Genomic DNA, 72089 nt, shown 5'->3' with positions numbered 1-72089 from the left:
TTATTTGTTTTAGTATTTGTGGGTTTTATTTGGGTTGGTATGGTATTTTAATGGCGATTTCAAGCTTCTGATATGATTTTTGGATTTTTGAGATGTGGTTATGGTGTGGGGTTTGGATTTGTGATGTGGCTGTGGTGGGTTTGTATCTGAGATGTAGGGGAAGAGAATGGTGAGAAAAGTTTGCTGGGCTTCATCTATTCTATTCTTCACACATTTGGGTCTTTTTTTTTTTTTTCCTTTGCTGAAGTTGGTATGTTATTTTATGAGAGGCGAAGTGAGGCGAAGTGAGGGTTTGATGAGCTAAAGATTAGATCAAGGTGGAGTGAGGCAGGTAGGCTAACAGAAATCATGTATGGGTCAAGGTGTCTCTGACCAAGTGCTCAGGTATGGGTCCCATAAAAAGTAAAAATATTTGAGTGATGAGTAGTTGAAAACAGTGTGCCAAACATGTAGGTGTAGGAAATTGGGGTATTTTAAGTGATAAGTGACTAGTGATGAGTGATGTGTGATGAGTTACGAAAATTGACTAAGGAGTGATGGTTTATTTAAAACCAAACAGCCCCTAAGCTTTATATATAAAGCTCTGCCGCCTGACACTCCTAATTCAATTAGAATTAGGAGTTTTTGACTTTTTTGTGCAATTGGTACACCTATTTCTGTATGAAATAGGATTCCTTCAATGCTCAAATACAAGTCTTATATGAGCTAGACTTCAAGGCGCCGTGCACCTCCCAACACATAATTGTCAAAACAAACATAAAGAGAAACACTCGTATTCAAATGCCCCAAATAAATAGAAAAAAAGAAATTCTCTTTTATGTATATAAAAACCAAAGGTCCCAGAACCTTTTAAAAAGAATAAAGGGAGGCTAAATGACTCATTGATTTCCACCTATAAAGACAACCATTTTTTTTTTTCTTTTTAAAAAAATGATGCGATTACCAAGAGACATCCTCTAAGCAAAGCATCCAGTCTAGTCAAGTTTACTTACAATAATTAGCTAATGAAAGGTGACAAATAACAAATTGTAGTTTATTACGTAGAAAAAGTTTGACTTCAAATACGTTTAGAATTATCTTACTCCAATTCATTATATAGCAAATTATAAAATGATTTATAAATTTTTTAATGAGTTATATAATTTATTTAAATAATAATCTCAGACAGTTTTATAATTTTTTGAAAAAACAAAATTCCAAATATTTTTAGAGCCAAATTTAGTCCTTACTAGAATCAGATCTCTAAAATTACTTTTCTTTTTTAAACAGTTGGTTTAATGAACCATTTCTACAAGTAACATAAATAATCATCATTGTAGTTGATCATTTTCAGCCATTTGAAAAAGAAAAAGAAAATCAATAATGACTTCACAACACCTTGTGCCGGTGATGAATTTGTATATACAAACATGTGAACCACTAACTTTTAGTTCTAAGTGTAGATTATTGGGAGAAAAAAAAAAAAAAAGAGGGGGGGTGGGGGGGGGGGCTTTACAGAAAGATGTTAATGTACATGACACTAGAAAACAAAGCTTATTCCGGCTGAAATTAATTCATTACAACAGGCAAGAACATGAATGGGGAAAGCTTTCTGGCTCTTGACAGAATTCATTTTGCGGCAAAAAATTCATATCATTTGTGGCTTCATTGCTGGGGTTGCATATTAACTTTTTCCGACATACGTTACTTTTCTGAAAAGAAAATAGATTGAGTCCAATGTTTTAGTGCAATGAATCTGATGATGACCTGTTATCATCCTAATTTTAACGTGTACCCAATCCACTATTTTTTTTCATAGTAGTGACACAAACGTTTCATTAAAAAATTGAACATATATAAATTCAACCGGCATCTTGTAATTTTTAAATGTTCTCCTTTTTAACGCATTATCACTGAAAATTGTTGGCCAACTTAACGGTTGTGGGGGCTATTGGTATTACTCTATTGCGTCGAATTGCAAGAAAGACTAAAAAAGAATGCTGAGTCAAGTCATGACCAAATTATTATTATTTTTTGATATAGGAAAAGTACTTAGTACTTACAATGTTACAGTTGTCAAATAATATGAGATATTATCCATTGAATCTGTCCAAGTTGCGTGATAGACATGGTCTGCATCTTCTTCCGCAACATGCATGTTACTCAAAAGTGATTGTATTATTTTTCTATGGCTATGCAAAGCAAAACGTGCTTAAATTCAGGATTTTTCTTTTGTAAAGTTGCTATCCGCGTGGGTTGACGAATTTGCAATCAATTCGTTTTACTATATTTGAAAACCCAATTAAGCACGTTTTTGAAAATGACAATCAAATTTCTAGAGCCATACTTTTTAATGTATAGGATAAAGTCAAAGTCATTTTAGTAATAACGAAATCGTCATTGGTGATGCACGACTGATATATCTCCCAACACAGCAGTTTGCCAAATGGGTATATATTCTACGTAGTCAGGCAAAACTTGGGCCATTTTAACAGCAAGGTTGGTCCTGGCCCAAACCAATGAAAAATATCTTGAGCTAAGGGATTTTTTATTATTTATTATTATTTATTATAGAGGAGTGCTATGTTTGCAATATTTTCACAATAAATCATATGTGGTAAGTTGTTATTGATTTTAATTTGAATCTGCAACTTAAATTACTTTTTTGTCAACATATAACAACTAATAACAACCTGCTGCTTAAGATTTGTTATGAAAATATTGTGAACATAACATTTCTCTTTATTTTATAGAATCAGATATAATTTCATTACCATAGAAAAAGAAACAACACAAGGATTACTTAAAACTCATATATAAATAAAGTATATTGCGTACAAATATTATTGAAATTGATCAATATAGTTAATAAATAATAAGGCAAATAAATGTACATATATAGAGTTATTTTCCACTTTTGAAAAACTTAATCTTTTACCGTGGAAAAATTTTTTATCTCACACCAAATTCAATAAGAGAAGTTAAACATAATAGAGTTGATTTTAAAAATGGAAAATAACTTTATCTTATGTCAAGCTAAATAAGGGAAGTTAAATGATAATTTTTCAACTCATTTTAAAGTTACAACCAACATGAAAATGAGATTTAAAAAAAAAAAAAAAAGCTTTTTGGAAAATTATTCATTTTTTGGAAAATGTTAATGTCAAAACAAATAGAAATGAAAAACTCTTTAGAAATTTAAGCATTTGATAAATTATAATGAAAAATATTTTAGAACTCTAAATTTATAAAATATAAACAATAAATTATAAAGTATTTTCTTAAAATTTCACATTTTCCTTATAGAGCTTTTTAGGAGCTTAAAGATATCTCTTTTTGGTGGGATATCAGATGCTAACATTTTTTCCATAAAGATCTTTTGTTAGGATTTGCTTATTGTAGAGCCTGATAGAGTTTATTTCCATATAAACAAATATTATCAAAATTGGTCATTATAGTTTTTGTAGGGACTCAATTTGGATTGGACCCAGAGTATGAATGGGTTTTCAGCCCAACAAGCCCAAACAATAAATTTTTAGAGAGTGGATCGAAGGTTTAGGCGCTGGCCGGCGTTCCGGGAGCATGAACTCTCTTCTTTTATTAGAAAATACTTAGAACTATTTACAACTAGGGGATGCTCCTCGGCCCATGGCCGAGGAGCCCTTTTTCTTCTTTCTTTTTTCCCCCCCTTCTAACTTTACTCGCTCCTCTTTATATAGTCTTTATTGTCCTATCTCGTTCTTCCATCTGTTGATCATCCATTCGCCTTTCTTCTGACCGTTCGTCATATCAGAGACCTTATCAACACTCAAGTGGTTCACACTGATCAACGTCGCCTTGCTAAGGGGTTGCATCCCCATTAATGCGGCCAGAGGGGTTAGGTGAATGCATTAAGTGTGGAGGTGACAGCTTGCTCTGGGCTTGTCCCTTTCCAAAATTATCCTTAGTATGGCGAGGATGAAGAGGTCCTCGGCGTGGATCCAAAAAAGAGTCTCTCCCTAATTTAGCCTTGGATGGTCATTCTTCCTCGGCGCGAGCCTTGGGCCTACTACACGATGGGCTGAGGCTATCAGGCCCACGGGCCCCACAATAGTCCCTCAAAACCCTGCTGCACGTTCCCTCGGACGGGGAGGAGGGTTTTGATATCTACGGGCCCTCTAGACGAACCGCCCCACTTCGGTCCGCGCCTAGCGACTTTTCGACTGCCCGATGTACGTTTTGGCGTTTCAAAACTCAGTGTGTGCCCACATTAAATTTTGGCGGCACCACGTTTCCCACTTTCAACGGTGTGATGGTAATTGTTCGGTGGAGATCTCCTGCTTTTATGAGCAGGCGGTTACATTTGGGGAGCCTACGAGGGAGTATAAGTACCTGTTTGAACCGTCTGGTTTCTTCATTTTCGTGCTTACGACTATTGATGCGTCATATTTTTGTAAGTCTTCTTCTTCCGGTGACCCCAAATTTTCCCTGATTCTATTCCTTCTTTTCTTCTTCTGGAACCTTTAGCCGTCCTTGGGGGATGGGTAAGTTTAAGAAGTTGGTTAAGTCCAACGAGATGATGAACAAATTCATTGTTGACTATGGGATACCCAATAATGTGAGTTTGAGGTACTGTGAAGAAGGGGAGTGGTACATTAAGAGGAGAGAGGGTGAAGTCGTGATCTTGATAGTCGCTTTCGTAGAGGGAGGGATAAGAATCCCTATGAGGCCAGTGACTCTCGGTTACCTTAGGCATTTCCGTCTGGCTCCTACCCAGTGCGCCATGAATGTATTTAGGATATTAGGGTGTGTAGATACCTTGAATGAGAAAATGGGGCTGAGACTGACTCACCACGATGTGAACTGGTGCTACAACCTTCATCACCTGAGGGGTAAGACGTACTATATAAAGATGAGGGACGATAGGGTCCGACTCATCCAGTGTCTTCCTGATTCTAATAAGGGGTTGACTCAAGATTTTCTCATAGTGTCGGGGGAGTGGCATAACAGTTTTCACTGCTCAACAGTAGAGGGGGAGCCAGGTAGGGTATATAAAGTAGGAGACGATCTAGGTTTCAGTATTTTTATTTTTTTATAGCTGTATATCCGCTTTGATTGATTAACCACATGAGTTTCGCTTTTCTTTTCGCAGATCCGCACGCCTTCGCACGTCATTTCCACCTGGTCAACAAAGCGGATTTGGAAACCGTTCTTAGGTCAGAACTTTTCCTAAACGAAACTGATAACTAGGTTAGAGCTACTCACAAAATCCTCGGATGCGACCCAGCTCAGAAATCATTCCCAGTCCCGAGGCACGTAATTAGAGCTCGTGATCCTCGGCTTACGCAGATTACCATGGTGGAGGATGGTTTTGCATTTTCTGAGGTATCTCACATACCTGAAGGTATTCCGCTAGCAGGTTCCTCCTCATCCTACCAAGTAATGGTGGCCGAAGAAGGACAATCTAAGAAGGCAGGGGAGGTGGTTGAACTGAGCTCTTCTGAGGACGAATATAGTGTGTTCAACCTAGCTGATCAGTCCGAGGATCCCTCTAGTGATCTAGGAGACCCTCATCTGTCCGAAGCCGATCTCTGGTCCCTAAGAGTTGGTACTTAGGCTGAGATGGGTTTAAAAAGACAGCCCCAAACCAATCTTCTTGACCTGCTTGAAGGCGGCTTCAAGAAGGGTACACCGGAAGAGTCGCAGCCCAAGCCCTCAACACATCTGCCCCAGATTTTAACTTTGCAAACCAGATCATCTTTTGTCCCTACAGTATCAGACCCTCAGACCGAGTCTTATGACCCAAAAAGGAAGAGACTTTCCAAGGGTAAGGAGCCAATGGATGGGAGTAAATCCCAGTCCCCGCCCGAGGAGGGTGGATTTCGTAGGCCTCCGAAGCAACTGAAGCTCGGTGGTCAACGGAAAGATAGGAAGATCATCTAGCAGTCTGAGGCCCAAGCCTGGCTGCCTGCTGCCATGCTCCATGATCAGCCCCTGATGGATGACGCATCAATACGGGAATCTCAAGGAGTTGAGGGGGCTCTCGTAGCCGATGCCCTGGAAGAAGTCTCTTCTCCTTCCTACTGACATGGCCGAGCTAAGAAATATAAGTGGACCAGAGGTTGTCCTTAACCTTAAGAAATATCTAGGCATGGTGGGTCCCCTGATACTTATTTACTTTATTTGAACTTTATTGCTTAGTACCTTCCCTTCTCTTTACGGAGTTACATGTTTTTATTGGCAGGCTATCCAAGCTCTTTTCAGGTTAGACAAGGAGGTCGACGGCCAAAGCAACGCTTTAGCGCAAGAGCGTGACAAGTTCTTGAAAGCTACCAGTACCCTCAAAAGATTTGAGGCCGACCTAAAAAAGGTGACTGAGAATCTGGAGGAGATGACAAAGGCCAGGGACACTGTTGCCTCCGACTTAGCTGTGGCTAGGAAGTAAGCTGAGGATCAAACCAATCGCTTGCAAGACGTTGAGGGCCAACTACAAACTGCCAAAGGGGACATTGCCTACCTAAAGAAAAAGTTGGTCGAGGCAATCCATGAAAAAGGTATTGCCGAGTATGCCAGGGACGAGGCTGTGAGAGCCAAAGATGAGGCGGTGTTTGCAAAAATAGACGCTGAGCGCTCTGTAGAACAGGCGAAGGAGGAGGCTTTCGTAGATGGGGTGGCTAAGACTGAAGCCACCCTTCGGGCTCAAGTTCCTGCAGTGTGCAGGCATTATTGTTCTGAGACCTGGCATGAAGCCCTCAACCAAGCAGGGGTTGATGCCTCATCTGACCTTAGGAGGGAGGACAGGGTATATTACCCTATTGCAATTCGCGAGACTGCCCCTGCTGCTCCCAGGAGGGGTCCGCATTACCAGCGAGTAATGCCACAATAAGACCGCCGAGGCTACGTCTTTAGCTGACCAACCCCCCGAGGAGGTTGAATCCCAAAGAACTTTGGGGGGAGTTAGAACTGAGGGTCAGGAAATGCCACAAGACGTGGCGAGGCCTCCTGCGGACCCTCCGAGACAAGGCCTTTAGGCCTTGGCTAAAGCCTTTTGATCTGCTTATCGAATTAATTTGCCTACTGAGTTGGGGAGACTGGTGTATGACATAGGATAATTCTGTTTATTTTCTTTTTTACTTCATTTTATTTCTTGCCTCGGTGGCGTTGTAAGGAGACTGTATATTTTCTGTTTGAACTGAATGCTCAATACTTTGCTTCCAACTATGGATATTTTCTTTTACTTGCTTTACTCTAATATTCTGCTCAATACTTGCATTCTATTCTGGAGTTAGTCTCATGAGATCACCTGTTATCTTTCAAATACAAATCTAAGGACCGTATTATAGCTTGAATCTAGGTAACACTCTGGTTTTCTACAGATAGTTATTTTCTCCATAGGTTCGAGTCTTTGGACCATGCAATACCTTGGTTTTGCCTAGTACGCAGATATAGTGGTGTGACTAGTTTTTCCCTAGGCTTGGGCCTGAGGACCATACAATACCTTGGTTCTGTCTATCACTTCTATTTTTCTGTAAGTATCTAGTTTCCCCATAGGTTTGAGTCCGAGGACCATGCAATACCTTGGTTCTGTCTATCACTTCTATTTTTCTGTAAGTATCTAGTTTCCCCATAAGTTTGAGTCCGAGGACCATGCAATACCTTGGTTCTGTCTAGTACCCAGGTATAATGGTGTGATTAGTTTTTCCATAGGCTTGGGTCCGAGGACCATGCAATGCCTTGGTTCTGTCTACCACTTCTATTTTTCTGTAAGTATCTAGTTTCCCCATAGGTTTGAGTCTGAGGACCATGCAATACCTTGGTTCTGTCTAGTACCCAGGTATAATGGTGTGATTAGTTTTCCCATAGGCTTGGGTCCGAGGACCATGCAATGCCTTGGTTCTATCTACCACTTCTATTTTTCTGTAAGTATCTAGTTTCCTCATAGGTTTGAGTCCAAAGGCCATGCAACACCTTGGTTCTGTCTAGTACCCAAGTATAATGGTGTGATTAGTTTTCCATAGGCTTGGGTCCGAGGACCATGCAATGCCTTGGTTCTGTCTACCACTTCTATTTTTCTGTAAATATCTAGTTTCCCCATAGGTTTGAGTCTGAGGACCATGCAATACCTTGGTTCTGTCTATCACTTCTACTTTTCTGTAAGTATCTAGTTTCCCCATAGGTTTGAGTCCGAGGACCATGCAATACCTTGGTTCTGTCTAGTACCCAGGTCTAATGGTGTGATTAATTTTCCCATAGGCTTGGGTTCGAGGACCATGCAATGCCTTGGTTCTGTCTACCACTTCTATTTTTCTGTAAGTATCTAGTTTTCCCATAGGTTTGAGTCTGAGGACCATGCAATACCTTGGTTCTGTCTAGTACCCAGGTATAATGATGTGATTAGTTTTTCCCATAAGCTTGGGTCCGAGGACCATGCAATGCCTTGGTTCTGTCTACCACTTCTATTTTTCTGTAAGTATCTAGTTTCCCCATAGGTTTGAGTCTGAGGACCATGCAATACCTTGGTTCTGTCTAGTACCCAGGTATAATGGTGTGATTAGTTTTCCTATAGGCTTGGGTCCGAGGACCATGCAATGCCTTGGTTCTATCTACCACTTCTATTTTTCTGTAAGTATCTAGTTTCCCCATAGGTTTGAGTCCGAGGACCATGCAATACCTTGGTTCTGTCCAGTACCCAGGTATAATGTTGTGATTAGTTTTCCTATAGGCTTGGGTCCGAGGACCATGCAATGCCTTGGTTCTGTCTACCACTTCTATTTTTCTGTAAGTATCTAGTTTCCCCATAGGTTTGAGTCCGAGGACCATGCAATACCTTGGTTCTGTCTATCACTTCTATTTTTCTGTAAGTATCTAGTTTCCCCATAGGTTTGAGTCCGAGGACCATGCAATACCTTGGTTCTGTCTAGTACCCAGGTATAATGGTGTGATTAGTTTTCCCATAGGCTTGGGTCCGTGGACCATGCAATGCCTTGGTTCTGTCTACCACTTCTATTTTTCTGTAAGTAGGGGTTTGTCCTCGGACCGCTTTGCTGGAGACGATTCCTCCTTGGGTCGGATCATGATCTTTACACGTGGCGTTGATCTCGCCTCCAGTTCGAGCCCCCATCTTTTTCATTTATGACATGTCCTTTGGCCTTTCGTATTCCGCGCTTGATGCTTCGGTGCGCGAGACGCACCTTCATTAATGTCCTCGTGAATGAACATGAGTCCAACGATCTACGGCCCCCTTGGAATTTGGTAGCTTCATTATTAGCCCTGCTGATAACTCTTTTTTCGAATTCTGCATGAATTAATTCTCACCAACCCTCATCCTCTATATAAAGCTTTTCGGGGGGATGGTTTCTCCATACTTTATGAACCTCCCAACACAAATAGAAAGAAACACACCCTTTCAGCTCCCCAAGACCCTTTAATAACCTCGCCGGAATTGTGACTGGGGTTGGCAGATATGGGGCGGCTTTGGGTGGGTGTGAGGACATCTGTGCTAAGAGCCGTTATGGCCGCAGCCCCCACTGGGCTTCCGGTGCTGCAGAATCTAGGCGTAACCCCGATGGCGCCGTACAAAGTGGCCCAAAGGGATGTTGTTGAAGTACCTAATGTCTCTCCTCGGAGCGCACCCCCGACGAAGGAGACGTGCGAATTCATGTCATGGGCGGTGCTCGAGTGTTGCCGTCTCCAACGGCCAACACTCGTGAGGATTGGAGAGAATCAAGGGAACATCATGGGGGAGGGCGTCCAGGAGCCCCTGCATCTGCTCCTCGCTTTGTTCAAGCTCCGCCGCACCGAGAAAGGAGTTGTTGGTGGCCTTGAAACAAGCTAGCCCTCCCCCTTCCCTGCTTTTATTGTCAAGTTCTCCCATTCTCTTGATGCCAATAAAAGCATGGGTTGACACTTCCCTCTAGCTAGTTTTAGGGCGGGTCCACCTGGGCCTCTGATTGTAGAACTAGCTGGTAGGAATAGTTGTAAAGCAAGCCTGCCTGAGCCTCTGATTGTAATCTGTAACTTTTCTTTTTATGAAATAATATCAAGATTTCTCTTTTCGCTATCAAATCTTCCATTTTTTTTTTTTTGCGATATTTTTTTTTTATACGTTGCCAACCTACTGTAAAACGACCAGTTAGAACACTCGCCTGGTGCGCCGTCCAGCGCACTAATCCTCCCCACAGACGGCGCCAATTGTAGGGACTCAATTTGGATTGGACCCAGGGTATGAATGGGTTTTCAGCCCAACAAGCCCAAACAATAAATTTTTAGAGAGTGGATCGAAGGTTTAGGCGCTGGCCGGCGTTCCGGGAGCATGAACTCTCTTCTTTTATTAGAAAATACTTAGAACTATTTACAACTAGGGGATGCTCCTCGGCCCATAGCCGAGGAGCCCTTTTTCTTCTTTCTTTTTTCCCCCCCTTCTAACTTTACTCGCTCCTCTTTATATAGTCTTTATTGTCCTATATCGTTCTTCCATTTGTTGATCATCCATTCACCTTTTTTCTGACCGTCCGTCATATCAGAGGCCTTATCAACACTCAAGTGGTTCACACTGATCAACGTCGCCCTGCTAAGGGGTTGCATCCCCATTAATGCGGCCAGAGGGGTTAGGTGAATGCATTAAGTGTGGAGGTGACAGCTTGCTCTGGGCTTGTCCCTTCCCAAAATTATCCTTAGTATGCCGAGGACAAAGAGGTCCTCGGCGTGGATCCAAAAAAGAGTCTCTCCCTAATTTAGCCTTGGATGGTCATCCTTCCTCGGCGCGGGCCTTGGGTCTACTACACGATGGGCTGAGGCTATCAGGCCCACGAGCCCCACAGTTTTTATTTATTTATTTATAATAATCAATATAGTTAATAAATAATAAAAAAAAAATTATCTTGATTTCTTTTCTCTTTTCGCATATAGCACAGAGTTATGAATTGGGACTTTGCTTATGAGGGAGATCAGCAACCATAAAACTCTAAACAAAAATCAGCTAACATAATGGAAGCCTACAGTGTAAGATCCTTTTTTTTTTTTTTTCTTTTAAGTTTTATGATGGAAGCCTTTACTACAGTGTTAGATTTTTTTTTCTTCTTCTTCAAAATAGTAAATTATGGTAGATTACTAAAACGATTCAAAAAAAGGTAGATTACTAAAATAATATAACATAGGATTTTTATTAATTGACTGTTAATTAAAATAATGGTTTAAACTTCTTGAAATTTTGGTAATATAGTTTCATGTAGAATAGGATTAATTTAATTATTTAATATACTTATAGTGTTGTGAAGACTCTTTTGTTAGTTGGGATGAAAATCTAAAGGGTGTTTATTTGGTAAAAAGAGGGGAAAAATAAGAAGAAGAAATTAAGTGTCCATTTAACACAACCAATATAGTAAACTATAAGTTAAATTACTAATTTGGGCCTTCAACTAATTTGGCTTTCAACCAACCTTTAAATATATATATATATATATATATATATATTAAAAGGAATATATTTAGTTACTGCTTACATATTTGTTCTTAAATTATTGTAATCCAAATTGTGTGAGCTATGCTAGATTTTTGTTCCCCGGAATCTGGGGTATATGAACTTGACTTGTTCCGAATATTACATCACTTCTACATAAAATTAGAAGAATATTTAACCACTACGTTTAGAAATCTTTTATTACTGACAGTTATATTTTGAGGCTCCTTCATATATTTTATGATCGAATACATGAAGTTACATAATTTTAAATGTGGAAAAAAAAAAAAAACCATTAAACCTAGAACCTCATTGTTCCATAGTCTTTTCAAAATCATAAATAATAGGCACAAGGTAAAGAGGTAACTTCCTGTAAATGTTGAGGCCAACACCCTCTTCCACGCTTACATCTTCTCTCTTCATCCCATTTGGCAGTTTCCAATCAAAACGATGCAATAGGTTTGCCAATGTAACCATAACTACAGTGGATGCCATTGTAATGCCCGGACACATCCTCCTACCGGACCCAAAGGGTAGGAGTTCAAAATTTTGACCCCTAAAATCAATGGCATTGTCCTCAAACCTCTCAGGATAAAACTCATTTGGATTCTTCCATGTGTTTGGGTCTCTCCCAATAGCCCAAACATTAATCAAGATTCTTGTTTTTGGATTAATATCATAATCACCAATCTTAAAATGTGACATTACCTCACGAGGAAGCAAAAGTGTGCCTGGAGGGTGCAACCTTAGAGTCTCCTTCACCACCATTTTTAGATAGTGAAGATTTTCTAACTCACTTTCATCCACATACGGTATCATTCCAACATAGCTTCGAATTTCTGCCTGGGCTTTTTTCATCACTCTTGGATTCCTAACAAGCTCTGTCATTGCCCACACAATTGTTATAGAACTTGTGTCTACTCCACCGAGAACAATGTCCTACATATACAAACATGAAAACAAAAAAATTCTAAATTAGCTCCTCATCGAACATGCAACTTGTGTGTAGACTTTGGAAAACGAAAGGAATAAGCTAAAAATTTACTAAATTTTTAGAATCATAAGTGATGTAGAAAACTGAGTAACTTTATGTGCGTTTGTTTTTGTTTTTTTCATAGTAATTTTATGTTGTATAGGTTATTTTACATGCACTACCCATAGTAATCCACTCAAAAGCAGACATTTGGAACACACTAGCACCAAAACCTCATGCATGTGTGACATGTGAAATCCAATTAAATCAAGCCCTCATGCATGTGTTTCATGTCCAACTCCACTAATGATAATATAACATCAAGAGGTGACACATGTTTTTCACTAAACCAAATTATATAATTAATTTAGGGAGATTATATAATAATAATTATTATTATTATTTTAACTCTTAAGTAGTTTGAGCTATTTAGTTATTAGATTAATGTGTATGATATCTCCTTGCTATAGATCCCTTTAAATAGATTATGAAAACTTTAGAAAGTATTAACATGTAGCACTTATATTTTCTAGTAATGTTGTTAAAAAAAAAACATTCAAGTTATGTGGTTTACGTTAGTATTAGCATGCCGATCTAAGACTAAATCCGTAATTAGGTTTGGATCTTGATAAACATGAATTTTGAAATATGAAATAAACTCTAACCTTTTAAATCTCACTCTCACTTTGAGGGATTGAATTTCATGTCTTTACATTTGGAAGGAGGTCAAATTTTAAATACATCTGGAATAGTCATTATGGTACACTATTTTTTTAATGTTCCATAGTAACTAGTAATATATTAATAAAGGATATATATTGGATAAACATAATACTCTATGCTAATAATTTGGATTAGTTAGGTATGACACACAAAAAAAAAAAAAAATTGTGTATCGTAATTCCATAAAAGAAAAAAATAAAGTGTGGGAAAAAAGTGCCACCTACCACGTCTTACCATGAGAACTGCTTTGATGTGTTCTTTGTTGGGACTAAAATGAACCTTTTCATCATTTGACAAGCTTAGCAAAACATCAATAATGTCTTGCTCTGACTTCTGCTTGGCTGGATCAAGATGGTCCTTGAGCAACATTTCAAAAAAAGAATCAAATCTACGATGGCAGTACTCAATTCGTCGTGGAAGCCCAGTTAATGCATCCATAATCCCCCCAAGCCATGGAAACATGTCCAAGGTCGCAACCATGCCAAATAGCTTCATGGCTTCTTGAACAAACTCTTTAAATTTATGTCCCTCAATTTCTTCGTAGTTTTTATTAAATGCTATTTGACAAATAACTGAGTATACCAAAGAGAGTGCCTTTTCGCTAAGGTCAATTGGATTTGGCGAAGCTTGAGTTATAGAGTTAATTAATTCAGCAATCTTGGCTTTCCTTTTGTACTCAAAGGATTGCACCCTGTCTTTAGAGAGAAGCTCCATCTTGAAAATCTTACGCATATTTTTCCAGGAATCATTTTAGGGACAAAATGCTAGGGTTAAGAAATTGTAAGTGAGCTTTTGTTGGGCATATGAGATAGGCCTAGTGCAACATTCAGTGTCATTGGTTTTTAACACCTCTTTGGCCATTTGTGGAGATGAGATGACAAGAGTTTGCATTTGTCCGAGTTGTAGCAGCATGGCAGGGCCATGTTTTTGAGACAGTTTCCACAGGGATCTATGGTTGAGCTTTCCAACTTGATGGAGGTTGCCAATGATGGGAAGCTTTGGAGGGCCTGGGGGAAGGTTGTTTGCTTTCTTGACTTTTCTTTGTTTTAGAAGCAGTGACAAAGAGAGAATGACAATGAGTACAAGAAAGATGGTTGGAAGCCTTTGTAAGGAAAGAAAGAACAATTCCATGATGTTAATGGCTTGATGGTGAGGTACTGACGTACTTTATGACAATGAGTACAAGAAAGATGGTTGGAAGCCTTTATAATGCTCCTTTGCTTCAATAAAAAAACTTATCTAAAGATAAATTTTCGTATTTTTATGTTTATCTAAAGATAAATTTTCGTATTTTTATGTTTTTCATAATATTAGGGTAAAGTATTTTTCTGTTTTTGGTAATATTAGGAAAAAAAAATTAATCACAGGAAATCTATTTATTGGCATTCTCTATTTAGTTTGGTGTGAGATGAAATTGTTTTCTCACACCAAACCAAATAAGTTTTCTCATACCAAACTAAATAAAGAAAGTTAAAAGATACTCCCCCCATCATGGACTGTACATGAACTAGGGGGGAATGGCCCCCCCTAAACTTTTTTTTTTTTTTTTAAATATTACTATATTAATAGGTACAAGAAAGATGGTTGGAAGCCTTTATAATGCTCCGTTTGCTTCAATAAAAAAAAAAAAAAAAAAAACTTATCTAAAGATAATTTTTTGTATTTTTCTGTTTTTGGTAATATTAGGAAAAAAAAAATTTAATCACAGGAAATCTATTTCTTGACATTCTCTATTTAGTTTGGTGTGAGATAAAGTTGTTTTCTCACACCAAACCAAATAAGTTTTCTCATACCAAACTAAATAAGAAAAGTTATAAGATACTCCCCCCTTATCATGGACGGAGTTGTACATGGACTAGGGGGAATGGCCCCCCCAAACTTTAAAAAAAAAAATATTACTATATTAATAGGTACAAGAAAGATGGTTGGAAGCCTTTATAATGCTTCGTTTGCTTCAATAAAAAAAAACTTATCTAAAGATAGTTTTTTGTATTTTTCTGTTTTTGGTAATATTAGGAAAAAAAATTTAATCACAGTAAAACTATTTCTTGACATTCTCTATTTAGTTTGTTGTGAGATGAAGTTGGTTTCTTACACCAAACCAAATAAGTTTTCTCATACCAAACTAAATAATGAAAGTTAAAAGATACTCTCCCCATCATGGACGGAGCTATACATGGACTGGGGGGAATGACCCCTCCTAAACTTTTTATAAAAAAATATTATTATATTAATAGGTATTACCCTGCCCCCCTCCCCCGAAATTTTTTTAATAAAAATATTACTATATTAATAGGTACTAATTTTAGCAATTTTATTCAATAAAATTACACTTTGCCCCCTTAATAATGCCATTCATTCTTTTAAAAGTAATGTTATAGCCATAAACGTTTTTACAAACTATTGAGGTAGCAAATTTTTATAAGTTCATACACTCGCATCACCTTTTTACTTATTAATAGTCACTCACTACTTTTGCAATTTGTAAAAATTTCGTAGTTTTAGCATTTTTCACGTTTTAAAGGCAATAAAAAATTAATAGATTAAATCTAAAACAAAATATATAAGTCCAAAAAAATTAGCCTAACAACAAAAATTAACAATAATGAGATTTTTTTTTTCTCAAAAAAAATACTTAATGAAAAATTATTCATGTTTCCAAAAATGTTGAGGTCAAGACAAACGGAGCGTGAAGAAAGGGTCCGGCCCATTGAAAAACTTTCCAATACCTCCCATTTTTAAACAAATTTAAGACACATGGAAAGTATTAAATCTATTGGTCAAGAAAGAGACCGGCCCAAATCTAATCCTTTCTTGCCCACAATTACCCAAAACAAAAAGACCCCTAATATTCTCTGTTTCCCGCCCTAACAGCCTTAGTAAACACAAAATTTATCCCATTAAAACTTGTTTCATTTCGTTCTTATTTTTTTTTAATCCAAGCTCAAGAACATTTTTTAGCCACTAAAACCTACAATATCATGATCTGACTGTAAATCCAAGGTTCCATAAGGAATCGAAGAGGTGCTTCATGAGTACGTTGTTCTTTCCCACCGTTCTAATTCTCTGTGTGTGTGTGTGTGTGTGTGTGTGTGTTTTTATTTTATTTTTTTAAGTTTAACATCCAAGAAAATCATGAGTTTCTTATTTGATTCGGATTTTTTTTTTTAATATTTACTTTTTTTCCCCTTTTGATTCACTGTTATCTCAGTTCTCTGTTCGATTTAAAATGCCCAAAATTAGTACTCTATTTGCATTGATTTTAATATTGTTATTATATTGCTAAAGCCAAAAGTCTTCTTAATTGAGATTTTTCCAAACTCACTCCAACAAATCTTTATCAACTTCGGGAAAAATTATGGTAAACAATGTTCTTATTATCAATTTTCTTTTATAGAACAATGTCCTTATTTAAATGTACGAATTTTAGCATTAAGAATTAAGATAGGATTATATGAGTCAATAAAAGTTTTAACTTTTAATTCCTTGCTTCCCCTCTCTGGTTGTCAAGTACTCAAGCTTGTTTATAATTCCTTACTTCTGTCTTCTGATTCTTTTTTTTTTTTTTTTTTTTTTTTTTTGAGTAGTTTACTAAAAATAAAAAACAAAGCTTTTGTTGAGTAATGTTTGGGTCACAATATTTTTCATAACTATTAATTTAATGCATGGTGATTGGAGTAGCATCACTTTCATTTTATTAAATATTAGAATTGATTTACCATGTTGAATATATTGGAATAAATGCGGAAGTGGAAATATAAGATAGAAAACATTAGAACACGAAAGTTACATGGTTTAGTCTAGGAAACCCTTAAGAACTATATCTCTAATATATGAGATTGTAGAATAAATTTTGTGTTACAATGAACTCTAAAATGAGTATATATAGTAAGAGATTTGTCTTACGCACGTAGAAGGATTGGACTTTGGCCTATATTATTGAGCTAATATATCTCTAACACAATTAAATCTACGATTGATATCATTGTTATTATGTAGCAATTACAAGTCATATTAATATTAATGTTCTTTATCTAAAGAAATACCCAAAGTGGTTAATTAAAAAGTGACAGTGACAATGATTCGAGTTAGCGAAATCATTAGTGTCGGTGACTTCTCTCTCACATCGTACTTTTGACGTGTCCATGTGGATATGTCGAATTAGCTTCTCAAAGCATCTCCAGCAGCCTCTCCAAATTTTTACTTGTTTGGAGAATGAACAATAACATTTAGCTTTTACCTACACACTTTTTCAAATACATTTTCCAACAAATTCTCTATCCCATTCTCTATCTCATTTAAATATTATTTCTTCATTCATTGTTTATTCTTTTTTAATCATCATTTATTCTTTTTTAACAACTATATTTTTTAATGAGAAGTGCTATATTCATAACATTTTACGCAATACTTTCACAACAAAATTTATGTGGAAATTTGTTACTAGTTCTAATTTGTACCCACCACTGAAATTATTCTTTTACTCGCCAATATTAACTAATAACAATCTGTTACTTAAAATTTATTGTGAAAATATTGTAAAAATATTGTGGTAGTCTTTTTCAATTAGGGTTTTTTATTTTTCCCTTATCTTTTTTTATTTTTTTTTCATCCGCACGTTTCTTTTCTTTTCTTTTTTCCTCTTTTTTTCTCCTCCACACCTTTCCCTTATCTCTTCACTTTTCTTTTTTCTTTTGTTCTCTGGCACTTCTTCTGAGCTCCTTCACTTTACTTTTTTTTTCTTTTCTTCTCTTCGTCTACTCTATAGCATTCAAGAAGCTCTCTCTTTCTTTTCTTTTTCTTGTTTTTCTCCTCCACCCAAGTGTTCAGCCCACCTTCTTTTATTTTCTTTTTCACCTTAAGAACATTCTAACAACCTCACATTTGCTTCACATCAGAGAGAGAGAGNGTTCGTCTCTTTCTTTTCTTTTTCTTGTTTTTCTCCTCCACCCAAGTGTTCAGCCCACCTTCTTTTATTTTCTTTTTCACCTTAAGAACATTCTAACAACCTCACATTTGCTTCACATCAGAGAGAGAGAGAAGAGAGAGAGAGAGAGAGAGAGAGAGAGAGAGAGAGAGAGAGAGAGAGAGAGAGAGAGAGAGAGAGAGGTTGTCCGCTGCCCCACCACTGGTGGAGATCGAGGTCGGTGAAAGGACAAAGCCGGTAGAGATCGGTGTTCACCATGCAGCACTACCACGTCTACCGCCCCACCGCCGCTTGTCCTCCTCCCTACCACCAGGCTAGGTAAAATCCGCTTGTTGTTGTTGTTGTTGTTTTTTTTTTTTTTTTTTTTTTTCTTTTTTTTCATATTTGCTTGTTTTAATTCAACTTTATTTTAAGAATTGGATTTTGCTTTTATTGTTATAGTTTGATTAATTTTAAGATTATGTTTTTGAGTTTGTATTTTGATTATGCTTGAGTTTAGAGATGTTTAAAAGAAAGATGGTTGTGTTTGTAGCCGTGAGAGGAGAGAGAAATGGAGGAAAGAGAAAAAAATTATTATTTTTAATTCATTCGGTATTATTTTAAGGGGAAATATTGTTTGCATAAGCTACAATGATTGCTACAGTGCTCTCCAGGCTTGGAGAGCTACTGTAGCAAATCTAAAAAAAAAAATTGGACATAGAGAGGCTGTTGGAGGGCTTTTTTTGTGTGAATAGTGGCTTTTCACTCCAAAATTTGGAGATAGCTAGCCATGTTGGAGATGCTCTCATGGAACATGCAACTTGTGTGTACGCTTTGGAAAATGAAAAGAATAAGCTAAAAATTTACTAAATTTTTAGAATCATAGGTGATGTAGACAACTGAGTAACTTTATTTGTGTTTGTTTTTGTTTTTTGTCATAGTAATTTTATGTTGTATAAGCATGCCAATCTAAGGCTAAATCTACAAATAGGTTTGGATCTTGATAAACATGAATTTTGAAAGATGAAATAAACTCTACCTTTTAAATCTCACTCTCACATTGAGGGATTGAATCTCATGTCTTTACATTTGGAAGGAGGTCAAATTTTAAATACATTTGGAATAGTCATTATGGTACACTATTATTTATTTATTTATTTATTTTATAGTTCCATAGTACCTGATTTTAACTATTAATATATTACAATAGAATATATTGTTTGTTTATTTAGACCCCTTAAAACAGATTGTTTAACCTAATTAATTAACCAAGTTGATTATTAGGTTTATTATTCAGATTTAGGTTAAACAAGCATATACCATATCATGCACAAATGCGGAAAAATAAATAATACCATGATATGATCACCTAGGAAAACCGATGAAACTAACCGTTTCAAGGTAAAAACCTAGAGAGAATTTGACCTAGCTATGCTCAAGGTAAAGTAAATCCACTATAGGTGAATCGAAGTTTTTACAAAAGATTTAACCCTAAATCTATTGCTATCTCATGTAGTAACTTACTAAGATGATCGCGTGCGAGTTCTGAATCCATGGACTCCTTCTCTCATTGGATTTACAGCAACACAAGCACCCTTGCTTGGGACTTTGAGATCCTACTCAAAGATTTCAAATCACCATCAGTGATGATCTTGTTGCAGCAACTAGGTTCTACCAACGCTTGATTGTAGATCTTACTCCAATAGATTCTTGTGTAATTAGAAGGTACAAAACCTCTTAGATCTCACAAAGAGTAACACACGTCTTCCAAAAGTCTCCAAAACATAGCCAGAGTTTCCCTTTTATATGTGGACAAGTTGGAATGAAAACCTAAACATTTTCGCTAGCTTCACTACAAGAAATTTGGTCTTTAGCGACGGCATATAGTCGTCGCTAATGCTTTAAATATTGTCGCTAATATAATTAGCGACGAAAAATGTCATCGCTAACTTTCGTTAAACGAAAATGCTAATAATGAAAAAAATTATAACATTTAGCGATGAAAAGTAAATTTCGTCGCTATTGTTGATTTTAAACAAGGGCGCCAACGGGGAAAAACTAGGCGTGAACTTAATTAATCTATAGTGACGAAATATTTCGTCTTTAAACATTGAGATTTTTAGTGACGAAATATTTCGTTGCTATAGATGTTGCTTTGAACAATATTAGCAATGAAACTCATTTCGTCGCCAAAGGTAACCAATAATGAAAAAACTAAATCGTTGCCAAAAGTCCAATGCATATAAACCACTAGTTTTAGCAAAGAAATCATAATTCGTAATAAAAAAGCTAGAAACAGCGAAAAAATAAATTTCATCACTAAAGAGTGCAACTTAAATGGGTTAAATTAGCAAAAAAAATTTCCTTTCCCACATAAAATTTCATTTCTCCCACCCACTCAAAAAAATTTCAGCCCTCCCTCTCTCATTATCATTCACTCCCTAACACAAACACAAACTCAAATACAAACACAAACACATATCCCTCTATCTCTCTCTCTACCAAATCTCTCCTCCCTCTTGGTCACTTGGTTAGCTTCTACTAGATTTTCAATTATCAAACTCTTATCTATGGTTTGACTTCTCCTAACATGAATCTAAGGTAAAATCTCCATGACCCACCTTCTAATATCTTTGGATTTTTATCCTATATTATTAGGATTGCTCTTTATGTTTTGGGTTTTGTTTTAGAAGTAGTTTGTTGTATTTTTGGTACATTTAAAATCTTATTGGAGGTTTTTAATTTAATTGAGTGAAATGGATTTTGTTGTTTGGCAACTATGAGAGTTGGGTTTCTTAAGAAATCATTTGGGTTTTTGATTTATATGGGAGATTGGGTTAGTTTTAGAAAAAGAGTTTCCTTGCATTTTGAAATGTCTTTGGCATATGTGGTTGTGATTGTGGTATTAAATATAAATTTGTGCAAGTAAAATGAGCATGTGTCTTTTGCTTACCAAGTGTTTGACAAATTGCCTATATGAGTTACGAAGTGGATTTTCTTGTTTGGCAACCATGTGAGTTGGGTTTCTTGAGAAATCATTTGGGTTTTGATTTATATGGGAGATTGGGTTAATTTTAGAAAAATGGTTTTCTTACATTTTGAAAGGTCTTTGGCATACATGGTTGTGATTGTGGTGTTAAATATAAATTTGTGCAAGTAATATAAGCATGTGTCTTTTGCTTACCAAGTGTTTGACAAATTTCCTATATGAGTTATGAAATGGATTTTGTTGTTTGGCAACCATGTGAGTTGGGTTTCTTGAGAAATTATTTGGGATTTTGATTTATATGGGAGATTGGATTAATTTTAGAAAAAGGGTTTCCTTGCATTTTGAAATGTCTTTGGCATATGTTGTTGTGATTGTGGTGTTAACTATAAATTTGTGCAAGTAATATGAGCATGTGTCTTTTGCTTACCAAGTGTTTGATAAATTGTCTATATGAGTTATGAGATTGAGAGCCTGCATGGATGAATGGGTTTTTGGATCATATCACTTAGTTTTCATAACTCAGTTCTTAAAACACATGGGTCCCATAAAAAATTTTGTGTTTGGCTTGGTTTTCAACACTTCTTTCCATCACTCAAAACTCAAAAATTTGAGTTAGGGTGATAGAAATAGGAAACAACAAATGGGTGTTTTCAAAAATTGAGAACTGAGTTATGAGTTTTGAAAACTGAGCTATGAAAACTGAGCTATCTCTAAACCAAACGGGCCTTGAATTTCTTAACTTGTGTTGCAATGATTGTTATATGAGGTTATGAGTTGTAATCCTAGTTGTTTATATGTACTAACACATATAGCTTTAAGGTTTAATCAAGTCTCAAAGCTTTTGGCATAGGGTTAAAATTATAGTATTTTTCTTTTATGACTTTATACAGATTTGAGTCACATACTTTATTTTGAACTGAATTTTTTATGGTACATACTAGACATATAAGGGCTTCTCCCTATTTAATTTCAAGCTTTTTGGATAAAACTAAGCAGATCAAACAAATTTTTAAAAAGAGCTGACCTGCTGCAAATTTAATCAGAAAGTATGATTAGAATGTTGAGACTATAAGGAATTTACTACAAGCTTTTGTTATGTGGTCTATCTTGTAAGTTCATATGTGCTTTCTTTGACAAATGTTTTACTTTGGCTAATTTTATCATGGTTTGGTAATGACATGCTTTGTATTAAGTTGGTAAATGCACATTGTTTGTGGTAGGGAAATAAAAGGTTTTGATTGTGTTAAAGCCTATAAGTTTTATGTATGCTTGCTTGGTTCCAGTTTGGGTAGGGGTATTTTTCTTAGGATGGTAAAGTTAGGCTTTAGGGTCTTAGGTTTTGATTGAGTTATATTTGTTGATTACATTTTTTTTTTCAATACTTGAAGCATTTGGAGGTCTTGGTGGTGTGGAGAGGTGAGTATATGATATTTTGATGGTTTGGGTGCTATGAACTTGTTTCAAAACAAATGGGTAATGAATTTTTAACCATGAAAGTTTAAGTGCCACGAGATTTTGTTTTTTTTTTTCATATAAAGTGTTTGATATATTACCTCAATGAGTTATGAAGTTGGGTTTAATTGATTGTTGTTGATTGTATAATTTGAAGTTGGACTATGTGATATATATATATATATATGTATGTATGTATGTATGTATATGTATCTAAAGTTTGTGAAATCTGAAATTTTGTTTAAATTATTTGCTCTAGAGGTGAGTATGTGATACTTTGATGGTTTGGGTGCTATGAACTTGTTTTAAAACAAATGGGTCATGAAGTGTTAACCATGAAAGTTTATGTGTCTTGAGATTTTGCTTTTTGCACATCAAGCATTTGATATATTACCTCAATGAGTTATGAAGTTGAGTTTAATTCTTTGTTGTTGATTATTCAATTTGAAGTTGGACTATGTGTTATATGTGTGTGTGTGTGTGTGTGTGTGTATAAAAAGTTTGTGAAATCTGAAACTTTGCTTTAATTATTTTGCTCTAGTGGTCACCCAATCACTATTTTTGTTGAGTAATGAATTTTGGAGGTCTTGGTGGTGTGGAGAGGTGAGTATATGATACTTTGATGGTTTGGATGCTATGAACTTGTTTTAAAACAAATGAGTAATGAAGTGTTAACCATGAAAGTTTAAGTTCTTTGACGTTTTGCTTTTTGCACATAAAGTGTTTGATATATTACCTCAATGAGTTATGAAATTGGGTTTAATTGTTTGTTGTTGATTATTTAATTTAAAGTTGGACTGTGTTATATATATGTGTGTGTGTATATATATATATATATGTATGTATGAATGTATGTGTATGTATATGTATATGTATATAAAGTTTGTGAAATCTGAAATTTTATTTAAATTATTTTGCTCTAGAGGTGAGTATGTGATACTCTGATGGTTTGGGTGCTATGAACTTTGTTCTAACAAATGGGTAATGAAGTGTTAACCATGAAAGTTTAAGTGCCTTGTAGTGTATCTTCTTTCTCTTGGCCTTTTGGTTTCTTGCAATTGGATATTCGGCTATCAACCTGCCCTAAAAAACTTTTGCCTTCTCCCAACATGATTCCAAGGTAATTTTTCTTGATTATTTGTCTCTATGATTTATGAGTTTTGGTTTCTTGATTTGTTGTTGTGATATTTGTTTATATGAGATAAAGGGTTTCATTCCACGTTTTGAATATTCTTTAACATTTAGTTTTAATGTGAATAAAATCTCAAAGCATTTGGGCTAGTTTTAAAACTATAGCAATTTTCTTTTGGGAACCTAAATCTGTCAAGGGGAAATTTGAGTCAGCTGCAATACGTGATTTTTAATAAATTATAGAAAAATTATTTTGTGCTAAAGTTTTTATGGTACATATTACACATATAAGAGCTTATCCCTATTTAATTTCAAGTTAATTAGATAACTTTTCATGGTTCAAATGATTTTTACAAAAGGACTGACTTGTTATATAGTGAATCTGAAAGATGTTTCTTATAACATAGTTAATGTTTTTACTTTACAATTTTAATGTAGCATTACTTTACATTTTTGCAAATTTCTTATTGGTAGCTTTTAGGGCATTTTCTTTTGGCACTACTTGAAGACGTTTGAGGACATCTTCTTTTAGCCCTTAGTATTTTATGTTATTGTATGTGTTGGAAACAATTTGTATGGATGGATTGAATAGAATTCTTGTTTTATTTTTACATTTGGAATGTATGGATCATTTTCTTATAAATGTGTAGTTGACATAAATGTGTTATTCAAGTGTGAGGAGTTAATAATGTAATAACAGGTTACATATAGGAAAAAAAAAATGAAAACAGATAAGTAACTTTAGTGATGAATTTTTCCATCACATTTAGCTACATTTAGGGACAAAATTTTTCGTCGCTAAATGTAATTGAATTTATAAAAAACACTTTTAGCCACAAAAATTTTTGTCGCTAAATATAGCTAAAATTTCCAAACAATGGTTTTAGCGACGAATATTTTCGTCGCTATAAGTACTTGAATATTCTTAAAAATAGTTTTAGTGATGAAAATATTTCGTCACTAAAAATTATCTAATAAAATAAGGCACATGTAGCGATGAAATAGTTACGTCGTTGAATAGTATTTTTAACGAGGAAAACATTTAGTGACAAAATAATTTCGTTGCTAAAAGTGTTTTTATTTTAAAACAACTCGGATCTTTAGCAACGAAATTTGTTAACAGTTTTTGTCACTAATACTTTTCGCGACGGGGCTATAGTGATGAAAGAAATTTCGTCACTAAAAAGAAGAATTCGTCACTAAAGGTACTAGGCAACAAAATATTGGACTTTTAGTGACGAAAATTTTCGTCGCTAAAAATACATTTTGTTGTAGTGGCAGTCAGTTGAACTTGAAGCTTGAAACCTAGACCTTTAAGCATTGCCAAACACATAGACTTGACATGTTTTGTTCTTGGTTTGCCAACACATTTAAAAAATGATTCTAAATATTTAAACCTAAATCTTTAGAACCTAACATATATATTGGATAAACATAATGCTTTATGCTAATAATTTGGATTAGGTAGGTATGACACAAAAAAAAGTGTGTATCGTAATTCCTTAAAAGAAAAAAAATAAAGTGTGGGAAACAAGTGCCATGTCTTACCATGAAAATTGCTTTGATGTGTTCTTTTGTGGGACTAAAATGAACCTTTTCATCATTTGACAAGCTTAGCAAAACATCAATAATATCTTGCTATGACCTCTGCTTGGCTAGATCAAGATGGTCCTTGAGCAACATTTCAAAAAAAGAATCAAATCTATGATGGCAATACTCAATTCATTGTGGAAGCCTAGTTAATGCATCCACAATCCCCCCAAGCCATGGAAGCATGACCAAGGTTGCAACCATGCCAAATAGCTTCATGGCTTCTTGAACGAAATCTTTAAATTTATGTTCCTCAATTTCTTCGTAGTTTTTATTAAATGCTATTTGACAAATAACTGAGTATACCAAAGAGAGTGGGAGAAAATGAGCTTTTGCTCTTTCTTTTTAAAATATCCAGCAAAATGCCCAATGTCTAAAACTAGTTAGGGAAATGCCCTTATTTTGAAACTCGATTTTCTAAAAATCGAGTTTCAAATGTATAACTCGATTTTTGGAACATCAAGTTATAGTGAACGTAGATTTAGAAATATATATATTTATATATATATATATATTGGAACACGAGTTCCATGTGAAGTACTCGAGTTCATGGAACTCAAGTTCCACTTGAATTTTTTCAAGGAACTCAAGTTCTAGATTTTTTTAATTTTTCAGTTTGCTATAACTCGATTGTCCAAAAATTGAGTTTTAAATTGAAACTCGATTTTTAGAAAATTGAGTTTTAAATTGAAACTCAATTTTTAGAAAATCGAGTTTCAAAATAGGGGCATTTCCCTAAATAGTTTCAGACGTGGGGCATTTTGCTGGATATATGTGTATATATATATATATATATATTTTTTTTTTTTTTTTAAAAAGGGCAAAAGCCCATTTTCACCGCCTTTTCGCTAAGCTCAATCGGATTTGGCAAAGCTTGAGTGATAGAGTTAATTAATCCAACAATCTTGGCTTTCCTTTTGTACTTAAAGGATTACACCCTGCAACATTCAGCGTCATTGGTTTTTAACAACTCCTTGGCCATTTGTGGAGATGAGATGACAAGAGTTTGCATTTATTCGAGTTGTAGTAGCATGGCAGGGCCATATTTTTGAGACAGTTTCCATTGGGATCTATGGTTGAGCTTACCAACTTGATGGAGGTTGCCAATGGTAGGGAGCTTCGAAGGGCCTGGGGAAAGGTTGGTTGCTTTTTTGACTTTTCTTTGTTTTAGTAGTTGTGACAAAGAGAGGATAGGAAAGAGTATTGATAAGTCGAAAATAACATGGGATCGTCATTTTATGTTAATGACGATCCAAACAAGTGTTACACATTTATTGCGCTCATTGATGATGAAATGTAATAGACAAAGCAATGGCAACATGTGAGCTCTGCACCTTAGAGCTCCCAATGATAACATACTAGCCATTGCTTATAAATGCCAAAATTCATTATCCATAATGACAGGAAAACAACTATAAAAGAAAGGAATAACATAATCCAAAGGGACACACAAATACTCACCCAAAAACCACCCCAAGTCATTTTTTTCTCTCTAAATAATTTTCTTCCTTTCAGACTTAAGCATCTAAGTGTTTTTGGCAAACACAACACTAGTGTGTTACACTTTTTTCCCAAGTTTTCTTGCAGGTTTGCACCAGAGACGCGACCAACCATAGGATCGTCCATCCAGTGAGTTGAGGTCCTTAACTTGGTGATTTTGGGCATCATCAAGTATAATAAAGATGGTTGGAAGTCAATGTGAGTAAAGAAAGAACAATTCTATGAAGTACTGAAGATGATGATTCCTTTTTATAGTTTTTTTTCCCCCTGTATTTTTCTGTTTTTAGTAGTATTAGTGGAAAACGAATCAAAGAAAATCTATCTCTTGACTTCCCTTATTAATGGTGTGTTTGGTAGAATTGATTTTAGGGAGGATGGAGAAAAAATGAGAAAAAAGAGGAGGGAAAACTTTTTGAAGGGTTTTTGGTTGGAAAAGGGAGAGGGGAAAATGATAGTGGGGCCTGGGTGTTCTCTCCCTAGGCCTACCAAAAATTTTTCTACCTAAAATGTGGAGGAAATTTGATGGGGAAAATTTGATGGCTAATCACAAAAATGCTCATGTGCAAGTTACACATGGGCTTGTACGGTTTTTTTTTTTTTTTAGATAATAAATGTTTGCGTTTTGTTATCATTCTTTTTTTTATCTTTTGTTTTCCACTAGATATTGCCTCTTCCTTTTTTTTTCCTTGGGCTATGAGCATGCTAGTGTTTGTTTGTTTGTTTTTTTTTTTTTTTCCTTTAGATTTGATTTTTTTAGGACATGATTTTTCTTTTTTTAATAAATTTGGGTGATTGTATTTGTGGGAGGAGTAAGATCCGAGTACGGAATAGAGCTTGTGAGATGGAATGGCCCTTCACACTTAAGTTCTAACCTAAACCATGATTTGAGAATGAAGGACGAGGAGGCCAACTCCCCGAGGAGCCTGGGCAAGCCTACCTCGGGAATCATTGAGTAGGCCACTTGCACCAAAGGATAGGATACCGAGAAAGACAGTAGAGACGTGCAAGTAAAGAAGAAAGGAAATATCCATGTAAAGTAGTCATTTTCTTTGCATTCAATACACTGCACCAACTCAGTTTCTAACATTAATGAAGGAATGACCCCTAAACAGTAATCTCATATCTCACAGTATACTCTACTGCCTTCGACAAAGCCCTAATGGGACAAGCATTCAAACTAAGGCCTTTGGCTATACAAGTGGATGACTAAGATGCAATTTGATTGACTATATAAGGAAAGGAAACCCCTCCAAATAAAGGGACGAAGAATTAGAAGAAAACATAAAAACTGTGTAGAATAATCCTGTATTCGAGACTTGAAACTTTGTATGAACATTTTGTATGAATAATCTTGTATGAACATTATGATTCATTTAGTTTTTTTCTCCATTAACCTAGCAATTGGACCACTAAAGTGCATTAAAATTGACCTCGGAAGCTCATATTCTAACAAATTAATTGCGTTGGGCCTCTTAAATATAATTCCACTATTCTAAGTGGGCTTAGCCTTTCAAGGGCTCTTTCAGTATTTTTTTTTTTTTTTTGTTGGTCACCTTTTTGTTTTAATTGGGCATCATTTTTTAATATGGATAAATGAGTAAATTTATACAAACTCATTTTTTTCATCCCTCAACTTTTTCACTCCCAATCAAACAAAAATGAGGGAAATTATAATATTTTCTATTCTCCCACTTTTCCACCTCCCATCATTTTTTATCCTCCCATTTTTCCACCCCCTTAACCAAACAAACCTTTAGTTTAGCTTGAGATAAAGTTGTCTTCCTATAGTTTTCACCTTCTTTTTTTTTTTTTGTTTTGTTTTTTTTTTTTTTGCTAGCATAAAAAAATGGCTTAAATCCCCCCCCCCCCCCCCCCCGGGCCAAAAGTTTTGAAAAAAAAATTAAAAAAATAATTTCTTTTTTGAAAATATCTTAAACAATTTGAAAATTTTTAAATAATATTTTGGCCCCCCATACCTGATAATATACATACTTAAGAAAGTCTAAAATAAACATAATTTTCATTTAAATAAAATAAAATCCATAAATACATATGTGACTAAATTACAATAATTAAATATTCAGCATCTTTAAAATGAACACATAGGTATTTTAACAATTACCTCAACAAATAAAAGCAAAAAAAAAAATCTAATTTTCATTCCAACACATCTAGAACTTACTTGTAGCACAACAGTCGAAAAATTGAACAGTCAGAAGCTTTGTTGATGTGTCGCACCACCAAGTCCCCCACACAGGTGCAAATTTTTTTTGCCTTACATAGGTTACTCTCTCTAGCTCTCTCAGTTCTTTCCTTTTCCCTCCCATTGTTGCTGTAGTTTGTTTACAATGTGAAAAGTAAAAGTTCTATACTGTGTGACTAAACTAGACAAGAAAGATTGAAAGATTGAAGCTTCTGTAGGCCCGTCATCCCATGACTATGCAGTGCTCTATGCCCCTAGTTGACTGGTTGACCCCTTCTTTTTAACTCTTTTATAAAGTTGTGATTTACAACTATGTTTTATGTTGGCTTTATTCCATGACAAAAAGTGTTGTAATTGCTTCAATTTTGTTCCTTGTATTTTGTGGGATTTTATTGTATTGGGTTTAGTATTAATTTGTTGAAGACTCAAGCTAAAATGAAGAATCAGTGGAGTTCGTGAGAAGCTCGCAAGAAACTAACCTACAAAAGAGCCATATGAGGAGCACATGACTGGAAGCTGAAGAGTAGTGCCAGGCTGTCATTTTCGCGAGTGTCTCGCAGGTAAGGTCTTCTCGCGAGGTAGTCGCGAAACATTCTGCCTGGAGGATTTTAATGTGTGACTTTCTTACCCTTCACCCATACTATATATACCCTCATTACCCACAAATGTATGTGAAGTCATTCAAAGAGAAAAGTCCTAAATAGGTTTTCTACAACACACACACCCATCTTTTAGAGAGAGAGCTACTCATCCTTAGTGAGAAATCATTGTAGCTTCTTCTCCTTTCCTCTCCCATTGTCATATCTTGAGAAGAGATTTGTACCCAAACACAGCTCACTCCTTTTCAGAATGTAGAGAGTGTTTTGGAGATTTGCCAAAAGAAGCCGGTGAGGCTCGGTGGATGCAATTGGGCGTATTGCCAGATCCGGAAAGCTAGACAAGACACGGTTCTGAGAAGCCTTGTTGGAGTAGAAGCTTGGAGGGATTAGGTACATCGGGTAGATTAGGCTTGGAGGGTCTCTTGCTAACCCATGTATCCTAACTAATTGTCTAATGGATTGATTACCGCTTGAAGGCCAGCGGAGAGATTTTTCGTTAAGTTCTTCGGTTTCCTATTTGATAACACATCGGCATGTTATCTTGTGTTTGTATCTTTCTTCTCTACTCTTTTACATTTCGTTTTACTGCTATGTTGCTTTGATTATGGATTAGAGTAGTATATTTGTTTATCCGCTCGTTTTTACACTATTCCGCACTTAGTATTAAGTTAGTGTAAAATCAATTGAGCCGTAACTTTAATTTGGGGGTCTAAACAGCTCTTGTGTTTTCAATACATTTTCGAGTTTTCAATTGATATCAAAGGAGGTACACTCGCTGTAGTTTAAGTACTTGATTGTGTTCCTTGACCCTGTTTGAGATGGATTGATCTCAATATTTAAATGTTCCACCATATTTTGATGGTAGTAATTATGCCTTTTGGAAAGTCTGAATGAGATCATTCTTGTGTTCAATTGATGATACTGTTCAGGATGCGGTAGAAGTTGGATGGACAAGGCCGAAGGCCGCTAAATCCACTTGGGATAAAACAGCACTTGCGGCAACTAACGCTAACAATAAAGCTTTGAATGCAATCTTTTGTGGTGTTTCTCCAGATGAGTTTCACAGGATTTCTCACATAACAGTAGCCAAGGAAGTTTGGGAGATATTGGAGACCACCTATAAAGGAACAAAGAAAGTGAAGGATACAAAGTTTCAGATGCTTACCACCAAATTTGAAGAGCTTAAGATGGGAGATGATGAGTCCTTTAATTCCTTCTATGGGAAGCTTAACGAAATTGTAATTGCTAAGCTCAATCTTGGTGAGAAGATTGAAGATGCTAAGGTGGTAAGAAAAATTTTAAGGTCCTTACTTGAAAGCTTCTGAGCAAAAGTCACAGCTATAGAGGAAAGCAAAGATTTGGATGAGATTAAAATCTAAGAGCTCATTGGATCTCTCCAAACGTATGAGCTGGGACTGCCTTCTCATAAGTCGAGCAAATCTCTTACTCTTAAAACCATCATCGAAGAATGGATAATTCCTCCGAAGAAGATGGAGTGGAGAAGGAGATAGCATTTCTTACAAAGAACTTCCAAAAATTTCTGAAGATGAAGAACAGTGGGAAACCGTTCAGCAAAGGGAAGTTTTCATCCTCCAAAGGTGATAAGAAAGAGTTTAAGAAGAAAGAAGGGAAGGATACCCAATCTCCTCAAGGAATTGTGTGTTATGAATGCAATAGTCATAGACATCTCAAAAAGGAGTGTCCTAAGTATCTAAGAGGGAAAGGCAGGGCATATGCCACAACTCTTAGCGACTCAGATTCATCCAATTATGATTTGAAAGAGAGTTGTGATGGAGAGGGAATTACTCCGCCTTTATGACTACTGCTCATGTTGAGTCCTCAGAGGACTTGAGTTTGCTAGTGCAAGAACTTGGGGAGCATAGTGATGAGGAATCCATGGGAATTGTAGAAGAATCAGATGTTGAAGAAGATGAAGATTCAGTTGGTCTTCAAGAAAACTACAATTCCCCACTTGAGAAGTTAGGAGAATATATAAGGGTGGCCAAGGCAACTGTTAGAAAGATGAAGAAAGCAGATGAGGACTATAGAAGTCTCTTAGTGCGATATAAGGAGGCCAAATGTGAAATAGAGACGCTGAATGGAGAGTTGACGAAAATCTACTCAAAGATAAAATTCCTTAAACTTAAGGTGGTTCAAGCCAATGCAAAAGTAGAGCGAGTCTCCTCCAAGAAGCTTGATGAAGTCCTCTCTCATCAAAAACCTTTCTCCGACAAAACCGGACTGGGATATTTTGGAAAGAGTAGTTCAGCTGTAAAAATCACCAAGGAAGTGAAGTTTGTACAAGCCAAAGAACCAGTAGTGGCTGCCTCTACCCCTAAGAAAGTGGAGGATGAAAAGAAAAAGAATGTAGTTGACCAACGGGTGTTGAATAAGCCTCATAACCAATCAGTGGTCAAGCCTAAGGTTCAAAGGAAATCACCTCCAAAGTCATAAAGAGGTCCAAGAATTTAACATTTCTGTCATTACTGTGGACTTTAAGGACACACCAGACCAAATTGCCATAAGTTGAGGGCATTGAAAAATATAAGTGTTCAGAGGTCAAAAAGCCCTATAAATGACAAAAGGAATTAGGTTGTTGAGCAATCAAGAGGTCGAGTTGGTGATTCCAGAATGATGGACGTGATGAAGATGATCGGTGCATTCACCACTTGCTTGGAAAGTTTCACCAGAAGGTTTGAAAGTCCTAACTCTTGTACCCAATCCTATAGGGATATCACCCAAAATGCACGTGCCGTGTGGGTGAAAAGGGGTACTCATGCTTAAGCATTTCAACATGTCCATGCATTAATACTTTCGATGTTTAGGGGCATTTGTTCATGCATCATTACATGCATAATTTACTTTGTACCATTTGCTTCTAGTTTTTAGCATGTTTCTATTACAAGCTTTTGCTTTGTTCTTGTTTTTGTTTTGTTTTTTAGTGTATTAAAAAAAAAATTCAAAAACCCATAAAAATTGAAAAATCTTCAAAATGTTTGCTCACTTGTGTTGTGTATATCACATGTGAGTTTGGCCCAGTACCTTCATACTAATGGCGTAGTGCATTTATGAGCTTAACTTATTATGTATGCACATTTATCTATGCGGAAGAAATCTTGAAAACTATGTGTGATTGTTGTAAGTAGATCTTCAAGCTTGTCATGAATGATTGATCAATAGTCTTGATGGTCTTGATACTTGTATAGACTTGTGCCTATATATCTTCCCACTTTATTTTTATGTTTTTGCTTAAAGAGCTCAACAAATGTAAATCTCAAAATGAAAAAAGATAATAAGCTGCAAAAGCCGTCGCACATACTAGTATTTGACTGGGAAAATGGGAAAGCAACATTTTAAATTGAAATGTATAGTGCTAAAAGAGCCAAATGCTCATTCTCGATATTAAAATATCAAAAATTTCAAGCACCGATCTCAAAATGAGATGTATTGTTCAAAAATTATCAAATGTTGTGATTTGTATAGAAGCCAAATGAAAAGCTTTTAAGTTTTGTAATCGTTTTGTGGGAGGTCATATATGTTTATTTCTATAATTGAAATGGAATACTTGACTTAGTACCAATTGTGTATGACTTGATTGAATTAATCATTGAAGTTTCACTCTATTCTAAGGACTATTCCACACTTGATTCACACACACAACATACAAGTTTAATGTTCAATGAATGCTTATTTCATTTTGTGTGATTGTACATGTTCAAATGTGATGTGTGTGTGCTCAACCATATGTGGATCAAACCAAAAAGATTTTTGTTCTCTTTGTTTGCTTTTGGAAGTGATTTGTATCACCTATGTTTTTTAAAGTTTTTCAAGTTGTTTTTGTGTGAAAAACATGTTTTCTGGATGTTTTCGTGACCTATTTCATGTACAGGCTCAACTGGGAGTTAATGGTCCAATTTTAAAGTTTTTTCAGCTCTGGATAGAGACTTTCACGATTGTTTCGCAACTGTCTCGCGAGTAAGACTTACCTGCGAAAAATTTCCTGAGTAACTTCGTGAGTAAGCTTTCTGTAAAAATTCCCAGATCAGCTTTTTAAAGGGCATTTCATGGGTCTTTTGTTTTAAACTTCTCCCATCTTCTCCCAAACCCTTGTTTTAATGCCTTAACATCAAAACCCAACTAATTTCAAGTGTTTTACATTCCATAAACATCTCTAAGGTAATCTTTAACTCTTTTTCATTGATTTTGATCCTTAGATTATGTTTTAAGGGTTTTATATTCATAGTTGGGATTTTCTCAAATGGGAGTTGGAAAACTTAATTTTTGTCAATCTTTTTGATTGGGCCTTGTTTCAAATGATGATTTTCTTTGGATGTTGGCCCCTTGTGGCAAAAATAACATGTATTTAGGCAAGATTTTCATATGTTCTTGCATTGTTTATTATACATGTATAGTGTGTACACTTTAAGTATTTGATAAAATGCCCAAATGACATTTTCTCGTTGTTTTGGACTCTGATGAGTACCAAATTTTGGGGATCACCATAATTATTCATGTTTATCATGTTTTAATCATTGGTTATGTGTTTTATACACCTTGCCCCATGAGTGCTTATTCATGCATTGGTCATCATCTCACATGCACACTAGATACACACTAGATGCACCTTTGCTGCACACACTTGAACACTTGACATGTTTTTTCATTCACTTATGCTAGTTAAGTCTTTTTATACCTTTTAGCACATATAACATGTTCTTTGTGTCTCTGTCATGCCTAGGTTTATATCATGTTTCATCATCTTTAGTGTGTCATGTTCTTTATGCTTTATAGCATTTTTTTTTTTTTTTGCGTTTAAGCTTCATTTTCTCATATATCTTGCACCTCTCATGCATCATCTTTTACCCTTGTTCATATCTTTTTTTCTTTCCCTCCTTCCTCTTGATTAGTTTGTCTATTTGTGACAAAAAGGGGGAGTGTATCGTCATTTCTATATGACTCATGTGCACACTCTTAGGGGGAGAAATTCTACCTTGTGCACATTTGTAGAGGGAGAAAGACATAGGGGAGATGCATATACAAAGGGGGAGAATAATTTTTTTGAGAAAACCTTGTTTTGCTTTATGCTTGTTTTCTCATTGTTTTATGGTGCTTTGAGTTATGTTTAGCATCTTTGCTTTACTGCTCTCATTGCATCATGCTTATGTGTTGGACATGCATACATCCTTATGCTATTGTGCTTTATTGGTTGCATGTTCGGATGAACATTTTCTTTGCTATATGATCATTATAGTCATTCCCAAATGACTATTTTCGTATATGATCCAGTTGCTCACATGTTTTACATCATGTTTACTTGATCACAATTTACTTGTTACATTATTCTTGTCCTTTTATCACTTGATTTACCTTGAGGGTCTAATGCATTTTGTGCAAGTATTTCAGGATACAGGTATACATGTTCCAAGTTCATCACAGCTTCTAGATTTAGGTGCGAGTGAGTTTTGTCATTGTTCCTAAACTCACGTTTAAGTCTAGAGTCTTTTATAGGGTGTTTTTTCACGAAATAGCCAAAGCGGAATATTGTAAAGTTGTGATTTACAACTATGTTTTATGTTAGCTTTATTCCATGACAAAAAGTGTTGTAATTGTTTCAATTTGTTCCTTGTATTCTGTGGGATTTTATTGTATTGGGTTTAGTATTAATTTGGTGAAGACTCAAGCTGAAATAAAGAATTAGTGGAGTTCGCGAGAAGCTTGCGAGAAGCTAACCTGCGAAAGAGCCATGTGAAGAGAACATAACTGGAAGTTGAAGAGTCGTGTCAGACTGTCGTTTTCGCGAGTGTATCGTGGGTAAGGCCTTCTCGCGAGGTAATCGTGAAACATTCTGCCTGGAGGATTTTAATGTATGACTTTCTTACCCTTCACCTATATTATATATACTCTCATTACCCATAAATATATGTGAGGCCATTTAGAAAGAAAAATCCTAGATAGGTTTTTTACAATATACATACTCCTATCTTTTAGAGAGAGAGAGCTACTCATCCTTAATGAGAAATCATTGTAGCCTCTTCTCCTTCCCTCTCCCATTGTCGTACCTTGAGAGGAGATTTGTACCTAAACACAACTCACACATTTTCAGAGTGTGGAGAGTGTTTTGGAGCTTGGGAAGCTTTGGAAATTTGCCAAAAGAAGTCGGTGAGGCTTGGTAGATGCAATCGGGCGTATTGCGGGATCCGAAAAGCTAAACAAGACATGGTTCTGAGAAGCCTTGTTAGAGTAGGAGCTTGGAGGGCTTAGGTACATCGGGTAGATTAGGCTTGGAAGGTCTCTTGCTAACCTATGTATCCTAACCGATTGTCTAGTGGATTGATTACCGCTTAGAGGGCGGCGGAGAGGTTTTTCGCCAAGTTCTTTGGTTTCCTCTTCGATAACACATCGGCGTGTTATCTTATGTTTGCATCTTTCTTCCCTACTCTTTTACATTCCATTTTACTGCTGTGTTGCTTTGGTTATGGATTAGAGTAGTGTGTTTGTTTATCTGCTTGCTTTTACACTATTCCGCACTTAGTATTAAGTTAGTGTAAAATCAATTGAGCCGTAACTTTAATTTGAGGGTATAAACAACTTTTGTGTTTTCAACACATTTTCGAGCTTTCATCTTTCCCAGGTAATTTGCATTTGCTTTCTTTTGATTTTTTTTTTCTTTTTTACACTTCATTTGCTTTCTTTTTTATATTCCTTATAATATATTATTTATTATTATAATAATCAACATATTATATACCAAATGGCATTATAAATTATAAATGTTCTTGATTAGTTGATTAAAATATGCAATATATACTACTGCATTAACATTTCATAGTTGATTAAAGATATTAAATTATTTTGTCAATCTTGTCTCATGATTGTTTAATTTTAATTAAATACGTTAGGTTCTAAAAGTTGAGAATAATTGGCAAACCGTGAGCACAAACTTGTCTAGATATAGATCTTAGAGTCTATAGGTATGATAAGATAATGCTCAAGGTGCTGTAAGTTAGAATACAAGAAAAAAGGAAGTTGTAGGTTCAGGAAATTCGAAACATGCCTTGTTCAACCAATCGAGAATATGGTTCGCTTGATCGAGACATGGGTTTGCAGAATTTAATTTCTACTCAATAGCCCATTAAGCCCATTAAATAATTAGGACTTCAGATCTAATTCTTCTAGTATATAAAGGAAACCCTAAGGCAGGTTTTGAAAAGACTTTGGAGGTACTCTTTTGAGATCTAAAAGGTACTATGCCTTCTCCTTTCAAAGTCACTACAGGAAATCATTCTCAAACCATTAGAACCGTATATCTAAAGTTGCTGCTGCAAGATCAACAACTCTTGATGATCTAAACCTTTACATGAGACCTTAAAGTCACAAACATGAGTGTTTGTGCTGAGCAAATTTAGATAGAAGAGTATATGGAGTCGAAGTTGCACATGGTTGTGTGTGTAAGTACTACAAGAGGTAGTTTTAGATTTTAGGAAGAAAATATATTGTAAAACTTCCATTTATCATAGTGAAATTGTTTACCTAGAGGATAGATTATGTTAAATCCATGGTTTTAAAAACTGGACTGGACTGGCTGGTCCGACCGGTTCAACCAGAAACTAGCCATTAATTTGGTCCGGTTATGACAAATAACCGAAAAAGAGATAAAAACATAAAATAGTCGAAAACCACTTGGTTCAACCGTAAAACCATAAACCAGTATGGTTGAACAGGTTTTGCAAAATTGCTGAAAGAGATCTACAATGGAGCTTTTTTTTGCAGTAAAAATCTTCTTTTTTCTCAAATCTACTAATGGTGAGGACAGATTTTTGCAATAAAGTGTTTTTTCTTAAGATTGGCTATGCTTGAGAGAGAGAAACTGACTGAATGTTCATAATTGGGTTGAAATTTAATCTTGGAGTGGTATCTACAGGTCTTTAATGAGAAAGAGAGGAATGAGAGGAACCTATGATGGTATTGTAGAGATAGATAATAGATCTAACTTCCTAAGAGAGAGAGAGAGAGAGAGAGAGAGGGAGATATGGATTTTGTGGAGGATAGAAGACTTGAAAAATAAAGAGTCTTTGATGGTAAGTAAAGTGGGGAGTGGAGTGCTAGATTTACCATTTATGAGGTGTATTAGAAAAACAAGAATTAAAGAAAGAGTAAACGTGTGGCTAGGAGTGGTGGAGTGGAAAAGTGGATTGGTAAAGGAGTAATAAGTCAGTGACTTATCTAGTCATCTGACTTTGGATTTTTTTTTTTAATTTAAATTTTCTTGAATAAATAAATTGTTAAAGTTATACTATTATTTATATAAACTAAAAGATGAAGCTTAAATACTAAATAGTTTATTTTCTATCAACCATTATTGACAAGAAAAGAAAGGTGGAATGGAAAAAAACACTTTTTCTATTTTTTTATATTTTCTAAATATAACATATTAAAATTCAAATTTTAAACAAAAATTATTTTAATATTTTAATTATATTAATTATGACGTCATTAGTTCAACCATTGGTCCAATCCCGGTCGGACCATAAAATCGATAACCAGTTTCTTTTTCGGTTCTATGTCCGTTTCGATTTTTAAAACTATGGTTAAATTCTCCCTAGGTTTTTTTTTTTATCTTGAAACTGTTGATTTCGTTGTTTTTCACGGGTAATCACATCACTTGTCTTTTTTACTTTTCCACGTTTTGGGATATGACTGTATGTGTTTAACCTATATTTGAATAATGAACTTAAGTATCAACTTGGTTAAATAATTAGGTTAAACAAACAAACAAAATACTCTTTTGTTTATAGCACATATTGAGTTATGAAGTATTGTACATTACTATTTTGTATTTCATACACACAACAAAAATAAAAATTATATATGGCCCTCCCTAAAGATAAATTCCTGCCTCCGCCACTTAGTGAAACGTACATAGAGTTGTTTTCCATTTATGGAAACCTCTATCTTGCACTATGGAAAACAACTCTTTCCCACTCCAAGCTAAATAAGAGAAGCCAAACGTAAATAGAGTTGATTTTAGAAGGGAAAAATAACTATATTCTATGCCAAGTTAAATAAAGGAAGTCAAATGATAGTTTTCTAACTTATTTTTAAGGTTGCTACCAAACATAAAAATGAAATGGTTTTATAAAAATGATTTTTGGAAACCTGTTAATGTCAAAACAAACAGAAATGAAAAACTCTTTAGCAATTTAAGCATTTGATAAATTACAATGAATAATATTTAAAAAAACTCTAAATTTAAAAAATATAAACAATAAATTATAAAGTATTTTCTTAAAATCTTAGATTTTCCTTGTTACGTTTTTAGGAGCTTAAAGATTTCTCCTTTTGGTGGGATATCAGATACTAACATTTTTCCATAAAGATCTTTTGTCAAGTTTTGCTTAATTTAGAGCTTGGTAAAGTTTATATCCATATAAACAAATATTATCAAAATTGATCAATATAGTCAATAAATAATAAATTTTTTATCTTGATTTCTTTTCTTTTTTTCGAATATAGCATGATGATGCAAAAAATCACTAAGTTGAGGACCTCGTTTCAATGTATGAGCGATCCTGAGGTTGGTCATGTTTCCGGTTCAAACCTGCATAAAAGCCTAGGAAAGAAGTGTAATACATTGGTGTGGTGTTTGCCAAAAACACTCCGATACGTAAGTCAGAAAGGAAGAAAATGTTTCCGACAGAAAAAAAAAATGACTTGGAGTGGTTCTTGGGTGAGTATTTGTGTGTACCTTTGGGTTATGTTGTTCCTTTGTTTTATAGTTGTTTTCCTGTCTTTATAGATAATGAATTCTGGCATTTATGAGCAACCACTAGTATGTCATCAATGGGAGCTCTGAGGTGCACAGGTCACTTATTGCTATTGCTCCATTTGTTACATTTCATCATCAATGCATGCAATAAATGTGTAATGCTCGTTTGGGTCATTATTAACATAAAATGATGATTCCATGTTATTGTCAACTCATCAGCTGCCGCCTCTGTTCGTTTTCTCATCTTTCAGACGGGGTAAGAACATTATCATCTGTCGTTCCGTGTGTTTGGTACATTTATTGCGAATTAATGTCTTGTCTGCTGTGCACCACATGTACGGTTAGGATGTCTTCTTTGTGTCAACTTATCTCAGAATTCCCACACCATTAATTCTGCCTATTTCCCTCATTTTCCTTTCTTTCCATTTTTTGCTTCATTTTTTTTTTTCCTTCGTTTCAATTGCTCTAGAGCCGTATTTTTCATTGAGCCTCCCTTGTTCCCTTCTTATTTTCTGCAACGTCTTTCATGTTTCTTTCTTGGTTTTTGTTTTTTAATGGTAGAATATTCTGTGGCCAGGTCAGATTGTCCCTCAATTTCTTTTTTCTTTGCTTGCGTAAGTAGTTTGCTTAAGGTTGTAGGTAGACAACACCTCGAGGTCGGGTTTTTCATGGGTAGAGATTGTTCTTTTATGTTTGCCTTGCGTTTCCTTTTTCCATTGGTTCATCATTTTGTAGGGATTGCCCAACCTTTTATAATGTCTGGAGACGGTGAGGCTAGGTCTAGTGAACTTAAAACAGGTTTAGCCTCATTCGAGGACCGTAGGGCATTTAAGGTCACTTCTTTGTCAACTTTGTATAAGGCTTGGGACGTTCTCTGTGTTTTGAAAGGGAAAGATGAGGGTAGGATTAGGAGTAGGTCTTAATTCCCTTCGACAGTCAGGGTTAGGATCCCTAATGACGATGATAAGGCGTGTCATTCTTACGCTGACGAGGTGTGCTTCTACAAGGTTAACTTCGTCAATGGTCTTCGTTTTCCCATCCATCCCTTTCTTGGGGAGCTTGTCAACCATTTGTCTCTTGCTCTTGCTTAACTAGTCCTCTACTCGTGGAGGATAGTTATTTGCTGTATGGTGGTGTGGATGTTAGCTAATGACGGAGACACCATTAGGATGGATGAATTTTTGCACTTGTACTGCTTGAGACACTTTAAGGATCCTGGTTATTGAGAGTTTAAACCCTGGGATAGGAGCTCAAGGCTTATTCTTGATTCCTTGTCTTCTCTTCGAAACTAGAAGACGAACTTTTTCTCTATCTCTGGTGAAAGTTGGGAAACTGTACCTGGGGAGAATCCAAATGAAGCTCCCATGCTGCTTCATAGTTGGGGGACATCTATGTCTAGTTCCCCTTTTATTCGTACTCATGTTTGCGTGTTTCTATGCCCGTGTATTCGTTGCTTTCTGAATCTATAGTCTGCTGTTTTTCCCTTTTTTATTTTTATTTTTATTTTTTTAGATATAGTTCGTCCTTGACTGAAGAGGTGATATCACGCTTGTCTAGAGAAGGTTAAGGGGTATTTGGAGACCGTTAAGGATTTTGATGAGCTCATCTCACCCTAGTCTTAATTTTTCCACTTTCTCAGACCAGGGCCTTCCAACAAAGTTCGAAAGGACATTGAGACCATAAGAAAGAGTAAGCACACCAATGATATCCTCTTTTCATTTCTTTTTTTTTTTTTCTTTTTTTTTAAGGAATCATCTCTTCCTTCCTTTTTCAGGAATGACGACCAGATTTAGCAAAGTAAAACTTGCTGAGGCTTAAGAGAAGAAAGCCAAGGGTGGTCTGTCTAGTGGCCTCCTATTGAGGAAACCTCATAGGGGGAATGAACCATCCAAGGATGATGTTGTGGTGACCTCTCCAATGGCCCAATTTCAAGACCACTGTCCTGCCTCTCCTACCCCCTCCTTGAAGTTGATTGCCTCTCTTAGGGGTGGCTTTAATATGGCATCCATTGTAGTTATGGTTACATTGACAAACCTATTGTACCGTTTTGATTGGAAACTACCTAACGAGATGAAGAGAGAAGATGAAAGCGTGGAAGAGGGTATTGGCCTTACCATTTATAGGAAGTTACCACTTTACCTGGTGCCTGTTATTTATGATTTTGAAAAGACATTGGATCAATGAAGTTCTAGGTTTAAGATTGAATTCATTTTTATTTTTCGGACCCCTTATATGTAACTTCATGTATTCAATCATAAAATATAGGATGGAACTTGACACCCCCATTTCTAGAACAACATTGTCAGCAATAAAAGAATTTTGGCAATAATAAAATATTTATAAATTCTTTGTTTGTTTCAATATTAACGTTTTTTGGAAAATAGTTCATTTTCTAAATAGCAAATTTTAGAAAACTGTCTCATTTTTCGGTATTTGGTAACGACCTTAAAATTCAGCTCGAGAATGTTTTTTGGTGTTTGGTATGCAATTATATATATATATATATATCTTGTATAATTTAAAATATATGTACTATGTAAACCAATTAATGTAATCAATATAAATAAAAAAAACCAAGAATGAATTTGGTTTTCATACTAAGATTTTGAAAATAGATATAACCAAAATTAGTTGTCAAATTTTCATGATCTCAACTGCTTTTCTTGCTCAAATATATGGACAGTAACATACGTATGTACGTACGTACATACATACATACATACATACACACACACACACACATATATATATATATATCAACCATTTGTTTGTATATATAAAATTGATAGGGGGAATACATCTTCAAAAATTACAAATAACAATAACTTTTATTATCTACTCTTTTTGCTGGTACACTAATTGTCTACTATGGTCAATCACAAGTCTTCAATATTACTCTAAATTATATATCTAATTAAATCAAATCAAATACTATATATAATAGCAGAAGTTTTAAGAAGGTGCTGCCACGTTAGGAAAGAAACTGACATGTATATAACTTTTAAGTTTAAAGAGCCGCACATTGCATCGTTTCAATAATCTTAAAATTTTAACTTTTACTTCTACAACACTATTTGAAAGCATCTCACTATAAATAAAAATTAAAAGACTCAAACCAAACGTTAGAAAAAAAAAAAAAAAAAAAAATCACTATAAATAAAAATTAAAAGACTCAAACCAAACGTTAGAAAAAAAAAAAAAAAAAAAAAGCATCCGCTGTTTCCATTTGTTAAACACAAGCTGGCCAAAAAAAAAAACCCTTCCTTGCCGATTTGCTTTGCAGTTTGCCCCATGTTCTGTTTCCTCTCTGCAACAGAGTGCAAACTTACCCACTTAGAATTCTACCATCAAGTCAATTTAGAGTCACAAGAGAACGATCGTTACATCATTTGAAGATTCTTTTAATAATCGTTTGGAATTAGCCGATACAGAAGGAGAGAGGACGATAGAGAGACGGTAAGTCTGAATAACCAATTCTGTCATCACCGTTATGGCCTCCGCCCATAAGTTCTATTTTTAATTTTACAAATTGGGGTATTTTTTGGGAGAACCATTTGGGCATTACTTATGATTCAGGTATTTTGGTTTGATCAGTTATGATTTAGATTTTTCGGTTAGGAGTAGTTTTGCTTAATTTATGTAGATAGACGGGTTAGATTTGGTTTAATCTCTTACCATATTGTCTTCTTTAGGTTTGCTGTCAATTTAGGGATTTGAAATCAGGGAAACAACCTAGAAGATCAAATTCTAAATGAATTGTTATTAGGAATTTTTAGTTTCTAGGTTTTGTATCAAATTCTAACTGAATTGTTATTAGGAATTTTCAGTTTCTAGGTTTTGTTCCTTTGCTTTCATGAATTTCAATTTCATATTTTGTTTTGTTTTGTTTTTGCCTATTTGGGTTGCATTCGTTTTGGGTATCTGTTTAAAATCAACATGCATGACTTTTTATTTATGTTGTTTTTTTTTTTTTTGGTATTTATTTCATTCCTTCTTTCTATGTTTTTGTTTCTGATGTTCTCTTTGTTCATTTTTGTCTGGTTATTTGAGTGCTTTTTATTAAAAAATTAAAATAAAATTTAATTTTTCCCTTGCAGTTGCGATACATAGGCTGCAATTTACAGATCATAGTGATTGAGGCATTGCATTCGAACGAGTACCAAATATTTTGAAAGGTAAGTTTTTACCAATGTTAACTTTTAAAAACCCACATCGGTTCTGTATGTAACCAGTCTATTTGCCTTCTTATATACTGTTCTTCTCTTCAATTTTTCCTTTTTTTTTGTTATGCTCTTTTTCCTCTGCAGGAAGAAACCCAATGACACTTGATGAGAAAGAACAGAGGCTTACCTTCACTCGCCTGCCACCACTGGTTAGCCAATGAAACCACTATCCGTAAAATTGATTTCTTTCTTTTTTCCCTTTCAGTTGTACTGCTTTGGATTTTATTCCTTAATCTTCTTCTCCTTTACTATTATAGAGTGAATTGGGGAATTGAACCTTTAATTAGCAATAGTTGGATTTGAAATAAACTTGATGGTGTAAAGAAAACGTGCTTAGTTTTGTCTCGTCCATATGGGCCATCCATGACAAAGTGTAAAGTAGGGAATGAGGGGCTTTTGCAGTCGTTCCTCTTTTACCCATCCTCTTGCACTCGTCCCTCGTTTACTCGTCCACTAGGGATTGGTACCAGCAGCGAATCTCCTCCGTCCTTAGTAATGGACGAACGAGGTTTATAAACTTTAGGCTCTGATGACTTAAACTCTTCCAAAAGCCAAGAGTTACGTCGTTGTGAACCGAGCCTTCTATTAACTGTTAAACACAAGTCCCGAAGAGGTAACTTCTACGGCAGTTATGAAAGTTATCTCCGAATTCTCCAAACTCTACAATGGTAGGAAGAATAACTGCCTCAGACAAACATTATATAAAGGCTCTTCTATGTAGAGGTAAAAAAGAGAGACATTTTTTTTCTAGAAAAACAGTAAAGTCTTAGAAGTGTTTTCTTTTCTACTTTAACCCACTGACTTTACCATCGGAGGATTCAAGACCGGCCACCACCGGTCTTCTCTGATCTTTTTTTATTTTTCAGGACTTACCCTTCAAGATTATCAACGCCCGGAGACTTTCAGCCCACTGATTTCCAAGGATTTATCAGTTGGCGCTGTCTGTGGGAAAGAAATTTGTCGCCCTTTGAACTTAATTTGTTGTGTTCTGCGATTTCTTTCTCTGACAAAGGGTTGAAATGGTTCGGACAAGATTTAGGGCTACTAGTCCAGGCCCTCAACAAAGCAGGGACGCCTCCAGTAACCCTCATCGCGACCGTCAATCAACACCCACCATGCAATCATCTTCAGTCCAACACATGCAATCCATGGCCGCTGCTATGGCGGAGTTAACTCGTCAGAACCAGAAGTTGGTCAGACAACTTGATTTAAGGAAGCAGTGTCATGAATGGAACACCGAAGAACAAGCCCAGAGTCAAGAAGAGGGAAGGAATGTTGAACTTGAAAACCAGTCAAGAGGTACCGCTTCACGGAGGGTACCTCATTTGAAAAGGGAAATGGATCAAATGAGAAGAGTTATGGATGAGATGAGGGAGAATATGAGGAAAACGAACCCTGTAGAAGATTTAGTTCATAGGACTGATTCCCCCTTTGTGGCTTCCATCAATGCTCACCCTTTGCCACCCAAGTTCAAGATGCCTCCGTTAGATTCGTATGATGGGACGTGGGATCCTTTTGACCATGTTGCCACCTTCAAAACTACCATGCACCTTCAAAGAGTTCCGAATGAAATAATGTGCAGAGCTTTTCCTACTACCCTCAAAGAACCTGTATAAGCGTGGTTTAGCAAAATACCTCCTAACACAGTAACGTCCTTCGAGGAGTTAAGCAAGTTGTTCGTTAATAATTTCATTGGAGGGTAGAGGCACAAACGTTCTTCGTCTAGCTTGCTAACCATAGAGTAAGGGAAAAATGAAAGTTTGCAGTCCTTCATCACACGGTTCAACAGGGATGCCTTGGTAGTGGACGAGGTGGATGATAAGCTCCTTCTGGTGGCATTCCATAATGGGGTTCATTCTGATTTGTTCATCCATAAGTTATATGAACAGGCGCCTCAGACTATGGTTGAACTAGTTCATTCAGCCCAGAACTTTATGAATGCGGAGGATGCGATCATAGCCAAGAAGAGGAAGAGAGTTGAGAAAGTGGAAGCAAACCTAATGCGCCAGTCAGAACAAGGTCCTCGTCCTAAGAAGGGACGAACAGAAGATAAGAAAGATTGAGAGAAGAAAGCAGGTCCTTTAGCGCGGAATCAACAGTACACCCCTTTGAACATGCCACTCAAGGAAGTCCTTATGCAAATCAAGGACGAGCCTTCCTTGAAGTGGCTGGAGAAGATGAAGGGAAATCCCAACAAGCACAATAGGAATAAGTATTGTCACTTCCATAGAGATCATGGGCATGATACGGACGAATACTTTGATTTGAAGCAGCAGATTGAGAATCTTATCAGGCAAGGGAAGCTGAGAAATTTCCTTGGACAAGACCACAAGGACGAGAAATTGAAAGGGAAGGTAGAGGAATCATCACGACCACCGCTCGGAGAAATAAGAATCATCCTAGGGGGAAGTTCTACAGGACAGTCGTCCAAGTTAAAGAAGGCATACTTGAAAGTAGTGCAGAACATCCAACTTTCTGGACGATCACCGAGAGCAAGGACTACGGACTAGCAGGCAATCACCTTCACGGACAAGGATGCCGAGAGAATTCATCACCCTCATGACGATGCTATTGTCATCACCCTCCTTATTGCTGACTACAAGACTAGAAGGGTGCTGATAGATAATGGAAGTTCGGCTAATATTTTGTATTATCCAGCGTTTTAGCAGATGAGGTTAGGACGAGACCAGCTCCCACCAACGAGCTCCCCCCAGTAGGTTTTGGTGGAATGAAGGTACAACCTGTGGGCATTATTTCATTACTAGTAACAGTGGGGGCATACCCACAACAAGTCACCAAGGAGGTGAACTTTCTTGTGGTAGATTGTTTATCCTCCTACAATGCCATAATTGGAAGGCTGATTTTAAATAGTTGGAAGGCTGTTACATCCACTTATCACCTGTGGGTTAAGTTTCCAACAGAGCAAGGAGTAGGACAAGTGCAAGGAGACCAACTAGCAGCAAGAGAGTGTTACTTGGCAATGTTGGCCATGGACGAACAAATTCAAGCCATGAATATTGAAGAAAAGAGAGTCGTGGTAGAACCTGCTGAAGTGTTGGAAGATGATTCTTTAGACGAGACATACCCTAAAAGGTGTACCAGAATTGGGGCAGATCTAGAAGACAAAATTAAGGAGGACCTCATCTAGTTTTTGAGAAAAAAAACTGATGTATTTGCTTGGACTCATGAGGATATGCCAGGTATAGATCCTAGTGTCATCACTCACCATCTAAACGTATGTCCTTCCTCAAAGCTAGTTCGACAAAAGAAAAGGGTGTTTGCCCCGGAGAGAGATGATGCTATTAGAGACGAGGTTCAAAAGTTGATGGCGGCGAAATTTATACGAGAAGTATACTATCTAGATTGGTTGGCTAATGTGGTAATGGTCAAAAAGGCGAACGGCAAGTGGAGGATGTGTGTAGATTTTACTGATCTCAACAAGGCCTGCCCCAAGGATAGTTATCCATTGCCGCGTATTGACCAACTGGTGGATTCTACCATGGGCCACAAATTACTTAGCTTTATGGATGCTTTCTCAGGATACAACCAAATAAGGATGAACAAGGCCGACCAGGAGAAGACATCCTTCGTCACCAGTCAGGGATTATTTTGTTATGAAGTAATGTCCTTCGGTTTGAAAAATGCTGAAGCAACATACCAACGACTGGTCAACCATATGTTTCATCCACAGATCAGGCGGGATGTAGAAGTCTATGTGGATGACATGCTGGTGAAAACTCAGGACGAGGGAAGGCATCTAGACGACTTGCAGGAGACGTTTGACACACTAAGGCAGTATCACATGAAGTTAAACCCTAGCAAATGTGCTTTTGGAGTATCGTCAAGGAAATTCCTTGCATTCATGGTTTCACACAGAGGGATTGAGTCAAACCCGGAAAAGATTAAAGCAATTCTAGATATGAAGCCTCCGCAGAGTATCAAAGAAGTCTAGTCTCTTACCGGACGAGTTGCTGCCCTTAACAGGTTTGTTTCTAAAGCTACTGACAAGTATTTACCATTTTTCAAGGTTCTAAAGAAAGCATTTGAGTGGTCGGATGAGTGCCAAAGAGCATTCTAAGACTTGAAAACATACCTTGTTATGACTCTGTTGCTGAGTTCGTCTGTGGTGGGAGAAGAGTTGTTCTTATACTTGGCAGTGACTTCGCATGCTGTGAGCTCAGCGTTGATAAGAAAGGAAGGAAAAATACAAAAGCCGGTGTACTATACAAGTAAAGCATTGAGGGGAGCGGAAGGACGATATCCGCTAATGAAAAAGCTGGCTTTCACACTAATAACATCCTCCAGGAAACTAAGGCATTACTTCCAGGCTCATGTCATCAACGTCATGACGAACCACCCACTTAAGAAGGCAATGAATAAGTTGGAGGCTGCAGGACGATTGATTCAATGGGTTGTCGAGCTTAGTGAGTTTGACATTAAGTAGCAGTCGAGGCATGCCATAAGAGGTCAAGCTCTGGCAGACTTCATTGCGGAGTTTACTCCTAATTATGACGATGTAAGTGAGATGGAAGACAACCAGAAGTGGATTGTCCATGTGGATGGTTCCTCTACACAAAACACAGGAGGACTAGGTGTGGTTTTGCAATTTCCAGAAAGGGATAAACTAAAATACAAAGTTCACTTGCAGTACCAAGCAACTAATAATGAAATTGAGTATGAAGCTCTCCTCAAAGGGCTGGAATTGGCCAAGTCTGTGGAAGCGAAATCAATACTCCTCTTGGGAGATTCTCAGTTAATCATGGGCCAAGTGAATGGAATGTATGAGGCTAAGGAAGAACGAATAAGGAGGTATCTAAACAGGGTGATGCGCGTTATAAGAAAATTTGAGGAAGTTAGCTTTGTTCAAATCCCGAGGGAGGAGAACATAGAAGCTGATGCCTTGGCGAAGGAAGCCTCAGTAAATGAAGCCGTGGAAAAGTTCGATGAAATTTAGTATATGCCAAGTATAGACATCCCAAAAGTACAGCAAGTGGAGAGCAGACGAAATTGGATGACTCCAATTATATCATACTTAAAAGACAAACAGCTCCCTAAATAGATGGATGAAGCTAGAAAGTTAAGGGTAAGGTAGGCCAGGTATGTACTTATGGACGAGGTGTTATATAAAAGAGGCCTTTCACAGCCTTATCTTAGGTGTTTGGCTCTTGACGAAGCAAACTACATATTGAGAGAAATCCATGAAGGGGCGTGTGGCAATCATTCGGGAGCCAGATCACTCGTTCACAAAGTTGTTCGTGTAGGATACTATTAGCCAAATATGCAAGCAGATGCCAAAACTTATGTTAAAGTCTGCGATCAATGCCAACAATTTAGCAATATCCCCAGGCAACCATCGGAGTATCTAACCCCAATGACGGCCCCATGGCCTTTTGCGCAATGGGGACTAGACATCTTGGGTCCTTTTCCACTATGTGTAAGGCAAATGAAGTTCATCGTGGTTGGTATTAATTATTTTACCAAGTAGATAGAAGCAGAACCCTTAGCTAATATCACACAACAAAATGTTAAGAACTTCGTATGAAAAAACATTGTGTGCAGGTTTAGAGTGCCTAGAGTGCTAATATCCGACAATGGATGATAATTTGACAATGCACTCTTCAAAGATTTTTTTATGCACTTCGGGATTTAGAATCACTACTCCTCCCCAGCTCATCCACAAGCAAATGGTTAGGCTGAAGTAGCAAACCAATCCTTGTTAAAAATAATCAAGACTCGGCTTGAGGGGGCTAAGGGTGTATGGCTAGATGAGTTACCAGGTGTTCTGTGGGCATATAGGATGACAGTAAGAACTCCGACAGGAGAAACTCCTTTCAAGCTAGCCTATGGAACTGAAACAATCATACCCGCAGAAGTGCACATGGCCAACCATAGGGTGACAACCTATCAGGACAAAGATAATGAAGAGCAACTCCGTTTGAACCTGGATTTGATAGAAGAGGTGAGGATGAATGCTGAACAAAGGATAGCAAGGTACAAAAACCTTATGGCTAGGCAATATGATGCAATGGTGAAGTCAAGGTGATTCAACATAGGAGACCTCGTCCTGAAGAAGGTATCTTTGGCGACAAAAAACTCAGCTCATGGGAAGTTGGGACCTAATTGGGAAGGCCCTTACAGAGTTATCAACTACAAAAGACAAGGATCCTATTACTTGGAGGCCCTAGACGGGAGGAAGTTAGAGCATCCTTGGAATGTTGAGCACCTGAGGAGGTACTACCAATGAAAACACCAGTTTGGACGAGCGTAAAGACCATTTGTATACTTATCTATACAAGTTTATTTATTTGTTTTTAGTGTTGCTTTGTGGTTATTATATTAAAGTCATGGATGAAGACATAAACATCAAGATATTTTTTAAACTGAGGCATCTATGTTAGGGTCGTCCTGAGGTTGGGTCATGGCATCGTCCTCAATATTGGCGTCCTCAGAGCCAAGGTGAAGGAGAGAGCTAGTGGTGGCAGCATTCAAATTGAGTACAATGGAGCTAAAGTCTACATCAGGAAACTTTTCAATAGTGTCCATCCTAAAATCTCCAAACCCTGCTACATAGTTGGTATCCAAAACATCAGTGTATTGTTTAGATGCTTTGAATTCAGCCACTGTGTCTTCCTTTGCCTTGGAGAGGAGAATGCTATACTCGTCGCTCTTTTTCCACAAGTCTTCAAGACGAGCATCTTTTTCCGCAGCACTAGCCTTCAAATCCTCAACCAAAGTTTTTAACTCCATCACCTCGTCCGTAGTTTTGGCAGCCACTTCAGCCCATTGTTTAGCCTTGTCCTTCAACTCCTGTATCCTCGTCTCTAATAAAATCCTCGTCTTGTCCAACCCTGTGGCCTGTCTAGATGCTGCTATAAACTTGGACATGCCCCATAAAAACCAACAACAAATAAAAGTTAATAATAAAAAAAAAAAAAGGGAGAAGGAGAATGAAAATTTAGTCAGGACGAAGATAAATATTACCTTGAAAAGGTCATGGACACCAGAGTGTTTAAAATCCTTCAGGGACATGTCATAGCAGACGTTTATATCCTCGTCATAAACAACGTTCTTGAAACGTTCCCAGGCCAGGTCTTCATTTTCAATAATATTTGGAGGGACCTTATGGGAATATTGAGACGAGGTTGACACAGTTTTAGACGGTGGAGTCTTGGACGGGGTGGACTTAACGGGAGTAGACGAGTCAACATCAAAGATTTTGGCTGGCTAGTGGGACGACGGAGTAGACTTGACCACTGGGACGAGCCATGCTTGATCTTCTTGCCACGTCTACTAGGGAGATTTTCCAAATCCAAGTTTTTGGATATAGTCTTCCTCTTATCTCTAGTCAATGGACTAGCTTAACGATCAGGCTCAAGACGAGCCCCCTCAGCACTTACCTCCTTTCCCTTGTTACCTCTCATTGTTGCCATTCTTAAAAAGAAAAAAGACAAAGAGAGTTTACTTTGACACAAAGGAAAATGAAAATAAAAGATGCAGGGAATGTTGGAATTTGAAACTTACTTTTTCTTATAGTAATTTCATGTGCAAGTGCTATGTTAGATGGGTTAGGGCCTAACCCCCACTTGGCAAGTCGTCTGAGGTTGACCAAGGAATGAAAATCCCTGTTTGAATGTAGACGAGCTCTGTGGACGCAGTCACGATGCAGCTTGCCCAAGGCAGGTTGTCCAACGGTTGTAATGAAATAAAGGGAGGTTAAGTGATAATAATAATAAATAAAAAAAGAAGAGGGAGAAAGTTAAGGGACTTACCCTCAGGATGAAGGTTCCCTAGGTCCCCGGTAAAACGACCAAATGTATCCTGGCCAACGTCTATAGGATTTCCAGCCCAGAATCTAGAGACGAAGAAAAACTCCGTCTTCCATTTTCTATCAGACGAGGCCAAGGATTTCACCAGTCTACAATCTTTACCTCTGGCCGTGAATTGATAAAAGCCAGGGGATTGATGAATTTCTGAAGGTTTTTAACAGTAGAGGAACTCGCCCACAGTGATAGAACGGTCCCCTCCAAACACTTCCCTCCACAAAATTTGCATAGAGATAACCAATCTCCATGCATTAGGGTTGAATTGACATACTCCTAGACCTAATCTAACTAACAATTCTTTGGTAAAAGCATTTAAAGGAAACCTAAGACCTCCTAGAAGGTAAGCCTCATATACACCTATCCCAAAATGGGGATTACAACACCACTCTCCATAGATGGGCAATCGAGGATTAAACTCGTCTGAAATTTGTTACCACTCCTTAAGGTTGTTTAGTCTTTCCTCGTCTGTCTTAGAAGGAATATCTACAGCATAACTATATACAGTTATCTCCGTCTCGTCCAAAGGACTAGACGGAGGGATGGAGGACGAGGTACCTACCTGGGACCCTGAAGTTTTTCTAAGTTGTTTTTGTACTACTTCTAAGGGAAGCCCAGGGACCCCTGAGACATATTCCTCGTCTGTGGTGTTTCCCCCACTACTGCTACTGGTATCATTAGAGTTATCACTACTCTCGTCATAATACTCGTCTATAACTTTCTCTGTACTATCGCTAGATGAGGAGATAGTTATTTTTGACATTTTTGAAAAGAAAATTTTGAAAACCTAAAAGACGAGAAAAGAGGGAATACCTAGCTCTAGATGATGAATGTCAAGGAAGGAAAATCTCAGAAGTGTGGAGGGCAGTGGAGGCATTCTACTATTTATAGATGGCTGACCTAAGCATATGAAACGACGCAACCAATCAAATGATGACACGTGGTCTTCGTCTCGAAAAAATGAATCGACGAGACGGACCACCATTTAGGTTATAACATGTGGCACATCTAATTGTTGAAAGGAGCTCGTCTGTTCAGAGAACTATATCACTATATTTTCCTGGACGACCCATGGACAAGGGGGCAACTGATGGTGTAAAGAAAATGCGCTTAGTTTTGTCTTATCCATATAGGCCGTCCATGACAAAGTGTAAAGTAGGGAATGAGGGGCTCTTGCAGTCGTTCCTCTTTTACTCATCCTCTTGCACTCGTCCCTTGTTTACTCATCCACTGGGGACTGGTACCAGCAGCGAATCTCGTCCGCCGTTAGTAATGGACAGACGAGGTTTATGAACTTTAGGCTCTGATGACTTAAACTCTTCCAAAAGCCAAGAGTTACGTCGTTGTGAACCGAGCCTTCTATTAACTATTGAACACAAGTCTTGATGAGGTAACTTCCACGACAGTTATGGAAGTTATCTCTGAATCCTCCAAACTCTACAATGGTAGGAAGAATAACTACCTTAGACAGACACTATATAAAGGCTCTTCTACGTAAAGGTAAAAAAGAGAGACATTTTTTTCTAGAAAAACAGTAAAGTCTTAGAAGTGTTTTCTTTTCTACTTCAACCCACTGACTTTACCATCGGAGGATTCAAGACCGGCCACCACCGGTCTTCTCTGATCTTCTTTGATTTTTCAGGACTTACCCTTCAAGATCATCGACGCCCGGAGACTTTCAGCCCACTGATTTCCAAGGATTCATCAAAACTCATTATATTTTGTAGAATAGATTAGGTGATTACGTTGGTTGTCATTACTCATTAGGATGTTATTTTCTCATTAGCCAATTGTTTTGGCTATTTTAATTCTAATTATTTTGGATGTAATCCATATCATGGCTGTATTTTATACGGAAAAGTGTAGAAATAAAGATCATTCGAAAAATTAAACCAACGCTATGTCTTTTCTCTCATTAAGGAGATTAGACATCTCAAATTGACTAAAATCCTCTGTTCTTTTCGATTGCTAAGGAAATTTTGCATGCAGGTTACTCATATGCAGTCAACAAATAATTTTGATAGAGTAGGTACAGTACTTTGTCCTAATTTATTGTTGGTAAATGTATGATATAACACATAAAGTTGTTAATATAAGCATTTTTTTATATTCATTTCTTATATCCACTATTGGCTACAACCTGCTAAATCTTCTAATTGTTGATGTATGCTACAAGATCTCATGTTACTTCATTGATAGATAGGATTTTATTTTTAGAGAATTTATGTATTTCATTTGGTATAAGTTTGGGCTTTAAGTTTTCCCCAAAAAAAAGTGGATTTAAAACTGTTCTCTTTCTTTGAATTTGTTTTCAATACTATCGGATTTTTTGGTAATTGTATTGTCAAAGCTATTCATATGTTTTTGTATTTTAATCTGCAATTACCAATACTATTTAGTGCCTATGATTATGATTGATGATAAGTTAGAATTAAAGCCTTTTAATTTTGAATGTAAAAGTCTAACTTTATATAGGTTCTCAAAAAATATAATTGGGAAACTTTTTTACAACAATGGAGAGGGGAATTTGAACCATGTTTATCCTATAAATTAAAGCAACAACCTTATGCAATAAACATATAAATATAATACATTTTGGCTAAATTTTGATGTGTTTTGGGATGATACAATTATGTAATTTGATTTATGTTATCAAGATGTAATCTACAAATTTTCATTGAAATTTTATTCATAATGTTCTACTCATACCAAAAGAATATGTTCTGCAAATTGCAAAGGCAAATATTAATGTGGAGAAGGTTTTCTTTTCAAAAGCAAAGGATATTAAATGAAGGCTTGCTGATACTAATTCCAAGATTGAGGTATGTGCGCATTAATAACTTACTCCATCAGTAATTTGACAATTTCAAGCACACTTTGCAATTTGGTGTTGGTATATAGTGTGTCATATAGTGTTTTTTTTTTTTTTTTTTTGAGAAATAATTACAACATGCTGCTAACCTCGCAGCTCGAACACTTTTCTCCCTAGACCCTCAAGTACTTTGTAAATGGGGATTTGCCAATTCAACTACAAGGCCTTTGGCTAGTGTGTCATATAGTTAGATGAATATCCTACATTAAACTTAGAATTTTTCAAAATTTACCCAACATTAATATCTAATTATGAAATTCTATTAAATGAACATGTCCTAAATGGATTATATAGTTATTTTGTAATCCATTCTAAATTTTGAAACAGTCCATATTTAAAATAAATAAAAAACAATTTAACATACTTATCACTGCGTAGGTGTTCAGTAAAGGCCTCTAATAGGTAAATTGATTTCTTATTCTTATATGATTTATCTTCTCTAGTGTTGGAGCTTAAATACTCTAAAACATTGAAAGAGAAAATCAAGTAACTTATGTAGTAGGTGATTGATGGAAGATGTGATTTGCAAATTGTCCCACTGTCTACATTTATGAATGTTGAGAAAGAAGACATTTGAGGTCTTCTGCTTAGGCAATTGTACTATCCCATGCTGTTTTAAGAGCCATAATTTAAGAAAAAAGTTTCATGAAAGTTTCATTTCATATTTGTTATACAAATTCCTTATTTAAAGCATTAACATTTTTATTTTATGTTTTAGTGTCAATTAAAGTGTCCTTTATATATATATATATATATATAATATAATCTACGTTTTATTTGTCTACTTAAATAAGGAAAACAGTTTATTCATTTTTATTATTATTTTCTTTTATGGTAGTAGGTAGACACCTTACAATTGGTAAACAACTGAACATACATATACATTACCCTTATCAATTTTAGTATCTTCTACTTGGGTTTTTACCAAATTTTTCTTTTTTTTTACTCTCTGATCTTCCATGGAAATTTGGCAACACCTTATTAAAAGATAAGAAAAATACGATTATATTCTAATAGATACTTTACTATGTTTTTTTTATTGGATTTTGTTTTTAAGTAAAATTTTGATTTAGAAATTTTTATTAGACATGTTTAAAGGAAAAAGAAATGATAAGAGCTACCTAATGCTCATTCACATGTTCTAGATTTTAGATGGTAGAATTAATTTTGCATTTGTATGTGATCTTCATTTGGAATCGATTTAACATTAACAATTTGTTCTAAATCTTCTGATATGTCCAAGTATGCAAAAATATCCTCAATGGCTTGGTTGCTTACAATATTAGAACCATAAAGACTTTTAGCAGAGAAAGCATGAAGTCCATAAACAAATGGTTAAACTATTTGACTTTTGGTTTATTTTAGGATTATAAATGTTATTTTGAGCTATGAATCTAAATTTTTATGATGTTATGAAGAAAGGTTTTTGTTTTTCTTCTGCTGTAAGTTTAATTTTTTACCGTTATTCAAATTATGTTAATATATATTATTATGATGAAGTATTATTTACTTTTGATGATGTTATACTTATATAAAAAGAGAAGTGTACTTTTGATGATGCTATAAACAAACAACTAGCACAATTATAAAAATCCCATGCATTTGCATAGGTAATAAGCTAGCTATATATAAAAGCAGACACCATTAAGAAGGTGTTGCCACGTTAGGAAAAAAGATTATCTAAAATTTTGACATGTTTAAATTAAAAAGCGATAAATTATGTTGTCTGATATTACTATACATTGTTTAAAATCCTGTCGTTATAAATAACCCAAAAAAAAAAAAAAACCAGTTAAAAGTAAAGGATACACGGAAATAGAAATTGAGAGCCAGTGAAAGACAGAGAGAGGCGACGAGGAAACGGGGAAAGAAGTAGAGAGGTGATGAAATAGAGGATGAGGCCTAGGACACGGTGAAAGAAACAGAGAATGGCGAAGAACTCTATCGATTCTGCAACATTTACGATTTAATCCAACCAAAATCCTGATCATTACAACATTTGAAAGCCTGATTTACACAAAACCCAAAACCTACCCTCTCCCGATAAACCTTTTCTTCTTCATTGTCGCTTCCTCCGCGTTGAAGCTATTTTCTCCGCCTCTCTCAATTCTCAAAACCCCTAAACCGTAGCCCATCGCCGTTCTCTCACTCCTTCAGCATTCCACCAACGTCATATACCGTTTAGAACAACTATCAAAAGACACCCCTACGATTCATTAAAAAACAATCAAAACCAATCGTTTTGCCATTTTTTTTCTACTGTTTGGAGGAGAATGAAAAAAAAAAAAAATCTCACGCAGGGGAAGATAAAGAGAGGCCGAAACCACTATCGGTGAGTTTTTATCTTTGATTTAAGTTTGTTTATTAATTATGATTAGGTTTTGATATTTTGTTTGGATTGGTTTCCATTTTGGTATTCAAATTAAGTTTTTCTCTTCACTTTTCAGTTTGAAATTTTGATCAGGCTTTGATATTTCCTTAATCTACATCCTATAAAGAATTATATGATGAATTCCAAGAATAGGCATGAGTAAGTTGAGTTCATTCTCACCAGTGCTTTTCCTATTTGAATATCTATATTTAAAATTTTTCCTTCCTGCTGAATTGTCTAGGGTTTTCCTTTGATCCCTATTGAAGGATAGATGGGTTTATTCTCTGCCTTTGGATATTTTGTCTCAAATTATCTTCTATGTATTTTGGTTTGGGTAACATCAGGGATTTTCGCTCTTGGGTAACTTTAGGGATTTTCACCTTTGCTGTTTTTAAATTTGACACTTTACAGTGAAGGATAATTTATAATTTTTTTCTAAGTGAAAGTATGGTTTCCTGGATTATTTGCTATGTTTTTGAATTAGGGATTTTCACTCTTGATTTAAATAGTTAACTTTCACCTTTGCTGATTTTAAATTTGATAGTTTATGGTCTCTGTATTTTGGTTTGGGTTAGATTAGGGATTTTCATTCCTAATTTTAATAGTCATCTTTCTCCTTTTGCTGCTTTTAAATTTCACAGTTTATAGTGTAAGGATAATTTATAATTTTTTTTAGAGTGAAATTATGGTTTCCTGGATTATTTGCTATGTTTTTTGAAGTAGAAATAAACAAATAAATAACCAAGAATACTGTGTTATTGAATTTTAAGGGATTATTTCCTAAATATGGTTGTATGGTTTACTCTTTAATTCATAGATTCGAATTTTGTTGAATTGTTGAACTACCTTTTATACGGAAACACACTTCCACATATTTACAATATCCATACCATTTACAATATTTACTTTAGCTTCTTCTGTTGTCTCTCTTTCATCTTTCTCTCCTATAATTTGAAAAATCTTCTGACCCTATCATTTTGTTGAAATATAGGTTTGCTTACTTCTCTGCCAAGCACAACACTTGGGTAATTTACAAGAAGAGTTGCTAGAACAAACTGATAGGTAATGACAACTTGATTTTCTCTTTGTCTATCAGATACTTTGTATTAGCTTTTGCCCATTAGTGCATTTGTGTTTGAATTGGCTTTGATTTGCATATTTTAGCCAGCTTTCTCTTCAAAAAAAATAAATATTTGCATTCAATTGATTCTTATACTGTATTCAAGTAACCTGTCAAACTGTTATTTTCTCTTTTAAAAATAATTGTCACCAACCTTATTAGGTTTTTTGATTTGTTCTAACTGCATAAGCTGCTTGCGATTCTCTTTCATTAGTTTATAGCATTAAAAGCTCCACAATAGAAGATCTATCTATATGGGAACAAAAGAAGACAAATCAAATGAGTACTCAAAAAATAAAACAAATCAATTCTGCTCTTCTTTCTTTTTCTTATTAAAGATACATAATTAGTCATAGAGCGAAAGATTTAATATTATTCCTAGAGCTGTGAATCAGTGTATGTTTCTAGAAAAACCTTTCATTTTATACATTGGAATTTGACATTGCTGTGTTGTTTTCATTTCGGTGTGAGTATTGGTTTGCGGTGTGATGACAAAGTGAGAGGGAGTGTGAATTTAAGCTACCATAGGTAAAGTTCCCCCCCCCCCTCTTTCTTTCTTAGATCTGGTTATGAAATATGAATTAGTTTTGAGTAATTTGGTTGGATTGATTTTTATTTAGGTATTTGGGTTAAACATTAGGTTTTGATCTAATTTTTTCGTCTCTCTAAATCTATCTTTCTAGATTTAATTTACAATAAGCCTATTAAATTATATTTTCTTTTGTTATGTTTTATAGATTACTACAATTAAAAAAAAAAAAAAAAGTTTGGGATTTCACTATAAAGAAATGGAATGCTTACTAGGTTTCCCATGACTTATTCTCCAACAGGTAAAAGTTTGTCCCAAATGAGTATTGTTGCATTTTGCTGTTTGAGTGAAATAATTAATTATTGAATTTGTGTATTTATTTATTTATTTTTTTACATATTCTGGAGTATTTTCATAAAACCCAATTTACGGATTTGTAAATTTCAATGCTATTTAATAAGAATAGAAAGTAGTTTGTTCCTCTTAATATTCCTGAAGTTTCTTTGTTTTCTTTTTTGGTGCTTGATCAGTATTTTTTTTTCCCCTAAAACAGAATTAAATTCTTCTTTCATAAGAGACACCTAGAGAGCTGTTATTGATTTTTGTGGTTGGTTGGAGTACTTGGTAGACCCCATTTGAATTTTTTTTTTTAACCAATATACTTAATTAGTTCTTTTTCCCCCCTTATATTTGATGCTTCTTTACACAACTTATTGTATGTCGTCATTTTTGTTAATCCTCCCTATCCTGTATATAGTTTGAAAAGATCAGAAAGTTCTTGATATAACAAGTTTAATGGTCTAGTAACATGGTGCTTACCTATCTTCTTGCCAATTTTTTTTTCTTTACCTCCTTGCTTAGTATCATTGAAATCTGCTTCTTTCTTATGCTGATAATCTCTTCTATTTTCCTGTATTGTAGGGACAAGTCAATTAGGAACAATGGGCATTTTGTTCTTTGAAACTTATTTCTCTGCATCTTGCCATCCTATATCTATTGTAAGCTTTTTTGTAGTAGGCATTATTCTTTTGATGGACAATTTTTACTTGAGCATAATTTGGTTTTAATGCTCATATGAGAAATTTGTAATTTGCAAATTTTATTAAATAGCTTACTTGCTGCAAGTATTTTGATCTTTGCTAATTTCTATGTTTTATGTCATACTATTTTCAATCCTAATGCAATTTTCAATCTAAACTTAGTTGTTGATACTGCCATCTCTAAATTGCCTTCGTCTTCAACCTCATGACCTTTACATGCTCTTTTCGAGTCCTGTTCTCTCAAAGTAAGCCATTTGAAGGGATATAGAAAAAGGTTCCAGTTCCCTAAAGGAACTTCTGTCCGATTACTCCTTTTAGGTGAAAAGGCTTGTGATTTCACCCATGGCGAAGTGTGTTTTTATAAGGCTGACTTCCTGTGTGGTCTTCGTTTTCCTGTCCATCCCTTCATTATGCAAGTGTTGGACGAGTTTCAAATCGCTCTAGGACAACTTGTTCCTAATGCTTGGAGGACGATTATCAGTTGTATGTCTATTTGGTTGTATGCTTGTGACGGGGAAATGATAACCCTGAACGAGTTTCTGTACTTATACCATTTGAAAGCTTCAAACCACTATGGCTATTTTGAACTCTTGTCGTAGGAAAGGAAGTCTAGAGTAGTTAGAGGTTTTCCCTCTTCTTTCCGTGATTGGAAATCATGGTATTTCTTTGTCTCAGGTAAGGGTTGAGAAACTCTGTCTGATAACTTCTAGGGAGAAATCCCTAGATTACTGTGAAAATGGGAAATTCCTGCCCTTGGTGCGTATCTCCGTCATTCTTCTTTGTTTCTTTTCAATGTTTAGGTCTTCTGTCTGGCGATGATTTATTTTTATATATATAGCACTTGATCGACCAGACTTAGAAGACCAGTACCATCATCATGTTCACGCTGCGCTTGCTTACGCTCACGAAGTAGATGATTTTGACGAGTTTGTTAATCCTCGTCAGTTGTACGCTTGCTGCTTAGGTCCAGAACCTTCGACATACGTGTTGGATAAAATTCATCAAAAGGAAAAGAGTAAGATTCTGTCAATCTTTAATCTTTTCAATTTTGTCGATTTACCTTTGTCTGTGATCTGCTTGGCTCTGGTTGCCCTTTAACATTATTCTCAAACTGAAATGGCAACTAGGTAAAGTAAAGATAAATATGCCAATATTAAGAATTTGAAGAACGAACCTTTAGCCAAGTTGACATCTGACTCAAAGAAAAGGAAGTTTGGTGATGAAAAGGTTGATGCTATCCCTTCTTCAACTATTAATGTAGCCCCTCCTTCTCCAACCCCTTCACTAGAGGTAACTGTTGTGACCACCCCAAAAACTCGCCCTAAGGGGAAGAGCAAAATTGGGCAGAGTGTGTGGGATGATCCTGCTACCGCTTTGGGCCGTGCGCATAATGTCATCACAAATGACAAGTTGAAGAGTCTATCGTCTATCCCTTCTCATAAACTCGTCAGTCAACATATTCACAAATTGGTGCAGGTAAGCAGATTAGCTCTTTTAATGACACATTTTCTCTTCTTTTTTTTATTTTTTATTTTTTTTATTATTCCAAGTAGGTCCTTGGAGAATGGTTGTGCATCACCACAGACTATCTGAACATAGAAGAGAAGGTGGTGGTGTCTACATCAAAAGCAGAATCTATGGAGGTTAAGTGCTCCCAATTGAAGAAGGATTTAATCACAGTTATGAATGAGAGGAACGAGGCAAACCAGAAGATAAAGGAGTTAACTGAAGCCCTTTGTGTGGAGAAAGCTTTGGTTGTCTAGAAAGATGAAGAGATTCAGTCGGCTCTCTTGAAGACTGATGAAGAAAGGGTCAAAGTCATCAACAATTTCAAGGAGTCAGAAGAATTTTCAGATCTTCAATTCATACAGTACTTCAAGGGGTTTGAACTCTTGCGCAGGTGGGCAATGAAGCATCATAGTGCGGTAGTCAACTTTTCCAACTTAGACTTTGAGAAGATTGATACTAAGATTCTTGAGGACGAGTCTAAGGAGCTAGAGAAGGATTCGTCTAAGGAAATAGAGATGGACGAGTCTGGCATTCTGGAAAAGGATAAAGCAACTGAAGTCGAATCCCCCGCACCTCCTTCTTAGTTTATCATTACTTTCTCATTTTTCTCTTTTATTTGGAAAACAATGGTTACTCCCTTGTTTTGGGGATTTTTGATGACGAGTTTCCCTTCGGTTTTGGGGCCGTCTAATAGACAGCTTATGACTTTTGTGCTCTTGTTTGCTAAGGTTTTTCGTTTGTCTTCATCAATCTGACTTTTGATTGAATATTGAACTTTGCATCTTTCTAGCTACTTTTGATGAGGTATTTGTTTCTGTGCGTGTGGCTTTTATTGTTGTCTCGTCATTTTTCCTGACAGAACTTTTATCCTTAAGTTTGGATTTTGATCTCGCCATTCTTCTTGAAGGGGTTTTTATCCTTGTGATTTAAACTTATAGTTTTTATCACTTGAATTTGGATTTTAATCTCGTCATTTGGATTGACGAGATTTTTATCTTTGTGATTTAAACTTATAGTTTTTATCACTTAAATTTGGATTTTAATCTCGTCATCCGTATTGACGGGATTTTTATCCTTATGATTTAAACTTATAGTTTTTATCACTTAAGTTTGGATTTTAATCTCGTCATTCGTATTGACGGGATTTTTATCCTTGTGATTTAAACTTATAGTTTTTATCACTTAAGTTTGGATTTTAATCCCGTCATTCGTATTGACGGGATTTTTATCCTTGTGATTTAAACTTATATTTTTTATCACTATTTAGGATTTTTAACCTCGTCATTAGCTCTGACAGAGGTTTCTATCTTTTCCTCTTCTTTTTGGTTTAAAGGAAGTTGTTTGCCTTGGGGCGTTTGTCATGATATACGATGAAAGTAGTTCTGAAAACATTTGATCCGTTTTATTCGTCCTTGCTTGTAAAGATGAGTTACAAGGACATAAAGTTATGGAAACACAAAAGTGCTACATGTAAAGTACTAAATAATAAATCAATACTGAATAGAAAACAAAATAAATGCTTAATGAAAAACTGATTTTTCATTTATCTGTATGTAAATAAATGAGATGTTCCGAATCCCGGAACTTATTAAGGTTGAATCTTCGTTCTCCTTACTGATGATACTTCTTGAGATGTTCTGCATTCCATGGACAAGGCAAAGGTTTTCCCTTCTCATCTTCTAAGTAGTAACTACCTTTTCTTGAGTAACGAACGACCTTGTATGGGCCTTCCCAGTTGGGGCCTAGTTTCCCGTCATTTGGATCCTTGGTGGCTTGTGAAACCTTCTGTAGAACCATGTCTCCTGGGTTGCACTGCTTCAGGTTGACTCTCTGGTTGTAGTACTTCATCATCCTCTCTTGGTACAGTGTCATTCTCTGTACAGCATCATCTTTGACTTCGAGTAAACAATCCAAGGCTAACTTGAGTCCTTCGTCATTTCTTTGCTCGTTATACCATGCTTTTCGAATGCTAGATATTCCAATCTCCACAAGGATCATTGCTTCAGTTCCAAAAGTCATCTTGAAAGGAGTCTCACTTGTTGGAGTCCTTACCGTTGTTCTGTATGCCCATAAAATTGCTGGGAGCTCATCAGGCCATGCCTCCTTTGCCCCCTCAAGTCGGGTTTTGATCAGTTTGAGCAAGGTCCGATTTGTGACTTTTGTTTGACCATTGGCCTAAGGATGACTAGGTGAGGAGTAATGGTTCTTTATCCCTAACTCTCTACAGAAGTCTCTGAACTTTCTGTTGTCAAACTATCGTCCGTTGTCAGAAATGATAATGTGAGGGATTCCAAATTGGCAAACAATATTCTTCCATACAAAGTGTTGTATCTTTGCCTCTGTTATAACTGCAAGAGGTTCTCCTTCTACCCACTTTGTAAAATAATCAATGGCAACGACTAGAAATTTTACCTGTTTCTTACCGCAAGGTAGGGGGCCTATTAGGTCGATTCCCTATATGGAGAATGGCCAAGGAGAAGTTATGCTTGTCAAATGCTCAGCTAGGACATGCTACACGTTCCCAAATCATTGGCATTTGTTGCATGTCTGGATGACTTGAGCTGCATCCTTCTGCATTGTTGGCCAAAAGTATCCTGCACGGACAACTTGACTGACGAGTGAATGTGGTTTGGAATGATTCCCACACACTCTTTCGTGGATTTCCCTTAGGACATATTCAGCATCTCTTGGGCTAAGGCACTTCAAGTAAGGTAGGGAGAATCCCCTTTTATATAGCTTGTCGTTTAAGATTGTAAACCTAGACGATCTGATCTTGACTTTACGAGCTTCGGCTGGGTCTGACAGAAGTTTTCTAGTCTTGATGTAAGTGACTATTGGATCCATCCAGCTTTCCCCTGACTACACACAACTTATTTCAAGCCCTTCGATACTTGGGAGATATTGTACTTCCAGTAGCAAATCTGGTCGTCCCTTGCTTGTATCTGATAATGCCAGCCTAGCAACCTCGTCTGCTTTAGAATTCTCTTCCCGGGGCACCCGGATAATCTTGACACCATCAAAGTTAGAAATTAACTGATTAGCCAAAGCCAAGTACCTCTTCATTCTGTCCTCCTTTGCTTTATATTCATTGTTCAGTTGTCCGCTCACAAGTTTTGAATCAGAGTTTAATATCAGGCTCCTTACTCTAAGAGCCCTTGCCACCCGCAAGCCCGTCAAGACTGCTTCATATTCTACTTCATTATTCGTCACAGGGAATTGGAGTCTCACTTCATACTTGATGACGTCGTTTTCTGGGAAGGACAGAATCACACCTACCTCACCTATGCCCGATGCTGATGATACATCCGTGTGTATCATCTAGTGTCCTGATTCTAGATCTTGCTCGGCTGTAGTGAATTTAGCAATGAAACCTGCCAGTGCTTAGGCCTTGATTGCTGTCTTAGGCCTGTAGTCAACGTTGAACTGGCTAAGTTCTACTGCCCATTGAACCATTCTTCCTGCTGCGTCCAGCCTGCCCATAGCCTTTCGCAGTGGCTGGTCTGTAATTACCAGTATGATGTGTGCTTGGAAGTAAGGACGGAGCTTCCTCGACGCAACAATCAAAGCAAAGGCTAGCTTTTCTATCCTGGGGTATTTTGCTTCTACCCCCTAGAAAGCTTGGCTTGTGTAGTAAACTGGTCTTTGAACTTGGACTTCTTCTCTGATAAGTGTCGAGCTCATTGCTGTTTCAGAGACGGCTAGGTACAAGAATAGGTCTTCCCCCTCGACGGACGGACTTAACAATGGTGGTTTGGATAAGTAACTTTTGAGAGCTTGGAAAGTTGCTTCACACTCGTCTGTCCAGTGGAAAGTCTGTTTCAAAGTCTTGAAGAATGGGAGACACTTGTCCGTCGCTCTGAATACAAACCTATTTAAGGCTGCTATACGTCCTGTCAACCTCTGAACTTCTTTCACACTCCTCGGTGATGTCATATCCAATATGGCTTTGACTTCTTCAGGGTTAGCCTCTATACCTCTCTGTGAGACCATAAAGCCCAAGAAATTACTAGATGATACCCCAAATACACACTTGGCTGGATTCAACCTCATTTGATACTTCCTTAATACATCAAAAGTTTCCCTGAGGTCGTCTAAATGTTGCTTAGCTTTTCTACTCTTTACTAGCATGTCGTCAGCGTAAACTTCCATATTTCTCCTGATCTGCTTGGAGAATATTTGGTTTACTAACCTTTGGTATGTAGCTTCTGCATTCTTCAGGCCAAAAGGCATGACTCTGTAACAATATAACCCCTGGTTGGTAACAAATGCAGTTTTCTCCTGGTCTTCCTCACTCATTCAGATTTGGTTATAGCCTGAAAACGCATCCATGAAAGTTAGTAACTTGTGGCCAGTCGTTGAGTCTACCAATTGATCAATCCTAGGGAGGGGAAAGCTGTCCTTAGGGCTTTCCACATGCGCCATTTCCCGTTGAACTTTTTCACCATGACGACGTTGGCCAACCACTCAGGATAATATACTTCCCTAATGAATCCAGCTGTCAAAAGCTTCTCTACTTCTTCCATAACTACTTTGTTCCATTCTGGGGCAAAAACTTGTCGTTTCTGCTGGACGGGCTTTTTGGCAAGGTCGACATTCAGCTTGTGCTCTATGACCTCATTTTCTATCCTCGGCATATCTTTGTGGGTCCAAGCAAAGACATCTAGATTTTGTTTGAGAAAATCCACAACTTTGCTCTTCAAAGCGATGCTAAGTCCTATCCCCACCTTTGTCACTTTCATAGTGTCCCTGTCTACTAGGTGCACTTCTTCTAGCTCTTAGGATGATTCTTTTGGTTCCTCTTCTACTACCCATGCATGGTTTTCTTTTCAAGCTAGGATTGCTTGGTAACACTCCTTAGCCAACAGTTGATCTCCACATATCTGACCTACCTCGTTTGGTGTCGGAAACTTCACTTTCAAGTAGTAAGTCAATGTCATTGCTTTGAGCCTGTTCAGTATGGGTCATCCCAAGATGACATTGTAGGATGACGGGCAATCAATGACTAAGAAGTCTGCTTGAATTATCACCTGCGCTGGGTATGTTCCAGCTGTAATGGATAACGTGACGATTCCCCTTGGATAAATTTTATCTCCGCTAAAACTGACCAATGGAGAATTAAAGGATCTAAGCCTCTTAGGATCCAATTTCAATTTTTGGTAGGCCGTCATATACATTATATCTGCCAAGCTTCCATTATCCACTAGCACCCTCCTCGTAGCAAATCCTTCCACCTCTAAAATGATGACGAGTGGATCATCATAAGGTTGCTTTATTCCACTTGCATCCCACTTAGAAAATGTGATGTCGTCATCATATGACCGACGATACTTCTGGGACGGATGTTTCATATGAACATTGTTAACCTGTCTGTAGTACGTCGTCTTCAAAGACTTGTATGAGCCTCCTAATACTGGCCTTCCAATTGTTGTCCGTATTTCTCCCATGACTTGCTTTGGATGATCTCGTCTATCGTCCTTTACATCGTCCTGATTTTTATCCTCTGCACTTGGCCGAGGTTGATGGTCCCTTTTAACGAACTTTTGAAGCTTTCCACGCTGGATCAATTCCTCTATTTGTTCTTTCAGATCACAGCATTCATCAGTATAATGACCGTGATCCTTATGAAAACGACAATACTTCTTTGGGTCACATTTCCTTAAAGACGTGCTTAGCGACTTAGGCCACTTCGACCCTGGCTCGTCCTTTATCTGCATCAGGATTTTTTCTATAGGCATAACCAAGGAGTGAAATTCGTCATTTTCCTCAAGGCGTCCAAACTACTCTTACCGACCTCTGTCTCTGAATACGTGTCCTTGCGATCTCTTTTCTTACCATGAGACTCATTGGTCTCGTCCTTTTTCCGTTTTCCCATTAAGCCTTGGCCGTAAAGGCATCTTCCCCAGTCATATACTTCTGGGCTTTGACTAGCAGATCCGTCATGGAGGTTGGTGGTGTTTTACCCAATGAAAAGATAAAGTCGGGATTATTGAGCCCTACTTGGAAGGTCGTTATGATGACCTGATTGTCAGCTTCGTCGATCTCTAATACTGCCTTATTGAACTGCTTCACATAATCCCTCAAACTCTCCCCTTCTTATTGTCTTACTGTTAGCAAGTAAGAGGTTGGCCTTTTGTGCCGCTGTCCACAATGAAATGGTGAACGAAGGAGTCACTAAGTTGCTCGAAATTCTCGAAGGAAGACACTGGAAACTTGCTAAACCAAACTCTTTTGGCCCCTCTAAGGGTGGCAGGGAACAACCTACAGATAACCTCATCCGAGGTTTGCTACAGGTTCATGATGGTTTTGAAGGCTCCTATATTGTCGAGGGGGTCCTTTGTACCATCATAGAACTCTAGTTACGGCAAACAAAATTTTGGAGGCAGGGGGCATTCCAAGACACTAGGCGTAAAGGGCAAGTCTGTCCATTTTCAGCATACCATCCAAGTTCATTGCCGTCTTTCCTTTCATGGCATTTTTCACTTCAACAAGCTCTTTCCTTAGATTTTGCATCAAACTGTCATTGCCAGGTATAGACTGTCCAGTGTACTCTGTCACATCCTTTCCCTTGCTATTCGCAAGGCTGCTGGCTTCTTTGTCATGCCTGCTTCGACTTTGCTGAAGAAGTGAAGTGTTGCTTCCCTCTGGATGGGCTCGTTGTTTCAGTTCTTCATTTTGCTTCATTAACTCCTGCACATTTGCTGTCAAAGCCAGGATTTGTTGAGCCATCACCATAGGATCTGGAGGTGTTACTACTTCGTTGTCCATCTCTAGACTGGAACTTTATCAATAGGAACACGATGGTCGATCCCTACAAACGGCGCCAAACTGATGAAACTAGAAATGTGCCTCGTCAGTATGCTCCTCGTCAGTGAGATGGACGACCTCCAGGTCCTATTGTCAACACAAGAAGAAAGCAAAAGGGGTACCTTCATCAGCGTGAGACCAACTGGGAATACTCCGATGCTTAAGTCAGATTACACAATCCCAAGCTTAACTTGCTCACAGTTCACTTTTCTCTGGTGTTTTGTTGCTTACCCCTTTCATTCGCTCCAGGCTCGCCTTTTATATCCTTCTCTAGGTAGGTGCAGTTATGTTCGTTAAACGCTGGGTCGAACGTTTCTCTCCTGACCATTGCATTTAATGGGCAATGATAGTCTCAGTTAAGGCATAATGGACAACCGTTGCGCCACTTCTGTTCTTGTAACTATCCTTGGCATAGTTATGGAAGGCCAGCTATCCGGCTGGTGTTCAGCTGTGCTATTAATGCACATATGCCTTGCCAATTGTGACGACGGGGTCTTGCCCCTATGTTCGTCTCTACAAGGATGCAGAATAGATCGTTATTACTATAGACGATCAATCGCAGGTATCCATCAGGGCTGATTCTTTGCATGGCCAAGACAACTCAAGAAGAGTGCCAAAGGAAATTCAAGGTAAAGGAGAAAATGAGGGACACCTCATTGGAGACGTTATGGAGATGTTGAAGAACATTTCATCATGTCTTGCTAGCTTCACCCTAAGGTTTGAGAGTTATGTTAGTCGTACCCCTCCATCTTGGGATCTCACCCAAAACATTTGTACAGTGTGGGTGAAGAAGGGTACTCATGCATGATCACTCACTATGCCCATGCATTAATACTTCAACGTATTAGGGTTATAGTTTCATGCATCATGACATATGCAATCTTCTTGTGTCATTGCTTCCATTCTAAGCATGTTTTTTTTCAAGTCTTTGTTTGTGGTTTCGTGTTCTTGATGATCTTACTTAGGTTTTTTTTTTTTTTTTTTTTTTTGAGTGTGCTGAAAAATCTAAAAACCCATAAAAAGTGAAAAATCTCAAAAAGTTTGATCGCTTGTGTTGTGTATATCACATGTGAGTTTAGCCTAGTACCTCCGTACTAATGACATAGTGCATTTACGAGCTTAGCTTGTTATGTATGCACAGTTTCTAAGTGTGAGCAATATCTAGAAATTTACGTTTGATTTTTGTAAATAAATTTTCAAACTTGTAATGAATGATTGGTCAATAGTCTTGCTTGATCTTGATACATGCGTAGACTTGTGCCTATATATCTCAAAAAGCCTTGCTTCGAAAACTAGTTTGACTAGGAAAAAGTGGAGCAATTTGTATTAAAATTTATGGTGCCTAAACCAAAGGCTTATTTGTCAAAAATACATCAAAAAGTTCATGGCATCGTTTCTCAAGAATTTGAGTTGTATTTGATCAAAAGTATGAAGAATGGAAGCCAAATAAAAAGCTTTCAATCATTTGTAAACACATTAGTGAGGGGTCATATATGTTCATTTCCACAAGTGAGATAGGTCACTTAACTTTGTACTAGTTATATATGACTTGATTGAATTGATCATTGAAGCTTCATACTAGACAATGGGCTAGTTCAAACTTGATCCACACACACATCACACAAGTCTAATGTTCAATGAATACTTATTCCATTTGTGTGATTGTACGTGTTCAAATGTGATGTGGATACTCAATTGCTTGTTGATCAAATCCAAAATGATTTTTGAGTATTTTATATGTTTTTGAAAGTGTTTTTTATGTATTTTGTGTGTTTAGAGTTCTTTCCAAACAGTCTATTTCATTTTTGTTGAAAAACTCTTTTAGAGGCATTTTCGTGAGTAAGTCACGACTAAGAACCTACCCACGAAATTGAGGAAGCCAATTTCAGTATTTTCTAAAATTCAAATAGAGAGTTTCACGACTGCTTTGCAAGTAAGAGCTACCCGTGAAATCTATCAAGGCTCTCATTGGCCATTTCACAAGTAATTTCGCGAGAAGCTTACATGCGAAATGAAATGAGTGGTTTTGTAGTTTTTAAGCCAAACAGTGATAGTTTTTCAAAAACTTTTGTTTTGCATCCTCCATACCTCTCTCAACCCAAAACACTTTTTCTCTCAAAATCTCACCCAAAACTCCAGCTCAATCGCTCCTAAGACTCATCTAAGGTATGTTTTAACACTTGTTTTACATGTTAGTGGTTTCCATGCACTCTAAGTGTTTGATGAAATGCCAAAATGGCATTTTCTCATTGTTTTGGACTCCGATGAGTACCAAATTTTGGGGATTACTATGTTTTTACATTCTTAACATGTTTTAAACATTGGTTATATGTTTCACACATTTTACCCCATGAGTACTTTGTTATGCATTGCTCATGCATCTCACATGCACACCATATGATGCACACACTTGATCACTCATATTGTTTTGCATTTCTCTCATGCTAGATAAGTATTGTTACATGTTTAGCACTTAAAAAATGATCTTGTAACTTTGTTTGTTTGTTTTTATGTTCTTTTTAGGACTTTTGTTCATTTTTATGGATTAACTTGTATCTAATCAAGTTTGTTTTCTTGTTTGTATTTGATGTTGTTTGTTTGTGTGACTGTTCTTTTTGCAGATGTATCATCGTTCCTCTCGCAGTAAAGAACAAGTGATTAACCTCACATCATTCCCTATATCAAATAGGACCTGACATTCATCCGATGACTTTGACAACAAGAGATTCAAGACTCTCTTGGATTTTCAGTCCTTTTCCAACAACTTTGAGAGTGCACCTACTATGGTGGAAAGGGTTTTACAGTTTGACACCCTAGGATCCACTTTTATCCCTAAGATATTTGTGGATAAAGATTGGATAAACCTGTTCGGAAACTTTGAGAATCCCATTGACAAATTGGTCAAAGAGTTCTACTCGAACACTTGGTTCACCGAAGCTGAACTGAAGTGTTGGGTTAGAGGAAAGGATTTTATCATGACTCCAAATTATCTTGCGAAGATTCTTCTCATCCATAGTCTGGCGAATGTGGACATTACACCATATGATGACAGATTAGCTCCAATGACAGTAATCCTTGACATTCTAGGAGCTGATCATGAGGTCTCCTTTAAAGGCACTTCCATTGGTACTGCAAAGTTTGGACCGAAATTGAAGACTCTCACAATGATCATGTTTTCCAACCTATATCCTCTATCCAACACTAGTTTCATCAATATTGGAAGATCACAATTTTTGTGTGATCAGATCAAAGGAGCTCAAATTGACATTTGTGCTCACATATTTCAAACCATGGGGGAATGGCAGGACAATTAGCTACACGAATGTGTCTTCCTTTCTACAGTCTTATCATGAAAATCATGGTTCTTAAAGGTGTTCATCCACTAAAAGAAGGAACTATCTTGCTTTGTCAACGACTAATATCCATGATGTCACTCCAAATGAGCAATAGTCACTGTTTTGCTGAAAGGGCAAAGAAAAGTCACTCCAAAACTCCAAAGAGGGACTCCTCCTAACATGCCACTCCTTCCAAACATCGATCACCTACTCCCACTATCCCAAGGCATCTTGAGACTGCATTTTCTCACACTTCGAAGCCGCAGTCTACTAGCACTCAGCTGGGACCATCTAGTTCTCATTCCAATAACTTGACAACCTTGGTTAAGGGTTGGCATGAGCGTATTTTTGGTCTTTCTTACCAACAACCAGGTTCGGATTCGTCTAACAACCATTGAGACACAGTTGGATGAAAGATTTCTCAATAGTGATCTTTTAAGGAGAGACTAGAACTAGCCCCACTCTAGATCCCTTTGATTTGCTGCACCATCAACATATACCCTCCAAGATAAAGGCTCCTATAAGGAGACTATGTCAACTGATTTTTTATCCATGCCTTGCCTCTCTACCTTTTCTTCCAATGGAGATTCAGTGAACTCGGCCACCAAATTTACGAGGACCTAGCCCTTGATAGAGGTGCGAGGCATATACTTGATGTCAAAACCCCTAGTATTGTACCTCATTTGGTAATCCTCCCTGCGAAAGCAGCACTTCGAAGTGGAAGTTGGGCTAGAACAACAACTGTATGGGATTGGAAGTAATTAGGGAGCTTGCGTGTAGCATGTACTACTGCCAAAATGGCATTTTCCAATGGTAGATAACGAACCTCTACTTCATGCAATGACTTGCTTACATAGTAAACTGGCATCTGCACACCATTGTCAATTTGCACCAACACTAAGCTTACAACATGAGAAGCCACAGCAATGTAGGCAAATAAGACTCATCCGCCTCCGGCCTGGACATGACAAGTGGGCAAGAAACAAATAAAGCTCAGATCCACCCTAGGAGCTTCGTAAGCACTCCACGCAAACACATCAATATTCCTTATGAGGAACTTTACTAGCTCTTCCTTTTCTTGAGCAGGCAGCTGAGTTTCGACCTGAAAAAACTTCTCTGAATCATCACCTACAACAATTTTCTCTAAATCCTCACATTTTGCCTCTTTAGCTGTCCCCTATATGGGTAACACCGAAGTCCCTAATTGCTATAAATCCC

The 72089-nt window shown here is 36.6% G+C and overlaps 2 protein-coding genes, 1 long non-coding RNA gene and 1 pseudogene across 4 annotated transcripts; 2 read left to right on the top strand and 2 right to left on the bottom strand.

Annotated features, from left to right (window-relative positions):
- Positions 1-11628: 11628 nt before the first annotated feature.
- LOC111986343 (cytochrome P450 71B34-like) lies at positions 11629-14243 on the bottom strand (annotated as a pseudogene).
- Positions 14244-18160: 3917 nt separating this feature from the next.
- Positions 18161-28067, top strand: LOC136069707 (uncharacterized). Of its 2 annotated transcripts, XR_010630947.1 has the most exons (3): positions 18161-18357; positions 23481-23579; positions 24065-28067. It is a non-coding gene; the product is annotated as an uncharacterized LOC136069707 (long non-coding RNA). The 2 variants fall into 2 exon arrangements; XR_010630946.1 differs by having other exon boundaries at positions 23481-28067.
- Positions 28068-45585: 17518 nt separating this feature from the next.
- LOC136069713 (uncharacterized) lies at positions 45586-46619 on the top strand. Its single transcript, XM_065778510.1, has 2 exons — positions 45586-45980; positions 46130-46619. Exons 1-2 carry the CDS (start codon positions 45586-45588, stop codon positions 46617-46619), a joined length of 885 nt encoding a protein of 294 aa, XP_065634582.1.
- A 19074-nt stretch (positions 46620-65693) lies between these two features.
- On the bottom strand, positions 65694-66604 carry LOC111986342 (uncharacterized). Its single transcript, XM_024017972.1, has 2 exons — positions 66524-66604; positions 65694-66440 (listed from the first exon to the last, which is right to left on the bottom strand). The coding sequence occupies exons 1-2, from the start codon at positions 66602-66604 to the stop codon at positions 65694-65696; spliced, it is 828 nt and encodes a 275-aa protein (XP_023873740.1).
- Positions 66605-72089: the final 5485 nt, after the last annotated feature.

Source organism: Quercus suber, unplaced genomic scaffold (genome assembly GCF_002906115.3).
Source record: "Quercus suber isolate HL8 unplaced genomic scaffold, Cork oak 2.0 scaffold_184, whole genome shotgun sequence".
In the NCBI taxonomy this organism is placed as follows: Eukaryota; Viridiplantae; Streptophyta; class Magnoliopsida; order Fagales; family Fagaceae; genus Quercus; species Quercus suber.
Note: the sequence above shows the minus strand (reverse complement) of the source record. Positions and strands in the feature narration are given on the sequence as shown.

Coding starts and splice junctions, on each gene's coding strand:
- LOC136069713 (XM_065778510.1), top strand. CDS start 45,586: ATGCCACTCAAGGAAGTCCTTATGCAAATCAAGGACGAGCCTTCCTTG. Junction 45,981..46,129: donor AGAGCAAGGACTACGGACTA/GCAGGCAATCAC, acceptor TGTATTATCCAG/CGTTTTAGCAGATGAGGTTA.
- LOC111986342 (XM_024017972.1), bottom strand. CDS start 66,604: ATGGGAAAACGGAAAAAGGACGAGACCAATGAGTCTCATGGTAAGAAA. Junction 66,441..66,523: donor ACACGTATTCAGAGACAGAG/GTCGGTAAGAGT, acceptor ATCCTGATGCAG/ATAAAGGACGAGCCAGGGTC.